Here is a 72,089-nt window from a genome sequence, read left to right on the forward strand (position 1 = left end):
CTATGCCCGTCAGTACCCACTAAACCAATTTCAATCAAAATGAGCACAAATGCTTATTGTTATAAGGTTACAAAATGCTGATTATTTTAGCTCCTACATAGGTAAGGGTATATATGGGACCTACTGCACATGTTCAATCATCTTGACCTTTTGTCAATATTTCAGCAGCCCGAATTGCATTTTCTGAGATGTTTTATCTCAGCATCTGCTCAAGTAATTTTTATAATGATTGGCTTAAATACACTGTATGTATGATGATATGATATGGCCTATGACCCACTGAAATATTGAACCATTGGTGACCGCAAACACATTTAGAGTTGAATAAGTGGTTATTTATCTTGGCATTTACAGAAGCTATTTCGATACTATTTGGCATAAATAAGCAAGGCCATTGGAACGACAAAGAATTTCAAAAGAACAATGTCCTTGGCAGAAGGTCAAAATGAAATGTGGCCTGGCCTGACCATCACGTTTATTGAAATATGATGTGTTACAATAAACATGCATCTGTTATTCGTGGTCCTTATTTATTTAATCATGCAACAGTTGATCAACTCACCACCCTTACACAAATGTATTTGTTGCGGCAAACATCCCGCAAATTTGCCACAAAATGTTGCCAGAAGTTTGCAATTGTTTGAACTAGTGGGGAATCTGTGGCAAACCTTTGGCAATAATAATATTTATTGCCACTAGTGGCAAACAGTTTACCTGAAGCCATTTCTGGTAAACACATGAGTTCCAAGACCAGTAACCGTTGACAACCAATCATGGGATTAGAAAAATCTGTTGAAAAATGGAAACCAATCTATATAGCTAGCTACCTACCAAAGTTGCCCGGTGAGTGTCTAACTTATTTATTCAACTTCCTAAAATAACAATGTTAGCTAATTGATGCTTAGTTACCAATGCCATGTTTTATGAGCCTTGTTTGAGTGAAACACATTTTGTTGACACCAGTTTCAATCTATCAACGTCACTGACTGGCTACCGCTTTGCTAGCTAGCTAACGTTAGCTATCATATTTTTTTACAATTCATGTGATAGCTAGCTAGCTAACGCATGGTTTGCCTACACACTATTTAGGTGAATACAGTATGTTGCTGTCTATTAATATCAATATGCATGTAAATATGCTCGTGCCACTGTTCAGTAGCATGTTAGCTAGCACAACAGCTAAAGTTGCAATAATATAAGCTGACTTGACAGCAAACCAAAACTTCACTTTTGCAGATGGATACCTTTCCCCTACCCATGGTGTTGGAAGAGGCTGTATTGGAAGGAGGATGCATCAACACCCTGGAAAGATGTTTGTGGTGCACTCACTCATAGCCCCTTTCTTGAGTGACAAATGAGTGTATCATCTTGATGCATGTATTATTCTCATAAATGTAGCCCATACAATCTTTCTTTGTAACAATTAGATCTTTCATTACATTAAACTAGTAGCTAGCTCATCTTGATCATATATAGTTCCTTCTCTCCTTCTAGAAGCAATCAGTTACAAGGCAAAAAGGCAGATTGAGGCCTTCAATCAATCTGAGGAAAGATAAATATGTGCTCATCTGGTAAAGGATCTTGCATATATAGCTTTGACATGTAAATTAACAATAATTAATTTTGGAAAAATAATATGAATTGCCATATTAGGCATAACTCAATTTGATGTTGCTTTTCCTACACCCAAGCCTTACACACCTGAGTCAGGAAAAATAGACAACTAGTAGACATCTGTCTCTAATGATGAAGTCTCCAGTCTAGATTTAATATCATAATTTGTTGATTAGTTTGAATCAATTGCGCTGAGGCTTGGCTGGAGAAAAATCTTGTATAATTTGGCTCTCTAGGAACAGTTGTCCACACATGTAAAGGTAGATTTAGTAGGGCTATGTCCCAGCTTATGCTAGCTACATTGTTTGTTTATATTGTCACGTTCCTGACCGGTTTTCTGTTATTTTGTATGTGTTTGACGGTCAGGGCGTGAGTTTGGGTGGGTAGTCTATGTTATGTGTTTCTATGTTGGTTATAGGGTGACCTGATATGGCTCTCAATTAGAGGCAGGTGGTTTTCATTTCCTCTAATTGAGAGCCATATTAAGGTAGGTGTTTTCACATTGATTGTTGTGGGTGGTTGTCTCCTGTGTCAGTGTCTGTGTATTTTACGCCACACGGGACTGTTTTCGGTTTTGTTTGTTCGTTCGTTTTATGTAGTCATTTTTCCTGTTCATGCGTTCTTCGTGTTTCATGTAAGTTCGTCGTCCAGGTCTGTCTACATCGTTTTATGGTTTTGTAATTATTCAAGTGTTCGTCGTGTTTTCTGTTTTGTTTATTAAATATCATGTCTTATCACAACGCTGCGTCTTGGTTCAATCCATGCTCCTCCTCTTCGGATGAAGAGGAAGAGGAAAGCCGTTACAGAACCACCCACCGAACCAGAACCAAGCAGCGTGAGTTCGAGCAGTGGCCTAGGAAACAGGAATCCTGGACATGGGAAGAAGTATTGGAGGGAAAAGGACACTGGGCTCATATTGGGGAATATCGCCGCGCTCGTGAGGAGATGGAAGCAGCGAGAGCCCAGGAGCGGTGGTATGAGGAGGCAGCAAGGAGACGTGGCTGTAAGCCGGAGAATCAAGCTCAAGACCGGAGTTATGAAGGTACGCGGCTAGCACGGAAGCCCGTGAAGAAACCCCAAAAATTTCTTGGGGGGGGGGGGCTAAGAGGTAGTGGGCCAAGGGCAGGTAGGAGACCTGCGCCCACTTCTCAGGCTAACCGTGGAGAGCGGGAGTACGGGCAGACACCGTGTTACGCAGTAGAGCGCACGGTGTCTCCTGTACGTGTGCATAGCCCGGTGCGGGTTATTCCACCTCCCCGCACTGGTAGGGCTAGATTGAGCGTTGAGCCGGATGTCATGAAGCCGGCCCTACATATCTGGCCACCAGTACGTCTCCTCGGGCCGGCTTACATGGCACCAGCCTTACGCATGGTGTCCCCGGTTCGCCTACATAGCCCGGTGCGGGTTATTCCACGTCCCCGCACTGGTCGGGCGACGGGGAGCATTCAGCCAGGTAAGGTTGGGCAGGCTCAATGCTCAAGGGAGCCAGTACGCCTGCACGGTCCGGTATTTCCGGCGCCACCTCCCCGCCCCAGCCCAGTACCACCAGTGCCTACACCACGCACCAGGCTTCCTGTGCGTCTCCAGAGCCCTGTTCCTCCTCCACGCACTCTCCCTATGGTGCGTGTCTCCAGCCCAGTGCCTCCAGTTCCGGCACCACGCACTAAGCCACCTGTGCGTCTCCAGAGCCCTGTACGCACTGTTCCTTCTCCCCGCACTCGCCCTGAGGTGCGTGCCCTTAGCCCGGTACCACCAGTGCCGGTACCACGCACCAGGCCTATAGTGCGCTTCGAGAGGTCAGTGTGCCCTGTCCCTGCTCCCCGCACTAGCCTGAAGGTGCGTGTCCTTAGCCCGGTGCCTCCAGTTCCGGCACCACGCACCAGGCCTACAGTGCGCCTCATCCGGCCAGAGCCATCCGTCTCCCCAGCGCCATCTGAGCCATCCGTCTCCCCAGCGCCATCTGAGCCATCCGTCTCCCCAGCGCCATCTGAGCCATCCGTCTCCCCAGCGCCATCTGAGCCATCCGTCTCCCCAGCGCCATCTGAGCCATCCGTCTCCCCAGCGCCATCTGAGCCATCCGTCTGCCCAGTGCCGTCTGAGCCATCCGTCTGTCCCGAGCCATTAGAGCCGCCCGTCTGTCCCGAGCCGTCAGAGCCGTTAGTCAGTCAGGAGCCGCTAGAGCCATTCGTCAGTCAGGATCTGCCAGAGCCGCCAACCAGACAGGATCTGCCAGAGCCGCCAACCAGACAGGATCTGCCAGAGCCGCCAACCAGACAGGATCTGCCAGAGCCGCCAATCAGACAGGATCTGCCAGAGCCGCCAATCAGACAGGATCTGCCAGAGCCGCCAACCAGACAGGATCTGCCAGAGCCGCCAACCAGACAGGATCTGCCAGAGCCGCCAACCAGACAGGATCTGCCAGAGCCGCCAACCAGCCATGAGCGTCCAGAGCCGCCAGCCAGCCATGAGCGTCCAGAGCCGTCAGCTAGCCATGAGCGTCCAGAGCCGTCAGCCAGCCATGAGCGTCCAGAACCGTCAGCCAGTCATGAGCTGCCCCTCAGCCCAAAGCGGTCATTTATCCAGAACTGCCCCTCAGTCCAGAGCTGTCTCTCTGTCCGGAGCTGCCCTTCAGTCCGGAGTTGCCCCTCTATCCTGAGCTACCTCTCTATCCTGACCTACCTCTCTGTCCTGAGCTATATCTCTGTCCTGAGCTACCTTATCCCGGGGCTGCCCCTTGTCCCGGTGCTGCCCCTTATCTTAAAGTTACCAGTTAAATTAAGTGGGTGTAAGATGAGGGTGGTCATTCTAAGGGGGAGACGTAAGCTGGGATTGACTATGGTGGGGTGGGGACCTCGCCCAGAGCCTGAGCCACCACCGTGGTCAGACGCCCACCCAGACCCTCCCCTAGACTTTTGGTGGTGCGTTCGGAGTACGCACCTTGAGGGGGGGGTTATGTCACGTTCCTGACCGGTTTTCTGTTATTTTGTATGTGTTTGACGGTCAGGGCGTGAGTTTGGGTGGGTAGTCTATGTTTTCTATGTTGGTTATAGGGTGACCTGATATGGCTCTCAATTAGAGGCAGGTGGTTTTCATTTCCTCTAATTGAGAGCCATATTAAGGTAGGTGTTTTCACATTGATTGTTGTGGGTGGTTGTCTCCTGTGTCAGTGTCTGTGTATGTTACGCCACACGGGACTGTTTTCGGTTTTGTTTGTTCGTTCGTTTTATGTAGTCATTTTTCCTGTTCATGCGTTCTTCGTGTTTCATGTAAGTTCGTCGTCCAGGTCTGTCTACATCGTTTTATGGTTTTGTAATTATTCAAGTGTTCGTCGTGTTTTCTGTTTTGTTTATTAAATATCATGTCTTATCACAACGCTGCGTCTTGGTTCAATCCATGCTCCTCCTCTTCGGATGAAGAGGAAGAGGAAAGCCGTTACATATATAGCATTTATACAAGGCAGAAACATTGTTTCCTTCATGAGAAATATATAGAATGCCAGTTTCCGTGAGAAGCATAGCAACATCAAGGCAACTTTGTAACAGCTGACTATTTAGTACATTTAGTATGTTTAGTTTTAATTTGTGAGAAGCAAGTTAATTTAAAGTTATATGTGATTTGGTTTATGTAGATACAACATTTAAATGTTGTTAACCCAAAGTAACCAAAAAATTGATGTAATTTGCATATTCAAACTTTGCAGCAAACAGTAGAATGTTCGCCACAAGTTTCACAGAATTGTTTGCCCGAAGTTCACAACTCGCCGTAACAGTTTGCCACAAAACGAATTTGCAAGTATGATCTTGCCGCAAATTTGCCAGAAGCCTGTTTTTTTGGTAAGGGCAAAATACCTGTGTACATCATGGGTGTGAAGAATATATGCTATGTGAAATATTTCTTATCACATAACATCAAGTTGTCTATAATGGCCCTCTATTCCATTTTTCCCCCCTCTTAAACAGGGGTACATTCTGTGTAATCTCTCGTGGACAGACTACGTAAACATAAATGGTACAGTAGATCTGTCATGATACAATGGGATGCGTGAGATAATGAGCAGCATTAGTTCCGGAGCTTTGGACAAATCACAATTTTGCAGATGATAGCATCTTTTGAATTTCGTAAGGGGAGGGGATTTTGGCCTATAGACTTGCCCATTACTTTCAAAGAGAGTGGGTGGAGCTCTTCATTCTGGTTCCGATCCTTTTTCTATCTCTTCTCTTAACACATATGGACCCAGAACTTAATTGAGCATCTGACAAAGTACGTAATACTTTAGTTATGGGTTAAGCAAGATTACATTCTGTGCAGACCCAAAAATACTCAATATTGAGAGAATTTCAAAAATGTCTCTTCCTCTCATTTGGGTTGCTGATCCCTCGTTTAGAAGATAAAACTGAGGGAACATAGAGCTGAGGGAACATAGGACTGAGAGGAACATTGGGCTGATGGAATATAGGGCTGAGGGAACATGGGCCTGAGGGAACATGGGGCTGAGGGAACATGGGGCTGAGGTAACATGGGGCTGAGGTAACATAGAGCTGAGGTAACATAGAGCTGAGGGAACATAGGACTGAGAGGAACATTGGGCTGATGGAATATAGGGCTGAGGGAACATGGGGCTGAGGGAACATAGACATGGTCCCAGTATGTATGCATTAACATTTAGCACTAACCAGAAGAACTGCCAACCCATTGCTGCTCATCATGATCCCCTGCTTGCTTCATGTTCTATCCCAGGTCTGACCCACTGCTAGTTTCCCCTAGATGCAGATCTAGAATCTTCTTCCCTCAATCCTAACCCCAATCCTAACCATTAATGAGGAAAATGCAAAAATGACCCTAAGATTAGCGTCTAGGTGCAACCACCTCTTTCTTTGTCTGGATGACATCACCAACAGTTTTTTTTTTATATTCTCTTTATTTCTTTTAACCGTCCACCGGGGGCTCCTTGACCTCATCCACCGGTCCTGCGTTGCTAGGTTCCTCAGGGCTCCACCAGTGTTTGAGGTGGGTGTTGAGCCGCTCCAGGATTTCGCCGGTGTGGTTGATGACTAGGGCCAACCAGGCCAGGCCGAAGAAGATCCAGGAGGCCATGAGGATGCTGTACCACTCTGGATAGTACTTGTCGGGGTTACTGTCTATAGAACCGAGCAGAAAATGTGAACAAAATATTCAGCAACACTTGGAAGACAATATAGATTGACTTGACAGACACTTTGGGTTTATTATTAAAAACAAAAGTGTTTCAGCCTATAGACTTCACCAGGGTATAAGGGGAGAAGCAGCACAAACATGGCCTGACCACCGTGATAAGATAGCAATCATAACCTCATTTGTGTGGTATTTGATAACAACTCAACTGAAGTCATTATCAGATAGGTTCTCTCATGTGATTAAGCAAGGTAAAGTAATTTTTTTTTTTTTGCCTAAATGTATTTAGGAATTACATAATAAAATGCTAGTTAAATAATAAATACCACATGTTTGTCTTTCAATTTCTTTAGGATTCTTTGAAACGAGCGTTTGAGTAAACATGTGTCAAAAACACATCAAACACGTGAAGAACATCATGCATTTTCATGCTTTCCACACTGTTATGAATGTAACAGCATGGTGCTTGCAACACAAGTGATGGGTTTGATGGGCAGCTCTTTATGGGCAGCTCAACTCTATCTACCACTAATACATAGGCTGTTGCCTATTAGAGAAGATGGTGTTAATTAGGGATAGCCCCCTTTTTTAAATATTCACCTAAATTACATACCCAAATCTAACTGCCTGTAGCTCAGGCCCTGAAGCAAGGATATGCATCATCCTGGTACTATTTGAAAGTAAACACTTTGAAGTTTGTGGAAATGTGAATTGAATGGAGAATATAGGAGAATATAACACAATAGATCTGGTAGAAGAAAATACCCACAAAAAAACAACCAGTGTTTTTTTACCACCATATTTGAAATGCAAGAGAACGGTCACAGTTATAGCCATCACTCTGGTTGTAATTCTGATAGTGTCCACAAGATGGCAACAGTGTATGTGCAAAGTTTCAGATGGATAACTTGAAGTATGACTGAACCTCAAGACTTTTAGTGTGAAGTCCCCAGGTACATTTGGGCAAATCGTGAAGGAGACATTCACATTCATTCACATTCCATTTTTCTGCAAGAATATCGTCAGATCTGTATACTTGGACTTTGATTTAGCTTTCCAAGTATTAGTAGCCATATTATAAGTTCAACATTTGCAAAACAACCAGTTTTCATAACTTATCATTTTTGTCCAAAATGAAAAGATTGTTAATATTTCTCTATGTTTCTCTAAAGTCCTCGGCCACTAGGAGCACCGCTTCTGGATGAGCATTTTCTTGTTTGCTGTTGAGCGCGGTCTTAGTGCCAGCATCGGTCTGTGGTGGTAAATAGACGGCTACGAATAACATAGATGAGAACTCTCTTGGTAGATAGTGTGGTCTTCAGCTTATCATAAAGTACTCTACCTCAGGCAAGCAATACCACGAGACATCTTTAATATTAGACATCGCGCACCAACTGTTCTTGACAAATAGACAGACACCCACACCTCTCGTCTTACCAGACGTAGCTTCTCTGTTCTGCCTGTGCATTGAAAATCCCTCCAGCTCTATATTATCCGTGTCGTCGATCAGCCACAACTCGGTGAATCATAAGATATTACAGTTTTAAGTGTTCTGTTGGTAGGATACTCTTGATCGTAGGTCATCAATTTTATTTTCCAATGATTGCACGTTAGACAATGGAACGGATGGCAGTGGGAGTTTACTTGCTCGCCTACGAATTCTCAGAAGGCAGCCCGACCTCAGCCCCCTTTTTCTCCGTCTTTGGGCCTGTTCCCGGGAAAGCAGTGTATCCTTCTCGTCGGACTCGCAAAAGGAAAAAGCTTCTTCCAGTTCGAGGTGAGTAATCGCTCTTCTAGTGTCCAGAAGTTATTTTTGGTCATAAGAGACGGTATCAGCAACATTATGAACAAAATAAGTAAAATAATAAGTTACAAACAACACAAAAAACTAACAAAATAGCACAGTTTGTAAGCAGCATGTAAAACGTAAGCCATCCTCTTCAGCACCATGTATGTGTGGGGTACAAAGATGAGGTAGTCATCAAAAATCATGTCCATGCAATTTTTTTACTCCTAAATTTATTTAAGGCTTGCCATAAAAGTGGTTGAATAGTTATTGACAAGACATTTCAGCCTTTCATTTCTAATTAATTTGTAAACATTTTTCGAAAAACATAATTTTGACATTATGGGGTATTGTCTGTAGGCCAGTGACGACAAATCTCCATTTAATCTATTTTAAATTCAGGCTTTAACACAGCAAAATGTGTAAAAGGTCAAGGGGTGTGAATACTTTCTGAAGACACTGTATGCTTTTCCACCTTGCTAACTAGCTAGCTAGCATCTGAATGCAGATAAAGTTACCCAAAGTATCTAATGTTAGCTAACATTAACGTGAGCTGCTAGAGAATTTTTTTTTTGCTAACGTTACCTACACTACATGACCAAAAGTATGTGGACACCTGCACATCGAGTATCTCATTCCAAAATCATGGGCATTAATATGGAGTTGGTTTCCCCTTTGCTGCTATAACAGCATTCACTATTCTGGGAAGTATGTTAGAACCATACTGCAAGGACTTGCCTCCAATCAGCCACAAGAGCATTAGTGAGGTTGGGTACTGATGCTAGGCGATTAGGACTGGCTCACAGTCAGCGTTCCAATTCATCACAAAGGTGTTCGAAGGGGTTGAGGTCAGGGCTCTGTGCAGGCCAGTCAAGTTCTTCCATACCGATCTCAATAAACCGTTTCTGTATGGACCTCGCTTTGTGCACAGGGGCATTGCCATGTTGAAACAGGAAAGGGCCTTACCCAAACTGTTGCCACAAAATTGGATGTACAGAATCGTCTAGAATGTCATGTATGCTGTAGCGTTAAGATTTCCCTTCACTGGAACTAAGGGTCCTAGACCAAACCATGAAAAAGAGCCCAGACCAATTTTCCTCCTCCACCAACCTTTACAGTTGGCACTATGCATTGGGGCATGTAGCATTCTCCTGGCATCCGCCAAACCCATATTCATCCATCAGAATTCCAGATGGTAAAGTGTGATTCATGACTCCATCCGATGCTTGCCATTACACATGGTGATCTTAGGCTTGTGTGTGGCTGTTGGGCCTTAGAAATCCATTCCATGAAGCTTGACTGGGGCAGCTCTATCAGGGCAGAAATTTGACAAACTGACTTTTGGGAAAGGTGGCGACCTATGACGGAGCCACGTTGAAAGTTACTGAGCTCTTCAGTAAGGCCATTTTACTGCTGTTGTTTGTCTATGGAGATTGCATGGTGGTGTGCTCGATTTTATACACCTGTCAGCAACGGGTTTGGCTGAAATAGCAGAATCCACCAATTTGAAGGGTTGTCCACATACTTATGTATATATAGTGTATATGCACACACACCAATCACCAGCAGTAGCTAGGTACTTTAATGTTTAGAAAATTATTTGGAGAAAAATGTGTACTTACAGTCCCCACTCTTGCTTGTCCTCAACCTTTTCAAAGTCGTTGTTGTGTGGCTTTTGTGTGGTCATGAGAGGAGCAAATGGCGCGAATGACTTGCTCACGTCTTTTTTCTCCCTGCACTTGTATGTCACAGAAGCAAAGCAAATGGCTTTTTAAATACTGAATTCAAATTGTAACAAAATTCAGTTATTCAATTGTGCAGTCATAAGTTTGATTACAGGCTGTTTTCAGTCCTATTCTGTGTATGTCAGAACATCTGACAACCTAAATTTGTCAACAAAAATAAATATTTTGTGAATATTTTATTGTGGATATTTCCATGAAGCCACCATCATTTAATTTAATTTAGGCTACGTAATATATGATTATTTTCGTGGATCTTCTGTTTCAATGAGTACATCAAGCTAGCGGTCAGGCTGATCTTCGGCTAAATCTGGACCAAAACAGACGAACTAAACATAGTTTGGGATTAATATTTTTGGGCGAAATAGAAAGCTGAGTGGGAGTTACTTGTATGGTACCACTGCATTGGATGACTCCATCCCATAAAGACAACAGCAAAAAATGTCTGTGATCTTACCCTGTTGTTACATGGTACCACCTTCCCACTTACAGGGTAGGAGGTAAGCGGGGTATAAAATTAAGTGGTGTCTGTTTCCAAATAGATACTGTGAACTGATTCAGGAATCTAGGCGTATGTCGTAAGTCACAACTTCACAGGAGAGCTGTTTGAACATAAAAAATGTTTTTTTATCTAAATGTATTTTTTGGCAGAAATGCCTTCTCAAACATGTGAACTTTCATGTGCCTTAATATCAAACTTGTATGCCATCTGTAAGTACGAATAAAATTGTTAAATTACGAGCCTAGTTGGTTTAGCCACTGAAAAAGGGAGCAACCATGATTGGCTGAGATAATGAGTGGGCTGGACATGCCGAGAGATGAGTTTGGATTGGTCTACCATATAGCAGGCGTCTGTCTATTGGAGCTGGTCCGTATGTTTAGGTCATCGTGTCGAATGCGGCTTTAAAAATGTTTTTTATTGCATAGTAAAACTGCAAAAACCTAATGTCAAGTTAGAGTGTACTGCTAGCTAGCTAACGTTAGCTGGCTGGCTTGCTAGCTAACTTTATATGTATGCTCTCCAGTTTCTGGAGGACCCGAGTTTTGAAATCAGTGGAATTCAAGTATGATTCAGTAGCTAAGGAGATGGATAAAACACCAGTCTGGATTACATCGTCAAACTAAGGCAACCATGCATGGCATCAGACAGGACAGGAGACACGTCCAACCATGATGTATACTGGTAAGATTTACAGATATTACACGTTTCTAATTTTGACAGAATGTGGTGTCATTTCAAGTGTACTGTTAGCTGGCTGGGTCGCTAGCTAACGTTATGTGTATGATCTTATTCTTCGTACCTCAGACACATTTGCTTGACTAGTTATAGCCATATAACCTGGTTGGTTAGCTACCTGCAGATTCATGCAGGGTAGTAACGTCATGAGTTGTGATTATGGTCCATTGTTTAGCTAGCTAGCTACATGTCTTAACAAAAGACTTCACTCTAATTTATACAAAGTATTTTCATTTCAAGTTAATGTGTACTGTTAGCTAGCTAGCTAATGTTAGCTGGCTGGCTCGCTAACTAACGTTACGTCATGCCTTGGGATTCATTGTTTACCTAGCTAGCTATCTAGCTACGTTTCTTAACAAAAGACTCTCGTCTTAGTGTGCCAGAGAGCAGAATAACTAATGCATTTTTGAACGCTCAACACCCGTTGAATATGTCCAGTGTCAGTAAACGTCGGCAACAAAGCGAAATTCAATTGTTGCCAGCAGCACAGTTACAGTCACCAACACTCTGGATAACATGAAAAAAGCCTAACCAGCTCTGCTATGGCGAGTAAAGTGGTCAGAGTGTGGTGTTCTCTCATTAGGTGTCTGAAAGTAGCTAGCCAATGTTAGCCAGTTAGCTTGGGTGCTTGACTGTAGTTGTGAGGTCAGAGCTTTCGGAACAACCCTACTTATTGGCCAGAGAGTCCAGTGTGCGCTCTGAACGCGAAACCACAGGTCGAGTAATGTTCAGTGAGCTGTTCAGTGAGCTGTTCTCTCTCTCTTAGATGTCTGGGAGAAGCTGGAAAGTTAGTACAGAACAGTTGGATCAACCCTTAAAGAGATGGGTGGGGCTAAGGCTTAAGAGGGTGTGAACAATGCTGAATGGGTGTAGACAAAGAAGGGCTCTCCAATAGTAGTACCAAAACATCGAAAGACGGTTTTCTCAAAAGTGAATTTACAAGTTGATCAAGTTCAAAGCAGAATTGCTTTCCCATTGTTTCCTCAAATACAGTGTATGATATACCATGTTGTAATTCTGAGTCTTCTTTTATCCAATGTAAAACAAGAAATTCAAATGTTGCTACATAAGACCGAATCCTGGTGGTGAGTCACCTATGTAGTTACTTATGAAGTATTACCACATTTTATGACTCCATTCCATGAAGACAACAGCAAATCTGTCAATCTTACCCTTTTGTTACATGGTACCACCTTCACAATTACAGGGTAGATATGAGGTAAGAGGGAAGTAAAATTAAGCTGTTTCTAATTCCATGTAAATACAAGATACTTTCAAGTTTACTCCAGTACAATATGACTAAGGGATCCAGTTTGTAGAAATGTGGAAATTCTTCACAATAAAGACACACAATTCAGAGTGAAGTTTATTGAATTCAAATCAACCAAACAAGCTTAGCTAAGTAAAAACACATTTGTATTTACAATCAAATCAAAGAGCTAGCAAAACAACAAACGTGAATTGCATTAATTTCTACATGAAAATGTATTTTACTTTAGCTACACTACCGGTCAAAAGTTTTAGAACACCTACTCCTTCAAGGGTTTTTCTTCATTTCAATATTTTCAACATTGTAGAAAAAAAGTGAAGACATCAACACTATGAAATAACACATACGGAATCATGTAGTAACCAAAAAAGTGTTAAACATATCAAAATATATTTGAGATTATTCAAATAGCCACCCTTTGCCTCCTCTGAACAGTTGATGTTGAGATGTGTCTGTTACTTGAACTCTGTGAAGCATTTATTCGGCTGCAATTTCTGAGGCTGGTAACTCTGATGAACTTATCCTGCAGCAGAGGTAACTCTGGGTCTTCCATTCCTGTGGCGGTCATCATGAGTGCCAGTTTCATCGCAGCGCTTGGTTTTTGCAACTGCACTTGAAGAAACATTCAAAGTTCTTGAAATGTTCCTTATTGACTGACCTTCATGTCTTAAAGAAATTATGGACTGTCGTTTCTCTTTGCTTCTTTGAGCTGTTCTTGCCGAAATATGGAAATGGTATTTTACCAAATAGGGCTATCTTCTGTATACCCCCCCCCCCCCCCCCCCTTGTCACAACACAACTGATAGGCACAAATGCATTAAAACCTCTCTAGGGTAACCTCTCTAGGGTACCTGTCCAACATCCGGTGAAATTGCAGAGCGCCAAATAAAAAATACAGAAAATACAAGTGTTATACATTGGTTTAAATATTAAATTCTTGTTAATCCAGCTGCTGTCTCAGATTTCAAAAGGCTTTACGGCGAAAGCATACCATGCAATTATCTGAGGACAGAGCCCCGTGGAAAAAAGCATACAAACATGTACCAGCCAAGTAGAGGAGTCACTGAAGTCAGAAATAGCGCTAAAATTAATCACTTACCTTTGATGATCTTCATAAGGTTGCACTCACAAGACTCCCAGTTACACAGTAAATGTTCGTTTTGTTCAATAATCCAATGGCTCCAAGGCAGTCACAACAGGCAGACGAATACATACTAAAAGTACCAGTAAAGTTCGTCGAAACATGTCAAACAATGTTTATAATTAATCCTCAGGTTGTTTATTGTCTTTATAATCAATAATATTTCAACCGGACATAACCGTTTTCAATAGAAAGGAAAAATAACAAACAGGAGCGAGCCCAAATCAGGTCTGCATACTTCCTCTGACCAAAATGGCTTTTTACTTGTCGTTTCTCAAAATAAAAGCCTGAAACCATGTCTAAAGACTTGACATCCAGTGGAAGCCATAGGAACTGCAATCTGATTCCTAACCCATTGGATTCTCTATAGGCATTGAGTTGAAAAACAGCCACATGAAAATAATTCCACTTCCTGGATGGATTATTGTCAGGTTTTTGCCTGCCATATCAGTTCTGTTACACTCAGACATTATTTTAACAGTTTTGGAAACTTTAGAGTGTTTTCTATCCAAATCTAACAATTATATGCATATACTAGCTTCTGGGCCTCAGTGACAGGCAGTTTACTTTGGGCACGCTTTTCCTCCGGAGGTGGAAACATTGCCCCCTACCCAAGAGAGAGTTTAAGAAGGAAATAAATTACATAAACTAACAAGGCACACCTGTTAATTGAAATGCATTCAAGGTGACTACCTTATGAAGCTTGTTGAGAGAACGCCAAGAGTGTACAAAGCTGTCATTAAGCCAAAGGGTGGCTATTTGAATGATCTTATTTCTTTAAATTCTTATGGCTGGGGGCAGTATTGAGTAGCTTGGATGAATAAGGTGCCCAGAGTAAACTGCCTGCTACTCAGGCCCAGAAGCTAAGATATGCATATTATTAGTAGATTTGGATAGAAAACTCTCTGAAGTTTCTAAAACTGTTTGAATGATATCTGTGAGGTATAACAGAACTCATATGGCAGGCAAAAATCTGAGAAAATATCCATCCAGGAAGTGGGAAATCTGAGGTTTGTAGGTTTTCAACTCATTGCCTATCTAATATACAGTGTCTATGGGGTCATATTGCACTTCCTAAGGCTTCCACTAGATGTCAACAGTCTTTAGAACCTTGTTTGATGCTTCTACTGTGAAGGAGGGGGGGGGGGATGAGAGCTGATTTGAGTCAGGGGTCTGGCAGAGTGCCACGAGCTCACTCAGGCGCACCCCCGTGAGAGTTAGCTGCGTTCCATTGCAATTCTACAGACAAAGGAATTCTCCGGTTGGAACATTATTGAAGATTTATGTTAAAAACATCCTAAAGATTGATTCTATACATCGTTTGACATGTTTCTACGGACTGTAATATAACTTTTTGGACTTTTATTCCGTACTTTCCGCTGTACTTGCACGCGCGCCGTGAGTTTAGATTGTGTACTGAACGCGGGAACAACAAGGAGGAATTTGGACATAAATGATGGACATTATCGAACAAAACAAACATTTATTGTGGAACTGGGATTCCTGGGAGTGCATTTTGATGATCATCAAAGGTAAGTGAATATGTATAATGCTATTCTGACTTCTGTTGACTCCAACATGGCGGATATCTGTTTGGCGTGATCTGTCGTCTGAGCGCCTTACTCAGATTATTGCATGGTTTGCTTGTTCCGTAAAGTTTTTTTTAAATCTGACACAGTGGTTGCATTAAGGAGAAGTGGATCTAAATTCCATGCATAACAGTTGCATCTTTTAGCAATGTTTATTATGAGTATTCCTGTAAATTGATGTGGCTCTCTGCAAAATCAAAGGATGTTTTGGAACCTCTGAACGTAACGCGCCAATGTAAACTCAGATTTTTGGATATAAATATGAACTTTACCGAACAAAACATACATGTATTGTGTAACATGAAGTCCTATGAGTGTCATCTGATGAAGATCATCAAAGGTTAGTGATTCATTTGATCTATATTTCTGCTTTTTGTGACTCCTCTCTTTGGCTGGAAATGTTTTTCTGTGACTTGGCTCTGACCTAACATAATCGTTTGGTTTGCTTTCGTCGTAAAGCCTTTTTGAAATAGGACACTGTGGCTGAATTTACAACAAGTGTATCTTTTTAAAATGGTGTAAAATACATGTATGTTTGAGGAATTTTAATTATGGGATTTCTGTTTTGAATTTGGCGCCCTGCAGTTTCACTGGCTGTTGACGAGGTGGGACGCTACCGTCCCACATACCCTAGTGAGGTTCAACTCAACTTCGAAAGCGTGTCACTGATCCACCCTGTGTACGTGATTAGCATTGACACCGAATGGATGATGATTGGGATAGATTTAACTTCTTATGGCTTAGGGGCAGTATTTCGATGTCTGGATGAGAAGCCTGCCCATCTGCATATAATTGGTAGATTTGTATAGGAAACGCTGTGAAGTTTCCAAAACTGTTAAAATAATGTCTGTGGACCTCCCGGGTGGCGCAGTGGTCTAGGGCACTGCATCGCAGTGCTAGCTGCGCCACCAGAGTCTCTGGGTTCGCGCCCAGGCTCTGTCGCAGCCGGCCGCACCGGGAGGTCCGTGGGGCGACGCACAATTGGCATAGCGTCGTCCGGGTTAGGAAGGGTTTGGCCGGTAGGGATATCCTTGTCTCATCGCGCTCCAGCGACTCCTGTGGCGGGCCGGGCGCAGTGCGCGCTAACCAAGGGGACCAGGTACACGGTGTTTCCTCCGACACATTGGTGCGGCTGGCTTCCGGGTTGGAGGCGCGCTGTGTTAAGAAGCAGTGCGGCTTGGTTGGGTTGTGCTTCGGAGGACGCATGGCTTTCGACCTTCGTCTCTCCCGAGCCCGTACGGGAGTTGTAGCGATGAGACAAGATAGTAATTACTAGCGATTGGATACCACGAAAATTGGGGAGAAAATGGGATAAAATTTAAAAAATAAAATTAAAAATAAAATTAAAAATAATGTCTGTGAGTATAACATAACTGATATGGCAGGCAAAAACCTGAGGAAAATCCATCCAGGAAGTGGGATTTTTCTGATGTGGCATTCAATTGAATGCCTATAGAGTATCTAATGGGTTAGGACCCATATTTCAGTTCCTATGGCTTCCACTAGATGTCAACAGTCTTTAGACATTGTTTCAGGCTTGTTTTCTGAAAAATTAAGAGGAATGAGACCTTTTTGTCAGGGGACTGGGGAAGAATGCATAGCTGGTTTGCATGCGTGACCGAGTGCGCGCCCTTCGTTGTTTTTCCTTTCTATTGAATACGCTATTGTCCGGTTGAAATATTATCGATTATTCATACAAATGATTTGCACTTTTCCTACTAAAGTATGTTCATCACTAGGAGACAGAACAGTTTGCGTCTCCTTCCTGAGCAGTATGACGGCTGTGTGGTCCCATGGTGTTTATACTTGCGTACTATTGAACGTGGTACCTTCAGGCGTTTGGAAATTGCTCCCAAGGATGAACCAGACTTGTGGAGGTCTACAATTTTTTTACTGAGGTCTTGGCTGATTCCTTTTGATTTTCCCATGATGTCAAGCAAAGAGGTACTGCGTTTGAAGGTAGACCTTGAAATACATCTACAGGTACGACTCCAATTGACTCAAATTATGTCAATTAGCCTATCAGAAGCTTCTAAAGCCATGACATAATTTTAGGGAATTTTCCAAGCTGTTTATTAAAGGCACAGTCAACTTAGTGTATGTAAACTTCTGACCCACTGGAATTGTGATACAGTGAAATAATCTGTCTGGAAACAATTGTTGGAAAATTTACTTGTGTCATGCACAAAATAGATGTCCTAACAGACTTGCCAAAACTATAGTTTGTTAACAAGAAATTTGTGGAATGGTTGAAAAACAAGTTTTAATGACTCCAACCTAAGTGTATATAAACTTCCGACTTCAACTGTATGTTCATCATTCAGTTGATCATAACTAAGGTGAGTTTTCCTCTGAGCTTTTTCTAGGCCAAACGGCTGTTTCCTTGTCTCCTCACTCCTCTGGCGCCTGCCTCCGCTGTGTTGTTCTCAACACTAGTTTTAAATCAACATTGTCGACTGTTTTCTATATATCTGTATTTTTTTTTCAGGTTAGGGCTCATTTGATTTCTATGATGTCGGACCAGGCCTGGGCTCGGGCTTCAGCTCACAGGGGTCGGACGGGGTTCGAATTTTCCGTTCTGATGAGAACTCTAAATTGCATTCGGGTCTCCTGTGCAATCCGGCAGTGTCAATTATGTGTGTGCTTTGAATTTATGGTGACTTTGAGTAAATACGCTATCTAAAGGCTTCCATGTGACAACCTGTTAGGATTTTTTTTTATTGCACATTATCCAATCTGCTGCTGCGCATATTGTGTATTTTGTGAAATTCCATTAGCCCAACATTGGAGGAAAATGTTGTAATTTCTCAGGTCTTGTCATCAATGTTTTTTGGGAAATGTGAAGAGTGGTCCTGGGACAGTCCCAGGATCCTGGTTACCGGTATTAATCCCTAATGGTGACAATCTGAAGTGTGATTAAAAAAAAACGACCTAATGACCCCTCTCTCATTAAACCTTACACAAGTAAGTATTCATACATTAACCAAAAGTTAAATTAAACTATTGTTGAATTTATTCTGCAAGTATCAAGTGTAATAGAAATAAGATAAATGGTTTAGAGCAATAACGTTTCAATGACTTTGTTGTAATTTCCCTTCTCAGTTCAATACAATAAAAACCCCATGTTCAATTGGCTTTTCAAATGCAAGGAAATACCCTTATTTCCATTCTATCAAAACTCCAAAATCAGACCTTTTAAAGCGGAATTCAGCAGTAGAGACAAAGCGTTTTCCCCACCCGTTTCAGTAAAAAGCTGAGGGATGAGTCTGGAGAAATGTAATCGCTCTCAAATTCATAGACGGAACTATGGATGCAAGGACTGAACATCCATGATAAATAAATGATCATGTAGCCTGTGTTCCTTGGTGTTTCTTAGGTACTACTTTGAAAGAGACTGGTATGACTATGTATTTAGATAGTAGTAAGCTGTTTCTTACTTTTACTTACTTTTGGGACAAACATTTATTACTTTATGATTACATTTTGTGACTTTGTATGTTCCTTGGTGTTTCTTATATATTATATTAAAATAGTGACGTGAGTAGATATTTAAATAGTTGTTCGCTGATACTTAGTTGGATTTACTGTCTTACTTACCTATATAATAAAAAATACTTTGTATTTACTAATTAAGTATGTAGTACTTACTTGCTTGGTACATTTAAGAAGACATTTTTACTACAAATGTAGATTTTGTTGCTATGTATTTACCTAGTAAATACATAGTAATTAACGGCTGTAAAATGAAGGGTTACCCCGGAACTGTTTCTGGAGCTTCCATGCTCCTACATATTGAGTCGTGTACCTGCGACGTAGTCTCCGAAGCCAATGGTGCTGAGTGAAATGAAGCAATAGTAGATTGCCTGTGAGTAGCTCCAGCCCTCTTGCTGTTTGAACACCACCATGGGCATCACAAAGAAGAGTGCCGTTCCAGAGAGGTAGGACAACAGGTGGATCATGAACCTGGTTAACTTCTAATGGAGACAGAAAGAAGGGAAGACAGAGTCAATATCTCAAATGGCCTATTCCCTATATACTGTAAGGCACTCCTTTTGGTCAATGTAGTGCAATGTAGGGGAATTGGGTGCTATTTCAGATTCACACAAATTTTAGGACAAGGTAACAAATGACAAGTTGGGCGGTCACTGGTACATGCTAACTGATTTATGAATACTGCATACAGACAGAGTTAAAAGAATATGAAGTCATTATATTCTGGGGACCCCCCAAAAAGTAATCGATTCAATTCGCTTTATTGGCATGACCTAACAATGTACATATTGCCAAAGCTTATTTTGGATATTTACAATATGAAACAAATGAGAATCAAAATTGTCAACGGGACAACAGTAACAACAATAACCAAGCGTCAAAATAACCATACATTGAACAATAACAATAAGCATACAGTAGAGTACATGTGCAGGTTGATTGGTCTGTCAGACACTGTCCCTCAACTTAACAGGCAGCAATGAAGTGCGCTGCCAACCCACAGCTCTCTGCGTCCTCCCCCAACAGGATGGGTAGCCTACTCTCATCAGAGAGGTCTTTGAAACCTTTAATAAGGGTTTCAAATTTGGGGAAATGACACTCTCTAATTGTTTTATATTTTTCACATTTTGTCAGGAAATGCAGCTCCGTCTCAGGTTCTGCTGTTGTGCAGTGGTTGCACAGCCTTTCCTCTACAGGGAGCCAGGTTTTCCTGTGTCTACCCTTCTCAATGGCAAGGCTGTACTCACTGAGCCTGTACTTTGTAGGTTTTTCAAAGGTTTTGATCAGTAACCATGGTCAAAAAGTTACCATGGTGTACTGTCGATTTAGGGCCAAATAGCACTGCATTTTGCTTTGTGTTTGTGTTTCCCAATAAGCAATGTCGTTTTGTTTTGACTGTGTTGTAATTTGGTTTATTCTGATTGATTGGATGTTCTGGTCCTGAGGCTTCAGTGTGTTAGTAGAACAGGTTTGTGAACTCAGCCCCAGGACCAGCTGGATGAGGGGACTCTTTTCTTTGCTCAGCTCTTGGCATTGCAGGGCTTGGTAATGATATGAGACGGGGTTACTATTTTAGATGTTTCCAAGACTTAATTGCTATTTTTTTAGTTTTTATTATTAATGGATATTGGCCTAATTTTGCCCTGCATGCATTGTTTGTAGTTTTCCTCTGGACATGTAGGAGAATCTTACAGAACTCTGCATGCAGGGTTTCAATGGGGTGTTTGTCCCATTTGATGAAATCTTGTTTTGCAAATGGACCCCACACCTCGCTGCCATAAAGTGCAATTGGTTCAATGACATATTCAATTAGTTTTAGACACATTTTAATAGGTATTAGGTATATTTAAATTTGAATTCGCTTTTTAATGGCGTAGAATGCCCTGCGTGCTTTCTCTCTCAGTTCATTCACTGCCTCATTAAGGTGTCCAGTTGAGCTTATTTTTAAACCTAAGTAATTGTATTGTGTGCAGTACCAATTGAGAACTTTAGTCTAATTCCCTGAGATCTGGATCTTCACTGGAAAATCATTATTTTAGTGTTTTTGGGGTTTACTGCCAGGGCCCAGGTCTGGCAGTACTGCTCTAGCAGGTCCAGGCTCTGTTGTAGGCCATGTGCTGTGGGTGACAGCAGGCATTGGTCATCTGTGAAGAGTAGGCATTTCACTTCTGAATTGTAGAGACTAACACCAGGGGCTGAGGATATTTCTAGAATAGTGGCCAATTCGTTGTTGTAAATATTGAAGAGTGCAGGGCTCAGATTGCAACCCTGACGAAGGCCCCGCCCCTGGTTAAAGAAATCTGTTATTTTCTTTCCAATTTTAATGCTGCACGTATTGCTAGTATACATTGATTTCAATATGTCAAATGTTTTAGCCCTTACACCACTTTCAATAACCTTTTGGAAGTCGATAAAGCAAGCGTATATGTTGGGATTATATTGGTGGACATGTTTATCTATCAGGGTGTGTAGGGTGTAAATATGATCAGTTGTGCAGTGTTTTGGTATAAATCCAATTTGGCTTTTCTTCAAGACATTGTGCTTATTAATTTGGGTGATGGAAACTCGTTAAACAACTTCTTCCGCGGTGTCCCAAATTCCTATTGAGTTAATTGTTACATGATTCATTTAATCTGGTAACAATTAAAGATAGTTAGTGCATTGAATAAATAACAGTCATCACATTAATGAAAGTCATGTCACGACGAGAGAATGTTTGACATGTTTTAGAACAATGAGTCTGAGAAAAGGGAAAGAGCAGACTTACTTAGTGGTGTTGAATGACCTCAGTTCAGAATTTCTGGTGTGGTCTAATCACCCTCGCTAGAAAGATCAGTGACAATTTATCAATCATTTTAATTTTGATTCCGACAGGCGAGAAGGAGAGAGACAGAGCCCTGTCCCTGAACTGTGATGTAAGCACAAAGTTAGGTACTAACACATAACAATGTGTGAGTGGTGTGAGGAAACCTTGAATTCCTTCAATTTCGTTATGGGATAAAATGATTTCCTTATCGGGTGTAATTCAAATTATATTCGTTATTCTGATTAGTTTATTTTTATTTAACTGGCAGTGTTGTTTTTTTTTTTTTACAGACCCAGGATTCTACAGAGCTGCAAAAGATCCCTTCCGTTTTTGTTGACGGTGCTGTCACTGTTGTTTCTATGGGGGAGATTAAGACAGTTAGAAACAGTATGGCCTCTAATAAAGCTGTCCCCTCGTGTGCTCGTTAGATCAGGTAGTGTTCCTGTGCGCTTTCTGGAACATTAGAACTTTCATGTGCCTTAATAACAAACTTGTATGCCATCTGTAAATACAAATAAAATTGTTAAATTACGAGCCTAGTTGGTTTAGCCACAGAATAAACCAGCAGCCTTCCCACTAGCCATGATTGGCTGATATAATGAGTGGGCTGGACATCCGAAAGATGAGTTTGAATTGGTCTGCCACGTAGCATGCTTCTGTCTATTTGAGCTGGTCAGTATGTGTAGATAAAGTTGTCTTAACAAGGTTTAAAAAATATATATATACAGTGGGGAGAACAAGTATTTGATACACTGCCGATTTTGCAGGTTTTCCCTTCTTACAAATCATGTAGAGGTCTGTAATTTTTATCATAGGTACACTTCAACTGTGAGAGACGGAATCTAAAACAAAAATCCAGAAAATCACATTTGGTCAGAATGAGCTGTTCTCTCATTTGTGTCTTGAAGTAGCTAGCAAGCTAGCCAACGTTACCCAGTTAGCTTGGGTGCTTGACTTCTGTTGTTAGGTCAGAATGCTCAGATCAACCCTTAAAGAGATGGGTGGGGCTAAAGCTTAAGAGGGTGTGAACAATTCTGAATGGGTCTAGACAAAGAAGAGCCTCTCCAGTAGGTACCCAAACATTCAAGGGCCAGTTTATCAACTTTCAAAGCATAATTACTTTCCCATTGGATTATCCTTTGTGTCATATTTTGGTAGTTAACCATTTTCTGTGTTCTCATATATCCAATATGTAACCCCAAAATGGTAGAGGGAACACACTCCTTTTCAGTCTGTGGCTATCAGATGCAAATTTGTATAATTTCTGTGAACGTTACTTAAACTGAGTTTACTTTGCAATTTAAATCCAGAACTCTGGTGGGTAATGCTTTATAATACAGCCTGGTTAAAGCTGACCTTACCTGATATTTACATGGTATTAACTAAGGCCTCAATTCAATCATATCGAGCGTTAAACAGCATTGGTAGACATCTTCATAGCGAATGTTTTGGCATTGTTGGAAGTGTAACTGCGGTATGAGCTGACAAATAGGTGAGCGGCGGCTCTTGTGTGTCACAAACCACTCCCTTCCTTTTTATCCATATCGTGTTAGAAGCTCAAACAGCGATAGAAAGTTTAGGCTAATGCATGTTTACTGCCTATCAGTCTAATTGAGATGTTGCGACGATAGAACATCACACATTTGTGTGTTTGAACTTGTAACGTGGCTGCATGAACTTCTGACGTAACTGGATGGAATTTGTCGGATTATAAAATCAGGTGGTTTTGTTGCATCCAAAGGCAAGTTCGCGATAAGCTAACACAAGGAGCCGCTTGTGGATTTCACAGTTCTTACGCAGTTCCACTTCCGACACCGCCGAAACAACAGCTTTGCGGGTGCCGGCTAGTGTACATCTGATAGAATCTAGCCCTAAGTAACTATGTCGTCACAATTGATACTTCCTGGTACTTACCTCAAAGAATACAACACAGCTGGTAACCTGGTAAATACGAGGCTGTAAAATAAAGAGTTACCATCTCAGAGTCTATAGGTAGAGCACTTACCCTGTGATTGGTCTTTCCCTGGATGAAATCGCAGGCGTTCCTCTCTATGGCCAGCATGTACTTGCCTACTCTGTTCAGCACCACCATGTTCAGAGGGATCCCAAACAGAGCGAAGAACACACAGAAGATCTGACCTGCCGTTGTACTGGGGCTCATGTTGCCATAGCCTAGAACAGGGAGAACAAATGGGCTCAACCATTGGGAATTATTTGGTCTGTGTGTTTCTATGATGAACACACAATGAGAACAACAATTGTAATATTCAATTATAATACAGGCAGAAGCACATAGCACAGGAATATCCTGGCTATGATGAATGTGAGGCATAAATAAAGACAAGGCATGAAGAACTTGCAGACGCTACATGATGAGGTACATTTGTAATTTGGGGTCAACTATTTTTCTAATATTAGGTACATTTCTAACTGGTGTGAACTACTCCTTTAAAATTAGGTAGATTTGTAATTTGTGTGAACTTTGGGTAAACTTTCCCTTTAAAATGTATGTGATGTTGTCTCCGGCTAGAGCAGCCTACTACTTTTAATTATCTAATAAATTAAATCAATAATTTATCTTTTGGGGTACTATCCCTATAAGATGAGGTGCATTAGTAATTTGGGTGAACTATCCATTTAAGATGTCAGATACATTTTTAATTTGGGTGAACTGTCCCTTTAAAACTCACCTATAGTGGTGACCACAGTGGCAGCAAACACAGCAGAGCTAGTGAACTTCCAGAAGCTGTCCATGGTCTGGTTCCCTTTCAGACTAAGCCCAACCTTGGAAGAATCTCGAATTACCTAGAACAATACATATGGACATACGAGAGAATTTCATAACCACTATGGGTGGGATTTAATTCCTAGTGCAGCTCACTGGACAGCTGACAACGTGACTTTTAAAGGCATCATCCCTGACGTTTGTGGAGATTGCATTCTCGGTAAACCCTGTAGAGCTCAATCGGAAATCACTTTTTAAATGTCAAGTATGCTATAATGTGGTTCTAACGAGGATCTGATTGAATCCCAGCCTATATAAACAGTATATAAACCAGTCAAAAGTTTGGACACACCTACTCATTCAAGGGTTTTTCTTTATTTGTACTAGTTTTTACATTGTAGAATAATAGTGAAGACATCAAAACTATGAAATAACACATATGGAATCACGCAGTAACCAAAAAAGTATATTTGATGTTTTAGATTATTCAAAGTAGCCTGCCATTGCCTTGATGACAGCTTTGCAAAATCTTGGCATTCACTCAACCAGCTTCACCTGGAAGGCTTTCCAACAGTCTTGAAAGAGTTCTCACATATGCTGAGCACTTGTTGGCTGCTTTTCCTTCACTCTGCGGTCCAACTCATCCCAAACCATCTCAATTGGGTTGAGGTCAGGTGGTTGTGGAGGCCAGATCATCTGCTGCAGCACTCCATAACTCTCCTTCTTGGTCAAATAGCCCTTACACAGCCTTGAGGTGTGTTGGGTCATTGTCCTGTTGAAAAACAAATCATAGTCCCACTAAGCACAAACCAGATGGGATAGCGTATTGCTACAGAATGCGTTGGTAGCCATGCTGGTTAAGTGTGCCTTGAATTCTAAATAAATCCCTGACTGTGTCACCAGCAAAGCACACCCACACCATCACACCTCCTCCTCCATGCTTCACAATGGGAACCACACATATGGAGATCATTCGTTCACCTACTCTGCGTCTCACAAAGACACAGCGTTTGGAACCAAAAATCGCAAATTTGAACTCATCAGACCAAAGGACAGATTTCCACCGGTCTAATGTCCATTGCTCGTGTTTCTTGGCCCAAGCAAGTCTCTACTTATTATTTCTGTCCTTTAGTAGTGGTTTCTTTGCAGCAATTTCTCTGCAGCAAGCAGTCTCCTCTGAACAGTTGATGTTGAAATGTCTGTTTTTTTATGTTTTTTATTTCACCTTTGTTTAACCAGGTAGGGCAGTTGAGAACAAGTTCTCATTTACAACTGTGACCTGGCCAAGATAAAGCAAAGCAGTGCGACACAAACAACAACACAGAATGACACATGGAATAAACAAACGTACAGTCAATAACACAATAGAAAACAAGTCTATATACAGTGTGTGCAAATGGCGTGAGGAGGTAAGGCAATAAATAGGCCATAGTAGCGAAGTAATTACAATTTAGCAAATTAACACTGGAGTGATAGATGTGTAGATGATGATGTGCAAGTAGAAATACAGGTGTGCAAAAGAGCAAAAAGTAAATAAAACAATATGGGGATGAGGTAGGTAGATTGGATGGGCTGTGTACAGCTGCAGCTATCGGTTAGCTGCTCAGATAGCTGATGTTTAAAGTTAGTGAGGGAGATATAAGTCTCCAACTTCAGCGATATTTGCAATTCGTTCCAGTCATTGGCAGCAGAGAACTGGAAGGAAAGGCGGCCAAAGGAGGGTTTGGCTTTAGGGATGACCAGTGAGATATACCTGCTGGAGCGTGTGCTACAGGTGGGTGTTATTATCGTGACCAGTGAGCTGAGATAAGGCGGATCTTTACCTAGCAAAGACTTATAGATGACCTGGTGCCAATGGGTCTGGCGACGAATACTGTTACTTGAACTCTGAAGCATTTATTTGGGCTGCAATTTCTGAGGCTGGTAACTCTAATGAACTTATCCTCTGCAGCAGAGGTAACTCTGGGTGATCCTTTCCTGTGGCGGTCCTCATGTGAACCAGTTTCATCATAGCGCTTCATGGTTTTTGCGACTGCACTTGAAGAAACTTTCAAAGACCTTTGTGTCTTAAAGTAATGATGGACTGTCGTTTCGCTTTGCTTATTTGAGCTGTTCTTGCCATAATATGGACTTATTTGGTCTTTTACCAACTAACTTTTAACAAAGCACACCTGTTAATTGAAATGCATTCCAGGTGACTACCTCATGAAGCTGGTTGAGAGAATGCCAAGAGTGTGCAAAGCTGTCATCAAGGAAAATGGTGGCTACTTTCAAGAATCTCAAGTATAAAATATAATTGAATTTGTTTAACCCTTTTTTTGGTTACTAGATGATTCCATATGTGTTATTTCATAGTTGTGATGTCTTCACTATTATTCCACATTGTAGAAAATAGTAAAAATAAAGAAAAAACATATTTCAAATATGTTCAAGTTCTATGCCTCCAGGGGCAAATGGAAGTAGGGGGCAAAGTGGGAGTAAAGTATTTTGTCTACTTACCAAAGTCTTAGGCACTAGGTCAACTAGTGTAAACAGTCTCCCCTTTACAGAGCAAACACATCCTGCTTAGGTAAGAAAAGCTAGAATCTAACCCTGCAATCTAGTGGTCAACTTTCAAGGCCCCTACTCGAGACAGCCACGCTAACTCTGTTGTAAGTCAAGGTTATATAACAGTTTGCTTACTTGGTGGACAGACTGTAACCACCGTTTCATCTCTTTACGGTCGCTTGTGCTCATTCTGGGCTTTTAGGTCAATGGACCACAGTTGTCAAGAAGATGATGTACATTAGACCTGAAAATCCCTTGCAGTGAGGTATGTCTCTGAGCTGTGTCAGAATGAAGATGTTGACACAGCCTATTACATAAACGTCTTCGCAGGGAGCATCACAAATTTGACAGTTACTCCACATATACCGTACACACATACAGTGGTGTATATTCATGGAGGCCAAGGAAAGCCAGGCTTCCCCAAAGATGTTACCAAGAAAAAAATATTTTTCCTTCAATTTGCAAGAAGCTGAATGTATGACATTATTGCTGCCTGTAGCATTGAATTCAATAGTAAGGGAAGCCAGGGAGCATTTAGCCTCCCTTGATAATAAAAGCAATAAAATAATAGCCAATCAGCTTTGAGCTAAACTGAGTGGGATCAACTGTGAATGGTCCTGACGCATCAAAATAAAGTGTCAAGAGAAGCCATTTTGGATTTGTCTTCACATCAAAAGCAAAACGTCATTGACAAGAAAAACGTAAATTGTTGTGTTGCTGTCCTCTGGTGGCAAGCTAGGTAGCTAAAATTGTCCCTTCACTAAATTAGCCCTGGATGGAGATAGGGATTTGGACTTGTGGTTTACCTTAATTCAACATACTGGCCAATGATTATAACGGTGATTCTGATCCAACCATAAATTCATACATTGTGCCCCTGGCCTGAGAGGATGGATGTTCAATATGTACCTAGATGTTGTAGGCTAATGTTAACTAGCCGGCACATCGTTGCCCATGAAAGGAAGTTAGGCTAGCGAGCCATCATTTTAACCAGGTAACCTAGGACAACAAAACTAAAAGTGTGTACTGTCTGACAGTCATAGACCGTTTTGGTCACATGAAAGAGAGGAGGATGGCATTAGTGTTCCTCTACAAGTAGGGTGAGTCAACATGTTTTTTTCTACCTGCACGCACACACACACTCACATTTATATTTAGCTTACGTTGATTGGACGCAATTGTTTTTTGGTATTAGATTAAACGTAGGTGATGATGTTAAAGTTGAAATAGTGCTGGAATAGTGGAAGCAGCTCCTGTTTTCTTTGAGACTTGCGGTAACTCTTCATGGTTCTAAATCAACAGTTATTTAGTAGTCTGAACATTTCGGAAACATGAACTTGTTTGACCATGCTGTAGGTTATGTAACAGTTTGTTACATACAATATGCTTTGTGGATATTACTGGACAGATGATGCCCTCCTGTTTTGTGATGAAACAAGCGTTTTTATTCTACCACTGTGTGACTGTTGTCTTCTTGTTGTCTAGACCTTAGGCCTATACAGTGCCTTCGGGAAGTATTCAGACCTTGACTTTTTACACATTTTGTTACGTTACAGCCTTATTCTAAAATAGATTAAATATAAAAATGTTAGAGCAAAAACCAAGCCATGAGTTCGAAAGAATTGTCCGTAGAGCGCCGAGACAGGATTGTGTTAAGGGACAGATCTGGGGAAGAGTACCAAAAAATGTCTGCAGCATTGAAGGTCCCCAAAAACACAGTGGCCTCCATCATTCTTAAGTGGAAGAAGTTTGGAACCACCAAGACTCTTCCTAGAGCTGGACTCCTGGTCAGACTGAGCAATCGGGGGAGAAGGGCCTTGGTCAAGGAGGTGACTAAGAACCCGATGGTCACTCTGACAGAGCTCTAGAGTTCCTCTGTGGAGATGGGAGAACCTTCCAGAAAGACAACCATCTCTGCAGCACTCCACCAATCAGGCCTTTATGGTAGGGTGGCCAGACAGAAGCCACTCCTCACTAAAATAATCTCAGACCATGAAAAACAAGTTTCTCTGGTCTGATTAAACCAAGATTGAACTCTTTGGCCTGAATGCCAAGCGTCACATCTGGAGGAAACCTGGCACCATCCCTACGGTGAAGCATGATGGTGTAAGAATCATGCTGTGGGGATGTTTTTCATCAGCAGGGACTGAGAGACTATCAGGTTTGATGCAAAGATGAATAGAGCAAAGTACAAAGAGATCCTTGATGAAAACCTGCTCCAGAGCTCTCAGAACCTCAGACTAGGGCGAAGGTTCACCTTCCAACAGGACAACGACCCTAAGCACACAGCCAAGACAACACAGGAAAGGCTTCGGGACAAGTCTCTGAATGTCCTTGAGTGGCCTAGCCAGAGCCCAGACTTAAACCTGATCGAACATCTGGAGAGACCTGAAAATATCTGTGCAGCAACGCTCTCCATCCAACCTGAAAGAGCTTGAGACTATCTGCAGAGACGAACGGGAGAAACTCCCCAAATACAGGTATGCCAGCTTGTAGCGTCCTACCCAAAAATAATGTAGGCTATAATCGCTACCAAAGGTGCTTCAGCAAAGTACTGAGTAAAGGGTCTGAATACTTATGTAAATGTGAAAAATATATATAATTTAGTTTAAGTCTGTAACCTAACAAAATGTGGAAAAAGTCAAGGGGTCTGAATACTTTCCGAAGGCACTGTATATCACGGTGGCATATGAACTAACAGGTTATCGAGCAAACAATGCAATTATCACAACACATAGGTTGTAATATGGCTTCCCTATTGATTTTACCTACGCACCGCTACTGCACACATATCTGCCACTGCTTGAAACTGCTGCCAGAGGACTGCAGACTGACATACCTGTCCACAGATGCCCAACATCAATCCCCTTAAAACTACCCGCCACTTTACATAAATGCACAAAAGTTGAATAAAAAATGATAATTCAAGAACATTTTGTAACCTTCTATAAAGTTTGAGAGAGTTCTTCCATCACAAAATGGATTACTTGGGAACACCCAGGCGAACTTTGGAACAACTTAAATAAATCTTAACACGGACCATGTAGGTCAAGGGATGACACTCAGGCAAAGCAGTGCATTGTTAAAAGTACCTCAATTTGCATGGGAAAGGATTGCCTCCTTGCCTTTTAAACATCAGTCAACAATCCAGCAGTGAGTCAGCACCTCTTGACAGACTAGTATTATCCTCAATTTAACTTGTAAATGGGCCAGTAGCTAGGTTTCCATCCAATTGGCAACAGATTCTCATGTGAATATTGAATATTCTAAAATCTGCATAAAAACACTATGCACATTTTTCCACCAGAGATTCAGATTCAATTTTGACTTGTTGTTGATAAAAGGCTGTGCGTGATGACGTAGTGCACATAAAAATACCTTTTAAATTCGCATTTTCAACTCTATTGATGGTTTTCTCACAGACAAAAAGTTGTGATGTACAGCGAGTGTGCCCACTCAGGCATTGGCAAGTATGCTCCAGCCAACAGCTTGCAGACACAGTGCGGATAGGATAGCCAATATGATGCGATTACGATGGACAAAAGAGCAAGATTATTTTTATTTGTCAAACGGCAGCCAAGCATCGGTCATCATGTCACCAGAATAAGACCTTCGATATTTATTGGAAAGGAGCATCAATCAATCTCATCACATTTCACTTTCACCACCCTGTAAAGTTCATCATAAGTTACTTAATTTGTAGTCTAATAAACACCAAGTTCAATATGATGGTTATTTATATCAATATTGCAATTTACACCGACATTTCTCACATCATTAATTTTACACAAAAAGATCCCATCTTGTCTATCGTAATTTGTTTTGTCGACATTTGGCAGTATGTAGAAATGTAAATAAGGTGTCTTAGTGTGGCTGAGTGGGTAACACTGCCACAACTCTACTCTGCTTTCATTAGTCATTTATTAACTGCCTCTCATAATGTGCCTAGTCTGTCTCCCCTTTATGTCTGTCTCCCCTTTATGTCTCCCCTTTATGTCTATAAATAAATAAATAATAATATTAACAAAAGGAATAATTTAAAAATAAATGCAATATGGAAAAAGGCTACATCAAAAAATCTTAATTGGAGGTTGAATATTCTCCCAAACACATCTGCCATTAACTCTAAATTCGTGTTTACACCTTATGCTAACATATGGTTTTTGTGATCTGATCAAGGTGATCCAATTACTATGTGATCAAGTTTTGTCACATTTGCACATGGTACTAAAATGTCTCTCTTATCCGTCCACTCTGTCAAATAAAATTGTATTTGTCACATACTTCGTAGACAACAGTTGTATACTCTGGTCCACATTGTGACCAGATTTTCTGGTCCCTTCCTGTATTCAAATTTATTGACAGATATTCTTTCAAATTAATATGTATTTATTTATGTTAAGACATATTGATGCCATACATCAATTTTGCCCCCTGTCAATGATTTTAGAGGTCAAGATAATTATGCTTTAAATGGTCTCAATCTCAATCAGATCACAATGCATTTTTTAACTGTCTAAAAACTTGTGCACAATCAGAATGTGGAGAAGATCAGGACAAAGGACACATGTTAGCACCAACTCGCTCTCACACTGACTCACCTGAGCCATAGCATCCAGGGCCTCTTGGTTCAGACAGGGGTATGTGTCTAGTAGTGATCTCTTCACCTCAAGTAAACGCGCTATATCCTGCCGGACCAGACCTCCTTCCAGCTTCCAGAAGATCAGTCCTCCGATCAACACATAGGCCACGTACAGTACCGCCAACATCAGGATAGAGGGGATGCGAGACAGGCTAAACCCACTGAGACAAGCCATGTTGACACCAAGGGCTTGGGACTGCCTCAGACTTCTGACAGGGTTCTTCTACCTCAGCGAACAAACTTAAAAGACAAGTGGTGAGAATCAAGCCGGGCTGGCTCTCCCTTCCCCTTCCATGCGTTGCAGGCAAATTAATCCCCACCCGCACGCACTCCTGTTTCAACCTCCAAAGGTTTAGCATGCAAATCTGACCAGGTAGACAGACGCAGAGTGAGGGAAATAAAGAGAGAAGAGATGTAGGGATATACAGGGGCATGTGTTGCAGGTTAGGGGAAAGGAGGCTCAATAGTAAAAAGGTCAAGACACGGATCCCAGAAAAATGACCCTATTGGCTCACAGTTATTTTTGTGCAACCAATACTGAGAGTGTCGTTCCAGTTGAAGTGTTCTGTTGTGTGATGCTCACATTTAAAAAAATTAAATTAAAAAAACACCTACTCATTCAAGGGTATTTCTTTATTTTTTTACTATTTTCTACATTGTAGAATAATAATGAAGACATCAAAACAATGAAATAAAACATATGTAATCATGTAGTAACCTAAGAAAGTGTTAAACAACTAAAATATATTTTATATTTGAGATTCTTCAAAGTAGCCAACCTTTGACTTGACGACATACAACTTTGCACACTCTTGGCATTCTCTCAACCAGCTTCAACTGGAATGCTTTTCCAACAGTCTTGAGGGAGTTCTCACATATGCTGAGCACTTGTTGGCTGCTTTTCCTTCACTCTACGGTCCAACCCATCCCAAACCATCTCAATTGGGTTGAGGTCAGGTGATTGTGGAGGCCAGGTCATCTAATGCAGCCCTCCATAACTCTCCTTCTTGGTCAAATATCCTTTACACAGCCTGGAGGTGTGTTGAGTCATTGTCCTGTTGAAAAACAAATGGTAGACCCACTAAGCACAAACCAGATGGGTTGGCGTACAGCTGCAGAACGCTGTGGTAGCCATGCTGGTTAAGTGTGCCTTGAATTCTAAATAAGTCACTGACAGTGTCACCAGCAAAGCACCTCCACACATTCACACTTCCTTCATGCATCACGGTGGGAACCACACATGTGGAGATCATCCGTTCACCTACTCTGCATCTCACAAAGACATGGAGGTTGGAACCAAAAATTTCATATTTGGACTCATCAGACCAAAGGACAGATTTCCACCGGTCTAATGTCCATTCCTTGTGTTTCTTGACCCAAGCAAGTCTCTACTTATTATTATTAGTGTCCTTTAGTTGTGGTTTCTTTGCAGCAAATCAACCATGAAGGCCTGATTCACGTAGTTTCCTCTGAACAGTTGATGATGAGATGTGCCTGTTACTTGAACTCTGAAGCATTTATTTGGGCTGCAATTTGTGAGGCTGGTAACTCTAATTAACTTACCCTCTGCAGCAGAGGTAACTCTGGGTGATCCTTTCCTGTGGCGGTTCTCATGAGAGCCAGTTTCATCATAGCGCTTGATGGTTTTTGCGACTACACTTGAATAAACTTTCAAAGTTTTCAAATGTTCTGGATTGACTGACCTTCTTGTCTTAAAGTAATGATGGACTGTCATTTCTCTTTGCTTATTTGAGCTGTTCTTGCCATAATAAGGACTTGGTTTTTTACTAAATAGGGCCATCTTCTGTATACCACCCCTACCTTGTCACAACACACCCGATTGACTCAAACTCATTAAGAAGGAAAGAAATTCAACAAATTAACTTTGAACAAGGCACACGTGTTAATTGAAATGCATTCCAGGTGACTACCTCATGAAGCTGGTTGAGAGAATGCCAAGTGTGTGCAAAGCTGATGCCAAGTGTGAGAATGCCAAGTGTATGCAAAACTATAAAATATATTTTGATTTGTTTAACACTTTTTTGGTTACTGCGTGATTCCATATGTGTTATTTCATAGTTTTGATGTCTTCACTATTATTCTACAATGTAGAAAATAGTAAACAAAGAAAAACCCTGGAATAAGTAGGTGTGTTCAAACTTTTTAATGGTACTGGCAGTTAACCCACTGTTCCTAGGCCGTCATTGAAAATAAGAATTTGTTCTTAACTGACTAGTTAAATAAAGGTAAAATATATATATATATATGTTTTCTGTTCTTGGGAATATGACTCACACAATTGATTAGACCAGTCACGTATTTATTATGCATTTTATTTAATTTTTTTATTAATCAGTTACCCAATCAAGGCAGGGCCCCACTTTTACCTACGTGTGCCCCCTAACTCCTCCCATCTGATGATTAGCAGAGCATCACCAGCACAATCTTAGAACAAAGGGTTCCAAAAGGGTTATTTTTGGGGGAATAGGGTTCTACCAAGAACTGTTTTGATCAGAATAACCTTTTTTGGAAATCAAGGGTTCTTTGTAAGGCAAAGGGTTCTACCTAGAACCTTTATCATCCTAAGAATAGTTTTTTGAAGAAAGGTTTCTTTGAGGATTCTTTGGAAGACAAGAAGTATTCATTGGAAGTCTGTCACGCGGGACTAGGTGGGTGAAGGAATCAGACGCAGAGAGAGATCCACTTGGAAAAAATATTCCTTTTACTAATGCACAAAAAATGATAAGCCCAAACATCCACGGCGCAGAGAACAACTTGATAACCCAAAACACACACGCGTAACATAAAGACAATCCCGCACAAAACAAGGGCGGGTCTACCTACTAAATATAGGGAAGCTCATTTACGAAAACAACAGAAACACAGGTGAAACTAATAAGACAAAACAAACAGACAAACGAAAAAGGGATCGGTGGCGGCTAGTAGGACGGTGACGACGACCGCCGAGCACCGCCCGAACAGGCAGGGGAGCCAACTTCGGCGGAAGTCGTGACAAAGTCAAGAAGGTGTTCTACAATATATAATATTTCCCAGCATACTCTGTTGCAGGGCGATTCTCAGAATTGTTTGTTTTATTGTAATATATGTGTTTTTGCATGAACATTGCTTGGTTGATACGTCTTCTAAACTAATCCAATCTGTTAGTAATTGGATTTATTGCAACCGTTACTGAGATGGTTGTTCCAGTTTAGATGATTGAGGTAGTCTCAGTATTCAATCTTTCCTACCCTGGCATTTATTCTGAATGCAGGTTGCAGGCGATTAACAATTCCACTTGTTGGATATCCTAACTCTGGCTGAGTTCCAATAGAAATTAGTTCTAGGAAGAACCCTCCAAGGATAAAAGGGTTCTTGGTAGAACTGTTCACAGATGGTTCTAGGAAGAACCTTTAGATGATAAAATGGTTCTTGGTTGAACCATATACAAGAGGTTCTTTGAAAAACCCTACATAGATGGTTCTAGATCGAACACTCTGCAAAGGGTTCTACACAGCACCAAAAAGGGTTCACCTACGGGGACAAACCAAAGAACCCTGTATGGTTCTACTTAGCACCTTTTTTTCTAAGTGTGACATGGTAAGATTGGACCCAGGTGCAGAGAAGAGACCAGACGAGGAATCAGTGGTTAAAACTTCTTGTCAATAGGGGGGCGCTGTTTTCACTTTGGAAAAAATTGTGCCCAAATTAAACTGCCTCGTACTCTATTCTGACAATATGCATATTATTATTACTATTGATAGAAAACACTCAAGTTTCTAAAACTGTTTGAATTATATCTGTGAGTAAAACAGAACTCATTTTGCAGCAAACTTCCAGACAGGAAGTGAAAAATCTGAAAACGAGGCTCTGTTTCAGGGCCTGCCTATTCAATTGCCTAATATTTGTCTACCAAGGCGCGTGAAGCCCTATAACATCATATTACACAATGCATATAGAGTTTGTTCGAAAATGTGCATATTTAGCGGCACAAATCGTGGTTATACAATGTGATTAGTGGCCAAAACTTCAAGCAATCTGTCCGGCGCCATCTTGGAGAGGCACCTAATCTAATCGAAAACTATTCATAAACTTGACTAAAAAATACAGATTGGACAGCAAATGAAAGATAAATTAGTTCTTAATGCAATCACTGTGTTAGATTTTTAAAATTAACGTTACTGCGCAATACAGCGTGCGCTAAAGCGAGGCCGCACCATAATTCATGGCGGAATTATTATTTGACATTTGTCAACATAAGTACGAATTAACAGCATAAAGACTGCTTACTATTAGCTGAGCTTCCATCAGAATCTTGGGCAAGGTGTCCTTTCTCCAGAACAATCGTCTTTTGGTTGAAAGATATCCTATTGTCCTGTCGAAATAGCCGCTAACGTTAGCCACCCACTGGAGAGGTGTCCAACTCGTGAACGCGCATCACAAAGAAATCCAGGAAAATCGCAATAAACTGATATAACCTGTTTGGGCTGAAGGGGCAGTATTGAGTAGCCAGATAAAAGGTGCCCATTTCAATTCTCAATTCTTGCTCGTACAATATGCATATTATTATTACTATTGGATAGAAAACACTCTCTAGTTTCTAAAACCGTTTGAATTATATCTGTGAGTGAAACAGAACTCATTCTGCAGCAAACTTCCTGACAGGAAGTGGAAAGTCTGAAATTGAGTCTCTGTTCCAGGGGCTGCCTATTCAAGTCCATGTTATTTATTAGTTTAGATGCACTTCATACGTCTTCCACTAGATGGCGACAAGGAGTGAGAGAAGAAATGGACTGTGTAACTTGATCTGGACTCGAATTACAGCTCCTGGAATGACGTGTCCTCCATTTCCTGTTTTCAGGCAGGCGCAAAGAGGGACATGGATTTGCCTTTTGAAAAGCTGTCGTTATAGGCAACTAATATCTCCGGCTTTGATTTTATTTGATACATGTGACCATATCATCGTAAAGTATGTTTTTTCAATATAGTTTCATCAGATTATTGAAAATTTTTCGGGAGTTTTGCCGTGTTCCGTTCTCTTCCGTTTGTTGACATGGAGAGAGTCGTGCCACTTGGCTAGTGCGCTTGCTAAATCGAGAGGGAAAATGGACGTTCTAAATCCAAACAACGATTGTTCTTGACAAAGGACACCTTGTCCAACATTCTGATGAAAGATCAGCAAAAGTAAGAAACATTTTATGATGCTATTTCATATATCTGTCGTACATGTGAACTAGTCGCCGACGCCCAACGTTTGGATACTCTAGCTATACCGAAGCTGCATATCGTAATGAAGTTATTTTTAGAATTCTAACACTGCGATTTCATTAAGAACTAATGGATCTATCATTTCCTATACAACATGTATTTTTTAGTTATGTTTATGAATAGCTATTTGGTCAGAATATGTGTGTCAGAAAAAGTGTCCGAAAAATATCCAGGCGTGGGGGGGAAAGTAGCTAAGTTAGCAGAATGTATAACCATTGATTTCAGCTCTAAATATGCACATTTTCGAACAAAACATAAGTGTATGTATAACCTGATGTTATAGGACTGTCATCTGATGGAGAAAATCAAGGTTAGTCAAAAATTATATATCTTTTACTGGTTTGTTACGATCGCTAACCTTTTGCTACTGGGAAATGGCATGTGTTTCTGGCTATTGTGGTAAGCTAATATAACGCTATATTGTGTTTTCGCTGTAAAACACTTGATAAATCGGAAATATTGTCTGGAATCACAAGATGCCTGTCTTTCATTTGCTGTACACTATGTATTTTTCAGAAATGTTTTATGATGAGTATTTAGTTATTTGGCGTTGGTGTCTGTAATTATTCTGTCTGCTTTCGGTGCAATTTCTGATTGTAGCTGCAATGTAAACTATGATTTATACCTGAAATATGCACATTTTTCGAACAAAACATAGATTTATTGAATAACATGTTATAAGACTGTCATCTGATGAAGTTGTTTGTTGGTTAGTTTGGTTGGTTCTTGGTTAGTTAGGTTGGCTTTGTGCATGCTACCTGTGCTGTGAAAAATGTCTGTCCTTTTTTGTATTTGGTGGTGAGCTAACATAAATATACGTGGTGTTTTCGCTGTAAAACATTTTAAAAATCGGACATGTTGGCTGGATTCACAAGATGTGTACCTTTCATATGCTGTATTGGACTTGTTAATGTGTGAAAGTTAAATATTTAAAAAATATATATTTTGAATTTCGTGCCCTGCACTTGAAGTGGCTGTTGTCATATTGTGGGCGGCCTCGGGCTTGCAGCCAGAAGAAGATAAACTGCTATAAGTCGGTTTAAATTAACTACCTTATGATGTCTTTAACAACTATAATGAATAAAAACATGACCGGAGATACAGAACTGCTAAAACGAAAGCTTTGCAGGAGGCCATTGTGATGTCCCTGATGCGCCAGGCGCCCCGTTGAAAAGAACGGTACTTCCGTTCCACGGTCATATATAGGGCCCCAGATTGCGCAATCCACTCCATTCAAATTCTCCCCGCTTACTGACATCTAGAGGAAGGCGTATGCAGTGCATGTAGCCCGATGGCTTACATGGGGACTTATAAACTGACCTCAGAACAGGGACCTCGATTTCTGAAATCTCACTCCCTGACAGGAAATGTGCTGCAGAATGAGTTCTGTTTCACTCAGAGAAATAATTCAAACGGTTTTAGAAACTAGAGAGTGTTTTCTATCCAATAGTAATAATAATATGCATATTGTACGAGCAAGAATTGAGTACGAGGCAGTTTAATTTGGGAACGAATTTTTACAAAGTCGAAATGGCGCCCCCCTAGTGTCAAGAGGTTAACAGTTTTGGAAACTTTAGAGTGTTTTTTATCCAAATCTACCAATTATATGCATATCCTAGCTTCTGGGCCTGAGTAACAGGCAGTTTACTTTGGGCACGCTTTTCATCCAGAGGTGAAAATACTGCCCCCTACCCAAGAGAGGTTATGTAGGTCCTAACAGTTTGTGGGCACCGTTTGTCACCGTTATAGTGCAATTAATATATTGTTTAGTGTTGTGTAGTGGCTTTGACTCACCAAGATTTACATGCTAAAATCCACCACTGAGTAGGCCTATTACTTGTGTGTTATAAACAATTTATACATTATAAAAAGCATTGATTAAACCACAATTACTGATAATCATACTTGCCATTGAATGTACTTGCTACTGGCCTGTCTAAGAAACAGATTAATGCTTTGGATCTAAAGCAACCAGGGCTGTAGCTACAAATGAGGACACCGCGGTCCGAACCGCTGTAATTTTATCAAATGTAAAGCATTTTTGGGGGGGGAAGTCAGTCGGAGGGTCAACTTACTGTTGAGAGTTAGAATAGTAGAATACACAAGGTGCAATTTCAAAACTTGGTTGCAGCGGTTTTAATAATTTTATGTCACTTACTGACAGTCACTCAATTAGCCCCAGTAAAAAAAAATGTATTGTTAATAAGGCTAGGTGTCCTGCTAGCGGGACAACTTCCGGTGAAACTGGAGGGCGCGCAATTCAAATAATCATAAAAATTGTGGATATTAAACATTTAGGTACATACAAGTGTCTTATATCGGTTAAAAGATTACATTCTTGTTAATCTAACTGCACTGTCCAATTTACAGTAGGCATTACAGCGAAAGCATGCCATGCGAGTGTTTGAGGACGGCGCACCACATCAACAAAAAAAGATCCGCCGGCACAGGTTTCATAAATTCACAAATAGCGATTAAATATTCACTTACTTTTTGAAAATCTTCCTCTGATTTGTCATCCAAAGCGTCCCAGCTACAACATGTAGTGTAGTGTCCTTCTTTATATCCCAAAAAGTCTGTTTAGTTGGCGCCATCAATTTGAGTAATCCACTCGTTCAACATGCAGAAAAAGGAATCCAAAAAGCTACCTTTAAACTTTGTTAAAACAAGTCAAAATACATTTCTATTCAATCCTCAGATGCCCTAAAATGTAATTAAACTATAACATTTCATACGGAAAGAAGTATGTTCAAGAGGAAAACGATATTAGCATGTGCGTGTCCTCTTCCTCGCGTGCGCATACATGCATTTCCAAGTCTGTGTCCCTGTATCAAAACTCATTATTCTTCCTCGTTTTGGAAGAAACAAGCCTGAAACCTTGAACAAAGACTACTGACACCCAGTGGAAGCCATAGGAATTGCATTTTTCTAAATCATTTCCATTGGAAGAGCATGGGCCCTCAAAAAAAGAAAGAAATCCATTTGGTTTTTCTTTGGATTTTCTCCTACTATATCTATTGTGTTATAGTCTCCTACATTATTTTAACATTTCTACAAATGTCAGAGTGTTTTATGTCCAATGGTACAAATTTTATGCATATGCTGGCTTCAGGGCCTGAGCAACAGGCACTTTACTTTGGGAACGTCAGTCAGGCGGAAATTGAGAAAAATAGACCTTCGCCTGAAGAAATTTTAAAGTATTCTAGCAAGCGATCTAAACTTGGCTGAATTAACGACCGGGCACGTGCCTATGGGCCCTGACCTCCGGGAGCCCCATTGATTTTGTTAGTCACTCTCACTCAGGTATCATATTAACCTGGCATAAGGCATGCCTACTTACAAGGCCTTAACCAGCAATGCAGTTATAATACAATAGAGTTAAGAAAATATTTACTAAATAAACTAAAGTAAAAAAATACAATATCGAGGCTATATATCCCATGATGTTTTAACCTTGAAAATAAACAGAAATAGAAATATAACAGAAAGTACGTGGAAATCGAAAGAAAAGAAAAGAAGTGGAAATAGTCAAGGAGAACACAATTATACATTTTTTCATCTGATTGAGACCTGCACAAATCTCTCCATGTGCAGTCCATCCAAACAGGTGCAGTTTGCCAGGAAGTGCAGCTTCTCTAGCTGGAAGTGGTTGTGGTCCTCTGCTTCTTTCTCCAGCATCTGGAAAATGGTGGCTCCCACCATCTGGTACATGAAGTGGGCCAGAGCCAGGAGTGCCATCCAACTCAACTGGAACCTCACCATGAACACCCAAGCTTGGCTGGACAGATATCAAATCAAATTTTATCTGTCACATGCGCCGAATACAACACGTGTAGACCTTACAGTGAAATGCTTACTTACAAGCCCTTAAACAACAATGCCGTTTTAAGAAAATACAAAAACAGTAAGAGATAAGAATAACAAATAATTAAAGAGCAGCAGTAAATAAGAATAGTAGGGCTATATACAGTGGGTACCGGTACAGAGTCAACGTGCGGGGGCATCGGTGTTGAGGTAATGGAGGTAATATGTACATGTAGGTGGAGTTATTAAAATGTCTATTAATAGATAATAACAGAGAGTAGCGGCAGCGTAGAAGGGGGGGGGGGGGGGCAATGCAAATAGTCTGGGTAGCCATTTGATTAGCTGTTCAGGAGTCTTATGGCTTGGGGGTAGAATCTGTTTAGAAGCCTCTTGGACCTAGACTTAGTGCTCCGGTACCGCTTGCCGTGCGGTAGCAGAGAGAACAGGCTATGACTAGGGTAGCTGGAGTCTTTGACAATTTTTAGGGCTTTCCTTTGACACCGCCTGGTATAGAGGTCCTTGATGGCAGGAAGCTTGGCCCCGGTGATGTATTGGGCTGTACGCACTACCCTCTGTAGTGCGTTGCGGTCAGAGGCCGAGCAGTTGCCATACCAGGCAGGATGCTCTCGATGGTGCAGCTGTAAAACCTTTTGAGGATCTGAGGACCCATGCCAAATGTTTTCAGTCTCCTGAGGGGGAATAGGCTTTGTCGTGCCCTCTTCGCAAATGTCTTGGTGTGCTTGGACCATGTTAGTTTGTTGGTGATGTGGACACCAAGGAACTTGAAGCTCTCAACCTGCTCCACTACAGCCCTGTTGATGAGAATGGGGAGGTTCTCTTTCTTTTTTTTCCTGTAGTCCACAATCATCTCCTTTGTCTTGATCACGTTGAGGGAGAGGTTGTTGTCCTTGCACTACACAGACAGGTCTCTGACCTCCTCCTTATAGGCTTTCTCATCATTGTCGGTGATCAAACACTGTTGTGTTATCAGCAAACTTAATGATGGTATTGGAGTCGTGCCTGGCCGTACAGTCATGAGTGAACAGGGAGTACAGGAGAGGACTGAGCTCGCACCCCTGAGGGGTCCCCGTTTTGAGGATAAGCATGGCGGATGTGTTGTTACCTACCCTTACCACCTGGGGGCGGCTCGTCAGGAAGTCCAGGATCCAGCTGCAGAAGGAGGTGTTAAGTCCCAGGGTCAGTAGCATAGTGATGCGCTTTGAGGGCACAATGGTGTTGAACGCTGAGCTGTAGTGAATGAACAGCATTCTCACATACAGTTGAAGTCGGAAGTTTACATACACTTAGGTTGGAGTCATTAAAACTAGTTTTTCAATCACTCCACAAATTTCTTATTAACAAACTATAGTTTTGGCAAGTCGGTTAGGACATCTGCTTTGTGCATGACACAAATAATTTTTCCAACAATTGTTTACAGACAGATTATTTCACTGTATCACAATTCCAGTGATTCAGAAGTTAACATACACTAAGTTGACTGTGCCTTTAGACAGCTTGTAAAGTTTTCAGAAAATGATGTCATGGTTTTTGAAGCTTCTGATAGGCTAATTGACATCATTTGAGTCAATTGGAGGTGTACCTGTGGATGTATTTCAAGGCCTACCTTCAAACTCACTGCCTCTTTGCTTGACATCATGGGAAAATCAAAAAAATCAGCCAAGACCTCAGAAAATTATTGTAGACCTCCACAAGTCTGGTTCATCCTTGGGAGCAATTTCCAAACGCCTTAAGGTACCACGTTCATTTGTACAAACAATAGTACGCAAGTATAAACACCATGGGACCACGCAGCCGTCATACCGCTCAGGAAGGAGACGCGTTCTGTCTCCTAGAGATGAACGTACTTTGGTGCGAAAAGTGCAAATCAATCCCAGAACAACAGTAAAGGACCGTGTGGAGATAATGGAGGAAGCAGGTACAAAATTATCTATATCCACAGTAAAACGAGTCCTATATCGACATAACTTGAAAGGCCGCTCAGCAAGGAAGAAGCCACTGCTCCAAAACCTCCATAAAAAAGCCAGACCATGGTTTGCAACTGCACATGGGGACAAAGATTGTACTTTTTGGAGAAATGTCCACTGGTCTGATGAAACAAAAATAGAACTGTTTGGCCATAATGACCATTGTTATGTTTGGAGGAAAAAGGGGCAGGCTTGCAACCCGAAGAACACCATCCCAACCGTGAAGCACGGGGGTGGCAGCATCATGTTGTGGGGGTGCCATGCAGCAGGAGGGACTGGTGCACTTCACAAAATAGATGGCATCATGAGGAAAGAAAATTTGGTGGATATATTGAAGCAACATCTCAAGACATCAGTCAGGAAGTTAAAGCTTGGTCGCAAATGGGTCTTCCAAATGGACAATGACTCCAAGCATACTTCCAAAGCTGTGGCAAAATGGCTTAAGGACAACAAAGTCAAGGTATTGGAGTGGCCATCACAAAGCCCTGACCTCAATCTTATAGAAAATATGTGGGCAGAACTGAAAAACCGTGTGCGAGCAAGGAGGCCTACTAACCTAACTCAGTTACACCAGCTCTGTCAGGAGGAATGGGCCAAAATTCACCCAACTTATTGTGGGCTGCTTGTGGTAGGCTACCCGAAACGTTTGACCCAAGTTAAACAATTTAAAGGCAATGCTACCAAATACTAATTGAGTGTATGTAAACTTCTAACCCACTGGAAATTTGATGACAGAAATAAAAGCTGAAATAAATAATTATCTCTACTATTATTCTGACATATCACATTCTTTAAAATAAAGTGGTGATCCTAACTGACCTAAGACAGGTAATGTTTACTAGGATTAAATGTCAGGAATTGTGTTAAACTGAGTTTAAATGTATTTGGCTAAGGTGTATGTAAACTTCTGACTTCAACTTTAGGTGTTCCTTTTGTCCAGGTGTGAAAGGGAAGTATTGAGTGCAATAGACATTGCATCTTCTGTGGATCTGATGGTGCAGTATGCAAATTGGAGTGGGTCTTGGGTTTCTGAGATAATGGTGTTGATGTGAGCCATGACCAGCTTTTCAAAGCATTTCATGGCTACAGATGTGAGTGCTACGGGTCGGTTGTCATTTAGGCAGGTTACCTTAGTGTTCTTAGGCACAGGTACTATGGTGGTCTGCTTGAAACATGTTGGTATTACAGACTCAGTCAAGGAGAGGTTGAATATGTGAGTGAAGACACTTGCCAGTTGGTCAGCGTATGCTCGGAGTACACGTCCTGGTAATCCGTTTGCCCTGCGGCCTTGTGAATGTAGACCTGTTTAAAGGTCTTACTCACATCGGCTGCGGAGAGCGTGATCACACTGTCATCCGGAACAGTTGATGCTCTCATGCATGTTTCAGTGTTATTTGCCTTGAAGCGAGCATAGAAGTTATTTAGCTCATCTGGTAGGCTCATGTCACTGGATAGGGAATTTGAGTTGGGGAGAATGGGTATCGGTCCAAAGGAGGGTGTTTGGAACCAAAAGAGGTCTGGTGTGGACTCCTGGTCCTCAAAATGTAGTATTCCTCCTCAGAAAAAAAAGTTGCGATAGAAACCGGTGAGAGATGGCAAGGTCTTCTGAGTCAGAGATCGTTTGTTGAAGTCAAACAGAATTGGTTAAAAACGTTTTGTCGTAACCCGACCTCATACGCAGTTCCTCAAAGCAGTCTTCCATCTTTGTGGTCGATGATTCGATGTTAAACAATTGCTTGGCTAAGTTGACTGATGTTCCAGAGGATAGGTGAGTAAAAAGAGGTCAAGAAGGCTGCACCAATACAGTAAATCTATGTAATTGTTCTCTGTTTGAGGTTTGGAGCAGTATTAGGACACAGTGGGATATACTGGATGCTCGATATTGTCGTATCTTCATGGATGGAATCCTTCAACTGATTTGCTGATAAGGAAAAAACAATCACAGTAATCCCTTTCTGATTGGTCAAAGCAAGCAGCACAGATGCTGGTTGTTGATCAACGGTGGTTCCTCAGACAACGATCATCAATCGCCCCAACTCCACACGCACACCACTTACCACCATTTCCCTTCCTCTTTGCATTAATACGGAAGCCAGTGCATCGTCTTGTCAAACCAAAGCAGAACATAAGTTAATGCTTCACCTGATGGCTGGTGGTCGTTCTTGACTCAACATACAATTTGTAAGGCAACCAGCTGCCAATAGGATTGGGAGATTGCTCAACATTTGGGCATATAACTGAACCAACATAAATTCCCAAGTTGAATTGTATGTTCACTCAACTTTGAATTTTAGGTTGAGGGAACATACAATTAAACTTGAGAATTTATTATACCTTATTTGCATATTGTATTTGTTAGCAACAGAAACATGGTTGTTGTATTCAATGGCTATCAGTCCTGTTGTCTTCATCAAGTGAATGTCCAAGTGAATATAACTTTAAAATTAAACTCTTTATGACAACACATTACATACTAGTGATGGGCATTCCTGCTCAGCTCACCAAAAAGAGCCGGCTCTTTTGGCTCCCAATATGTTGTGTTTTTTAAAGTCAAACAATTTGCGATAATTTGACTATGATTGGTGTTAAAACAATTCTAATTAAATTATTACATGAAATAATACTCTACCTTAACCACAATGTATTTAAAAATGCATTGGTTTGTTATGAAAAAGAATGCTATTAAACATTTGCATTTAAAGTATAACTTTATAATGTACATAAACAAAGTGCATATAAATCCAACCATTCAAAATGAATACAATCTCAACAGCATAATATAATATTGCACCAAATTAAAAATTAAAAAACTTGCAAAACTGCAGCATCCCACAAATTGAAATAAATGTAAAAAAGGATGCTATTACACATGTTCATTTCAAATATAACTTTTTTAATGTATATCAACAAGTGCATATAAATCTAACCATTCAAAACTAATTCAATCTGAACAGCATAATATAGAATATTGCACCATATCAAAGATTTTTTTTTTGTGCAAAACTGCAGCATCCCACAAATTGAAATAAATCTAAAAAAAGGATGCTATTACACATGTGCATTTAACCCATTTAATCCCGAATTTTCCCCAGACATGAAAATATCAAAATCAAGTGTCATTAGTAACCCTTTGAAATAATCGATCATTCTTTTTTGAAATTTTCATGGAAAAGTAGGTGAACAAGTGTGTTTTATGGTCGGTCACAATTGTGACCGGTGGGATAATGTTACATATACTGAATTAACATATTTCTCCTATGCAGTTATCAAAGTTCTTATATATCCCAGCCCAGTTATTAACACATTTAAAACTCTGTCACTAGCAGTCCCCAGCATTGCCACTAGAATGCCCCGTCACATTCTAGTGTGACTATTTTACATATCAAAAACCCTTATACAACACCGATATGAAAACTGAGAGAAAAGACAAAAAAACAACAACCATCAACGTATTTCAACATTGTTACATTATTGTAATATACATTGTAACATTGTTACTTTAGTGGAACATGTATTGAAACATTAATATTGTAACATTTGAACTTGTACTTTAGTGCAATGTTCATTGTAACATTTTAGTGCAACATTCACTAACAACTGTATAGCAGTTGTGTGATTCATTCCCACTGAACATAAAGGTAACATTTAGGATAGAGGTAGCCTGTAGAATATGCATTCAAGTAGAGGCCTACACTGAACAAAATAAAATTATATATATATATAATGTGCCACTGCACATTGAGTGATTATATATATATCATAGAGGTAGGCTTCAGAACCAAGTGCAAGATTAGTTTGTGCATCACTATTTTGAACTGTGATCAGTCAGACCTACTGTCATACAATATGTCTTGAATCAATTGATCCTCTTTTCCATAAACATTTCAGTCATTTTGATTGCCTTTTTTGTCGACTTTTCTTTTCTTCCTAGAGTCCAATGTACTGCTTCTCCTCACCCTTTATCGACTTTTCTATTTTTCTTTTGTCTTTTTCAGCCCTTTTTCATTCACTCTTATCTCCTTTTCTACTGTCCATGGTATATCTTGAAGCACTCAATGTGCAGTGGTGCTTTGCATTTCTCACATGCATAGGTAGTGCGTTTGTCACAATGACGACATCTCTGGAACCGGTGCATCGTCTTGATTGGCCAGTGAGAAGTTTTGTCATATCTTGCCTGATCTTCAACAGTAGCAGCCAGTAAAGATCTCCTTCCGTGGCTCAGTGGTTTCGTGCCAAACTTTTGCATATTTGGGTTGTATACTATGTGTTTTGGAATCACATCGGTGGCAGGACTCTTCGATCATTTGAACACTCAATCTTTATTTTTGACCACCTGCAGCTTTTCCCTTGGCTCTTCTGGCTGACCCCTATGGCTTGTAGAGGCCCTTGGCTCTTCTGACTGGACCCTCTGGCGGGTAGAGGCCCTTGGCTTTTCATTATCAACAATGGAGGGGGGTGGGGGAGGTTGTGTATGGGGGGGGTAGGTCATCATCACTGATAACGTTATTCCTGTCATGATCTGTTTGCATAGGTTCAGCATATGCATTCATAGCCAGGCTGGCAAATGGCCTGTTCATAGTCCATATCTGACCCATCGCTATCACAGTCACTGAGAACAGCATCTTTCTCATTTTGAGGGATAACTGCAATGTTGCATGCCTTGTCTGGGCAGTCACCTAGATCAAACATGTCCAGATCTTGACTCAAAGTGAAACTAAAAGAAAGAACAGAGTAGAAAGTTACGTAAAACCAGAACTATGTATGTGTATAACTATGTGTATACCTAGATGCACTGCGTTATCCCGCCGGTCACTATTGTTGCCGTCAACATGTTTACTCATTCTATGACCACACTGAACAAAGTTGAGTAATTGCAAATGCATTTTTCAATACTAGACACATTAAAGATGATGTGTACCAAAAATCTTTGTCCTATCTTTATGTTAACATACTTTACTAACCTTTTGTTTGAAGCTTTGATGCAGCCACCCTCTTCTCATGGTGCAACCAGGAAGTAAACAGCTTTGGTCATGTGACAATTTACACTAAACATGTGACACTGCACATATTTCATTATTTCAATATTTGCTGGAAATGCATTGATACGTCATTCAGTAAAATGTTTAGAGCCTTATAACTGGAAACGTTTTTTACGGTCACTATTGTGATTGATGGGATTAAATAGGTTAAAGTATAACTTTTTTAATGTACAGTTGTGGCCAAAAGTTTTGAGAATGACAAATATTAATTTTCACAAAGTTTGCTGTTTCATTCTCTTTAGATATTTTTGTCAGATGTTACTACGGAATATTGAAGTATAATTACAAGCATTTCATAAGTGGCACATACTTTTATTGACAATTACATGAAGTTGATGCAAAGAGTCAATATTTGCTGGGTTGACCCTTCTTTTTCAAGACCTCTGCAATCCGCCCTGGCATGCTGTCAATTAACTTCTGGGCCACATCCTGACTGATTGCAGCCCATTCTTGCATAATCAATTCTTGGAGTTTGTCAGAATTTGTGCGTTTTTGTTTGTCCACCCGCCTCTTGAGGATTGACCACAAATTCTCAATGGGATTAAAGTCTGAGGAGTTTCCTGGCCATGGACCCAAAAGTTTGATGTTTTGATCCCGAGCCACTTAGTTGCCGGAAAAGAAAAAGGCATTGTTCATCACCAAACTGTTCCTGGATGGTTGGGAGAAGTTGCTCTCGGAGGATGTGTTGGTACCAATCTTTATTCATGGCTGTGTTCTTAGGCAAAATTGTGAGTAAGCCTTCTTTATTCATGGCCACTTAGTTGCCTTGGCTGAGAAGCAACCCCACACATGAATGGTATCAGGATGCTTTACTGTTGGCATGACACAGGACTGATGGTAGCACCTTGTCTTCTCCGGACAAGCTTTTTTCCGGATGCCCCAAACAATCGGAAAGGGGATTGATCAGAGAAAATAACTTTACCCCAGTCCTAAGCAGTCCAATCCCTGTACCTTTTGCAGAATATCAGTCTGTCCCTGATGTTTTTCCTGGAGAGAAGTGGCTTCTTTGCTGCCCTTCTTGACACTAGGCCGTCTTCCAAAAGTCTTTGCCTCACTGTGTGTGCAGATGCACTCACACCTGCCTTCTGCCATTCCTGAGCAAGCTCTGTGCTGGTGGTGCCCCGATCCCGCAGCTGAATCAACTTTAGGAGACGGTCCTGGCGCGTGCTGGACTTTCTTGGGCGCCCTGAAGCCTTCCTCACAACAATTGAACCGCTCTCCTTGAAGTTCTTGATGATCTGATAAATGGTTGATTTAGGTACAATCTTACTGGCAGCAATATCCTTGCCTGTGAAGCCCTTTTTGTGCAAAGCAATGATGACGGCACGTGTTTCCTTGAATGTAACCATGGCTGACAGAGGAAGAACAATGATTCCAAGCACCACCCTCATTTTGAAGCTTCCAGTCTGTTATTCGAACTCAATCAGCATGACAGAGTGATCTCCAGCCTTGTCCTCGTCAACACTCACACCTGTGTTAACGAGAGAATCACTGACATGTCAGGTGGTCCTTTTGTGGCAGGGCTGAAATGCAGTGGAAATGTTTTTTGGGAGATTCAGTTCATCTGCATGGCAAAGAGAGACTTTGCAATTAATTGCAATTCATCTGATCACTCTTCATAACATTCTGGAGTATATACAAATTGCCATCATACAAACTGAGGCAGCAGACTTTGTGAAAATTTATATTTGTGTCATTCTCAAAACTTTTGGCCACGACTGTATATAAACAAAGTGCATATAAATTGAACAATTCAAAACGAATACAATCTGAACAACATAATAGAATATTGCATCATAAAGAAAAATAAATAACAATGTACAAAACTGCAGCATCCCACTTAAAACATTAAAATTGGTCCCTCTTTTCTCTCTCCTTTATTGCCATGTTATAACCAGCAGCACACAGCAATGCTGACCATCTTTTGCCTTTATGAGAGATTTGCATTCAGAAATGCAATGTGATGTGGTTTCTTCTCTTAGTAATTATTTGTCCCGTTTTCGAGAAGGCCCTCTCAGATGGAACGGATGTGGCCACTCTGCAGAGTCTCCCTGTCATGACTTTAGTAAGCCGTGGGTAGACAGAGTCCTTGTTCTTCCACTAGCTCAGAGGATCTGCAGATCTTTGGAGGGGCTCCTCCAAATAGGATCAGACCTCCATTATGGCATCTGCTGAGGGATTCCTTCAATTCCTTCGTGAATGCTCTGGCATCACTGAAGGCTAACTTCTTAAACCTAGGGTCGAGTGCAACGGTTTCTGATAGCACGTGATTATATTCCATTCTGTGGAACTTTCTGTCCATTGATGAACATAGGGTGTCCATCAACTCTGTCACATGTCCTGTGGTTACATTTGCTTATCTCTGGCGGCTGGCTGTGATTCGCTGCAGACCCTTACACAGCAGTATCATTTTTGAGGCTGTCACATAGCTGAAAAGAGAGAACAGTAATTTATTAGTTCAGGTTCATGTTTTGTCTACTGATACTACATTCTCATCTACTGCTCATATACATATATAATACTGGATTAAATAATGATGTAGTAATAACTGCTTACTGTACCTCTCTCCACTGATCCCAACAGTGACCTGCTCAAAAGGGTTCCAGGACTCTGCACACCTCCTCCACCACCTCCCATTCCTCTTGGGTCAGAGCATCAACAGGTGCATTGACAATGGCCAGGGTAGAGATGATGGCATCCTTTGACTCAAGAAAACGCTTCAACATATAACATGTTGAATTCCACCTTGTAGTGCAGTCTTGTTTAGGCCTCAGCTCAGGCATCCCCATCTGGCATTGTGTAGACTTTTTAGTTTTTCAGCACCTACTGTGCACATGTGGAAGTATTCCACAGATGCTTTTACTTTGTCCACAGTGGGCTTCTTCACCTTCAGAGCATCTCTTACAACCAGGTTGATTGTGTGGGCAAGACATGGATGATGGGTCCATTTAAAAAAATGTCATGGCTTTGGTTATGTTCACTGCATTGTTGCTAACACAACAGACCACTTTTCCATCTACTTGCCATTCTCTGGCCACTCTGCCAAGTTCTGAGGTGTGTCTGTTGTGGAACTCAAAGCAGTCCAGAAGACAGATAGACATCTAAAAATTTTCAATGAAATGACATGCAACCGACATGTAAGAAGTGGTTACCCTTGATGTCCAACAGTCAGTGGTAAGGCAAACTGCAGTAGCTTTTTGGACTATTTCCCGCACTGAAGCATGTGTGCTCTCGTACAGTTGTAGAATAAGTGCTTTTGAAAGGGTTTTCCTGCTTGGAATTGTGTACATTTGATTTAGACTATTGCTATAATTTCTAAAACCTCTGTCCTCCACGATCGAAAATGGCTGGAAATCGGTGGCAAACATTTTAGCCAACGCAATATCAATTTGGCCTTGTTTTGCTACAGACATGGACTTTGGCATAAACTGGTCCATAGAAGACTGCGTTGCTGTGGGTCGCGGAGTAGGCCTACTTGACTGAGTGGATACATCTCCACGTGTGGAGGTGCTGGCTCCACCACTATCACTAGCAGGCCCGCTAGTTTCTCAAAGCTCTGCTACAGCTAGCTTCACAGTTGGGTGCACATTTCGCATATGCCGGTGTAGGTTGTGCGTAGAACCGGCTTTATATGAGATTTTGTTATAACATGTGGTGTAGTAGGGCAAAGCTAGAGCAGGCTAAAATGGCAGTGGCTATTTAGTGAAGCATATCGTATGTTGGGTAAAAACTCAAAAAGTTAGAAGGCAAACAAGCCAGCAATATTAACTAAAATGCAGGCCTTAATTTGCATAAAAGTGCACGAAAGATGCAAACAATGACACATCAATTAACTACAGTAAATGTAGCATCAACAAAACTGATCAATTAATCAGAATGGCTGTTTTACTTGAACTATAAGCATTAGAGGCCAAAATGCTACACAAAACAAATGTTCTTCTTGAGTGAATTTCTTTTCGGTTTCCTTTTTCAATCTGATAAAAAAGTACACTGCTCAAAAAATAAAGGGAACACTAAAATAACACATCCTAGATCTGAATGAATGAAATTTTCTTATTAAATACTTTTTTCTTTACATAGTTGAATGTGCTGACAACAAAATCACACAAAAATGATCAATGTAAATCAAATTTATCAACCCATGGAGGTCTGGATTTGGAGTCACACTCAAAATTAAAGTTGAAAACCACACTACAGGCTGATCCAACTTTGATGTAATGTCCTTAAAACAAGTCAAAATGAGGCTCAGTAGTGTGTGTGGCCTCCACGTGCCTGTATGACCTCCCTACAACGGCTGGGCATGCTCCTGATGAGGTGGCGGATGGTCTCCTGAGGGATCTCCTCCCAGACCTGGACTAAAGCATCCGCCAACTCCTGGACAGTCTGTGGTGCAACGTGGCGTTGGTGGATGGAGCGAGACATGATGTCCCGTGTAGCTCAGTTGGTAGAGCATGGCGCTTGCAACGCCAGGGTTGTGGGTTCGATTCCCACGGGGGGCCAGTACAAAAAAAAGTATGAATGTATGTACTTGTAAGTCGCTCTGGATAAGAGCGTCTGCTAAATTACTTAAATGTAAATGTAATGTCCCAGATGTGCTCAATTGGATTCAGGTCTGCGGAACGGGCGGGCCAGTCCATAGCATCAATGCCTTCCTCTTGCAGGAACTGCTGACACACTCCAGCCACATGAGGTCTAGCATTGTCTTGCATTAGGAGGAACCCAGGGCCAACCGCACCAGCATATGGTCTCACAAGGGGTCTGAGGATCTCATCTCGGTACCTAATGGCAGTCAGGCTACCTCTGGCGAGCACATGGAGGGCTGTGCGGCCCCCCAAAGAAATGCCACCCCACACCATGACTGACCCACCGCCAAACCGGTCATGCTGGAGGATGTTGCAGGCAGCAGAACGTTCTCCACGGTGTCTCAAGACTCTGTCACGTCTGTCACGTGCTCAGTGTGAACCTGCTTTCATCTGTGAAGAGCACAGGGCGCCAGTGGCGAATTTGACAATCTTGGTGTTCTCTGGCAAATGCCAAACGTCCTGCACGGTGTTGGGCTGTAAGCACAACCCCCACCTGTGGACGTCGGGCCCTCATACCACCCTCATGGAGTCTGTTTCTGACCGTTTGAGCAGACACATGCACATTTGTGGCCTGCTGGAGGTCATTTTGCAGGGCTCTGGCAGTGCTCCTCCTTGCACAAAGGCGGAGGTAGCGGTCCTGCTGCTGGGTTGTTGGCCTCCTACGGCCTCCTCCACGTCTCCTGATGTACTGGCCTGTCTCCTGGTAGCGCCTCCATGCTCTGGACACTACGCTGACAGACACAGCAAACCTTCTTGCCACAGCTCGCATTGATGTGCCATCCTGGATGAGCTGCACTACCTGAGCCACTTGTGTGGGTTGTAGACTCAGTCTCATGCTGTATTCCCAGATTTAAAAAATGCTTTATGGCGAAAGCATACCTTACAATTATTTGAGAACATAGCCCAGCAGACAAATCATTACAAACAGTAACCAGCCAAGTAGAAGAGTTACACAAGTCAGAAATAGAGATATAATTAATCCCTTACCTTTGATGATCTTCATATGGTCAGAAGACATTCCTTTACTCAATAAATGTTCCTTTTCTTCGATAAAGTCTCTCTTTATATCCAAAAACCTCAGTTTTGTTCGCACGTTTTCTTCAGTAATCCACAGGCTCAAACGCAGTCACAACAGGCAGACAAAAAATCAAAATTGTATCCGTAAAGTTCATAGAAACATGTCAAACGATGTTTATATTCAATCCTCAGGTTGTTTATAGCCTAAATAATCGATAATATTTCAACCGGACAATAACGTCGTCAATATAAAAGGTAAACATGAAAGGCACTCTCTCGGCCGTGCGCATGAAAAAGCTCTGTTACACGGCAGGGTCCACTCATTCAGACTGCTCTTACTCCCTAATTTTTCAGAATACAAGCCTGAAACAATTTCTAAAGACTGTTGACATCTAGTGGAAGACATAGGAACTTAGGAATTTGAGTCCTAAGTCAATGGATACTGTAATGGCATTGAATAGAAAACTACAAAACCAAAACAAATCCTACTTCCTGAATGGATGTTTCTCAGGTTTTCGCCTACCAAATCAGTTCTGTTATACTCACAGACACTATTTTAACAGTTTTGGAAACTTTAGAGTGATTTCTACCCAGTTTTCTAAGTTTTCTTCACTGACCATAATGTTCACTTGTCTGACCGCTTGCATGATGACAAGTTTCTCACATGACTGGCCTATCTGGGTGATGTTTTTTCTCGCCTGAATGATCTGAATCTAGGACTACAGGGACTCTCCGCAACTACATTCAATGTGCGGGACAAAATTGAGGCTATGATTAAGAAGTTAGAGCTTTTATTTGTCTGCATTAACAAGGACAACACACAGGTCTTTCCATCATTGTATGATATAATTTTTTTGTGTGCAAATGAACTCAAGCTTACGGACAATGTGATATAGCGAAGCACCTGAGTGAGTTGGGTGTGCAATTACGCAGGTACTTTCCAGAAACGGATGACACAAACAACTGGATTCGTTATCCCTTTCATGCCCTGCCTCCAGTCCACTTACCGATATCTGAACAAGAGAGCCATATCGAAATTGCAACAAGTGGTTCTGTGAAAATTGAATTTAATCAGAAGCCACTGCCAGATTTCTGGATTGGGCTGCGCTCAGAGTATCCTGCCTTGGCAAATCACGCTGTTAAGACACTGATGCCCTTTGCAACCATGTACCTATGTGAGAGAGGATTCTCGGCCCTCATTAGCATGAAAACTAAAAACAGGCACAGACTGTATGTGGAAAAAGACTGAGACTCTCTCCAATACAACCCAACATTGCAGAGTTATGTGCATCCTTTCAAGCACACCCTTCTCATTAAACTGTGGTGAGTTATTTACAATTTTCGATGAACAAATAAAGTTTTATATGTAAGATGGTTAAATAAAGAGCAAAAGTACTGATTATCATTATATTATTATTTGTGCCCTGGTCCTATAAGAGCTCTTTGTCACTTCCCACGAGCCTGGTTGTGACAAAAACTCACACTCATTCTTATGTTTAAGAAATGTATCGTATAGTGTGTGTGGCAGGCGTACGATGATGGCAAAAAACAGCATTTGATAGTGTGCTGACCCTGGTGCAGCTGGACGTTGAATGTTTTAAGGGGTACGGGACTATGAAAAGTTTGGGAACCACTGGGCACCAGCAACTATGTGGTGGTAATCACTACAGCTCTGTTGCTCTTTCTGTGGAATATATATGGTTGCATCACTGCCTGGTACAGCAATTGCTCGGCCTCTGACCGCAAGGCACTACAGAGGGTAGTGTGTACGGCCCAGTACATCACTGGGGCTAAGCTGCCTGCCATCCAGGACCTCTACACCAGGCAGTGTCAGAGGAAGGCCCTAAAATAGTCAAAGACCCCAGCCACCCCAGTCATAGACTGTTCTCTCTAATACCGCATGGCAAGCGGTACCGGAGTGCCAAGACTAGGACAAAAAGGCTTTTCAACAGTTTTTACCCCCAAGCCATAAGACTCCTGAACAGGTAATCAAATGGCTACCTGGACTATTTGCATTGTGTGCACCCCCAAAACCCCTCTTTTTACTCTGCTGCTACTCTCTGTTTATCATACATGCATAGTTACTTTAACCATATCTACATGCACATACTACCTCAATCAGCCTGATTCATGTACATACTACCTCAATTGGGCCAACCAACCAGTGCTCTCGCACATTGGCTAACCGGGCTATCTGCATTGTGTCCCGCCACCCACCAATCCCTCTTTTACGCTACTGCTACTCTCTGTTCCTCATATATGCATAGTCACTTTAACCATATCTACATGCACATACTACCTCAATCAGCCTGACTAACCGGTGTCCGTATGTAGCCTTGCTACTTTTATAGCCTCGCTACTGTATATAGCCTGTCTTTTTACTCTTGTTTTATTTCTTTACTTACCTATTGTTCACCTAATACCTTTTTGCACTACTGGTTAGAGCCTGTAAGTAAGCATTTCACTGTAAATTCGGTGCACATGACAAAAAACTTTGATTTGATCTTAGTATCTGAGCTGCACTGCATTTCAGTTTTCTGTATTGTAAACTGATAAAGTGCACCAGAGTAAAAGGCCCTTGGTTGACTCTAAAATGCCCATTTGAAGAGAAACAACTTATTAATGAGTTTGATTACAATACAGATTCTTTCAGGGGAACCCATTTAAATGTCAGGGGACTCCAAATGGGTCCCCAACACCAAGTTTGCGAACAATTGTACTACTAACCTCTCTCTCTCTGCTTGCTTCCTCTCTCTGTGTTTCTCCTTTGCCTCCTGCATTGTCGCCTGCCCCACCACTGTATGTCTCCCTACTCTAAAGCAAAGTCATTTTGTTGTGAGTTCTTATAGTATATCTTTTGTTAAGATTATAGCTAGCTTAATTTCAGTCAACTGCTCCTTTTGAGGTCAGGCTTCGTTTAAAGTTAGTAAGTTCTATCTTCATCCTTCTAGCCAGCAAGTTATAGGTGGCTATCTGGCGGTAGCCAGAGCCCTAGATAGCCATCTGACTGAAATATCGGCGACTATTTATCTACCAGTTGTAGAGTCATTCTCTGAAAGTCTGTTTTTTGGGGAGGTTTAGCAGGAGTCGAAGGACTGTCTTATGTCCGGCATCTCGCAAGGCCACTGTCAGCAGCGTTTCTCTGCCACTTGACAGCGTTCGTCTCGGCTGAGGTAGTTCGTTTCACGTCTCGGCATGTGACGTGTCCGGAGTTTGCCGTTGGACAGAGTGCGAATGAATGCGCTGCTAACAAGGCAAATCCGGGGTGAGCAGGCAAACATAACGAGCATACCTGAATCATGATTCCACTCGTTCGCAGAGAGGCAGGCTTGATTAGAATTCAGATCAAGAATCAGCATGAATTGTTGACATAATTGTAATCCAAACTCAACCTTCATTTACTTGTTGTGACGCAATCAGGTCCCACACTTCCTTTTAGACGAGACGGACTTTATGAGCAAAATTACCCTATTTCCACTTTGTAGTCAATTTTAACACTAGAATAAATGTTTCTGACTCATATTGATGCGACATTGGCCGTTTTCAAAGGGATTAGTTGGTTTAAAGGGCCAGTCGTTCTTTAAGCACTTTTCATCATGTCAGCGTTTTCCATAGTCTTGGACATTTAGTACAATAAGCTTACCCATTAATTCAGGGAAAATTATTATTACTATGAGATTGAAAGGGGCAATCAGCAGTTGCTACATCCATTTTTGGACTCATAAATTAATGATAAGTACCTATTGATTGTTCGATCTTATAAATGCCTCATGAGCTTAAACTGTCATATCCTATCAGAACCCAAAATGTAAGCTTGTTTTTACTCCAATGTTTGTTAACTAGGAAAATGTAAACACACATGCCTCAACATGGTTAAAACTATAATTTTGATGGTCAATCCTTGCATCTATAGCTCGGTCTATGAATTTGAGAGTGATTACATTTATCCAGCCCCATCCCTCAGCTTTTTACCGAACCAGGGATGGGGAGGCTGCTTTTTTATTGTTTCTACTGCTGATTGTCGCTTATAGAAGTAAAGACACTCTGTAGATAAATAAGCATAGCGGTACAGGTCAGAATTCAGGGGCACTCAAAATGGAGGTGGTAATTCAATCGGTATGACTAAGCAATGGAAGATGTGACAGGGAGGGATGGGAGAGTTGGTGACATGGGCAAAGTTCATTCTTTCTCCAAGACAGAATGTAAATCTCTGTCCTCCGAGTCATCAGTCAAACAAATCTGCACGGAGCCATGCAAAAAGGCTGCTTTGCCACCAACGAGATGTCTGAGGTAGGGTTGCAAAGCTACCGGTAATTTACAAAAGTTACTGGAATCTTCAGTAATTTTGGTAACTAACGGAAAAATCAAAGGCAATCTATCGTAACTTTGTTCATTTATACTTGAATAACTTTTAAAACATGTATTCATATACAGTGCCTTCAGATAGTGTTCATACCCCTTGACTTATTCCACATTTTGTTGTGTTACAGCCTGAATTCAGATGACCTGGCCTCCACAATCACCCAACCTCAACCCAATTGAGATGGTTTGGGATAAATTGGACCGCAGAGTGAAGGAAAAGCAGCCTAAAAGTGCTAGGCATATGGGAACTCCTTCAAGATGGTTGGAAAATCATTCCAGGTGACTACCTCATGAAGCTAGTTGAGAGAATGCCAAGAGTGTGCAAAGCTGTTATCATTGCAAAGGGTAGCTACTTTGAAGAATCTAAAATATACCCTTTTTTGGTTACTACATGATTCTATATGTGTTATTTCATAGTTTTGATGTCTTCAATATTATTCTACCATGTAGAAAATAGTAAAAATAAAGAAAACGTCATGAATGAGTAGGTGTCCAAATGTTTTAGGATTTAGAAAGAAACACCTGTCTATATAATGTCCCACTGTCACGCCCTGACCTTAGAGAGCCTTTTTACTCTCTATTTTGGTTAGGTCAGGGTGTGACTAGGGTGGGTACTCTAGTTTTTGTATTTCTATGTTGGCCTGGTATGGTTCCCAATCAGAGGCAGCTGTCTATCGTTGTCTCTGATTGGGGATCATATTTATGCAGCCTTTTTCCACCTGTTGTGTGTGGGATCTCTATTTTGTAATGTTGCTTTTTAGCACTACAAAGCTGTACGTTTCTGTTAGAGGAATTTTATTCCAATATGTTCATTAACCAATTCAATTAAAACACTCTGTACGTTTCTAAGAATTTGTAAGATACTTATTTGCATAAAATAGACAGAGATCAGTCTCAAAATTAATCAGTAGCGTTTATTTTCGGAGAGCTCTTCCCGAAATATCATGTTCATTAGTTTATATACCTCATATTTCATCATAAATGTCTCTCCTCCTCTTAGATACAATGGCAGTATAGTTCACAAGCCTTCCCTCATTGTCTGCCACCTGTTAAACAATCTACTACAAGCCCAAGGTCTCTCCCCTCCCTGGGTAGAGGCAGAATGTCCTGTAAGGAACACAGTATTCCAGCCGGTCTGACGATAGCTCCATTCGTTTCTAACAAGGAACAGAAAGTCCTTGTTCTAATTCTTGACTAAAACTACACACATTATATTCAGTATTATGCTTATAATAAGATTCATACATCCATACCGTAACATAGTAGTATTCTGTTTAGTTATAGTTCTAAGTTAAATGTATACATAATTTAGTCATTATTCATAAAAATCCCATAACAGTTTCGTTTCGTTTGTTACTCTTTTTTTTTTTTTGTGCCGGTTATCATAAATAAAAATGATTAACCTACCCCACGCTGCATCTTGGTCCGACCATCCTTCCAACAACGATCGCTACACCCACAGCTGACAGTGCATGTCAGAGCAGAAACTATACCATGAAGTCCAAGGAACTGTCCGTAGATCAAGAGAATTGTGATGAGGAATATATCTGGGGAAGGGTATAAAATTATTGAAAGTGTTAAAAGTTTTGAAGAGCACAGTGTTCTCCATCATTTGGAAATTGAAAGAATATGGAATTATCCAGACTGAATAGAGCTCACTGTCCAACCAAACTGAGCAATGGGCAAGAAGGAAGGGAGGCGACCAAGAATCCAATGACCCTTCTGACAGAACTACAGAGTTCCTTGGCTGAGATGGCAGAACCTGCCAGAAGGACAACAGTCTCTACAGCACTTCACCAATCTGGGCTTTATGGGAGAGTGGCCAGGCGAAAGCAAATCCTGATAAAAAGGCACATGACAGGACACCTAGAGTTTGCGAAAAGTATTTTGAAAGACTAAGAGCATAAAGCTCTTAGAGCATAAATCAAATCAAACTTTATTTGTCACGTGCCGAATACAATAAGTGTAAACGTTACTGTGAAATGCTTACTTACAAGCCCTTATCCAACAGTGCAGTTTAAGAAAGAGTTAAGAAAATATTTAGCAAATAAACGAAAGTAAAAAATTATAAAAAGTAACACAATAAAATAACGAGGCTATATACAGGGGGTACCGGTATCGAGTCAATGTGCGGGGGTACAGGTGAGTCGAGGTAATTTGTACATGTAGGTAGGGGTGAAGTGACTATGCATAGATGATAAACAGCGAGTAGCAGCAGTGTACAAAACAAATGGGGGGGGGAGTGTCAATGTAAATAGTTTATTGTTCAGCAGTCTTATGGCTTGAGGGTAGTAGCTGTTAAGGAGCCTTATGGTCCTAGAATTGGCGCTCTGGTACCACTTGCTGTGCGGTAGCAGAGAAAACAGTCTATGACCTGGGTGACTGGAGTCTCTGACAACTTTTTGGTCTTTCCTTTGACACAGCCTAGTATATAGGTTCTGGATGGCAGGAAGCTTGGACCCAGTGATGTACTGGGCCGTACGCACTACCCTCTGTAATGCCCTACGGTCAGATGCCAAGCAGTTGCCATGCCAGGCAGTGATGCAACCGGTCAGGATGCTCTCGATGGTGCAGCTGTATAACTTTTTGAGGATCTGGGGACCCATGCCAAATCTTTTCACTCTCCTGAGGGGGAAAAGGTGTTGTCGTACCCTCTTCATAACTGTCTTGGTGTGTTTGGACCATGATAGTTCGTTGGTGATGTGGACACCAAGGAATTTGAAACTCTCGACCCGCTCCACTACAGCCCCGTCGATGTTAATGAGAGCCTGTTCGGCCCGCCTTTTCCTGTACTGGGCAGCTCACGTCTGGGTTTCTCTTTGTAGTCCATAATAGTTTTCAAGCCCTGCAACATCCGACGAGCGCCAGAGCCGGTGTAGTTGGATTCAATCTTAATAATCCTGTATTGACGCTTTGCTTGTTTGATGGTTCATCTGAGGGCATAGAGGGATTTCTTATAAGCGTCAGGATTAGTGTCCCGCTCCTTGAAAGTGGCAGCTCTAGCCTTTAGCTCGATGCGGATGTTGCCTGTAATCCATGGCTTCTAGTTGGGATATGTTCGTACGGTCATCGTGGGGATGACGTTGTCAATGCACTTATTGATGAAGCCAATGACTGAGGTGGTATACTCCTCAATGCCATTGGATGAATCCCAGAAAATATTCCAGTCTGTGCTAGCAAAACAATCCTGCAGCGTAGCATCCGTGTCATCTGACCACTTCCGTATTGAGCGAGTCAATGCTGGTAGAAATGAGGTAAAAAGGGATTTAAGTTTGCCTGCATTAAAGTCCCCGGCCACTAGGAGCTCCATTTCTGGATGAGCATTTTCTTCTTCGCTTATAGCCTTATACAGTTGGTTGAGTGCGGTCTTAGTTCCAGCATCGGTTTGTGGTGGTAAATAGACGGCTACGAATATTAAATATGAGAACTCTCTTGGTAGATATTAACAAAGACACACACCCCCACCCCTCGTCTTACCAGACATAGCTTCTGTTTTGCCAGTGCATGGAAAATCCCGCCAGCTCTACATTATTAGTGTTGTCAGCCACGATTTGGTGAATCATAAGATATTACAGTTTTTAATGTCCCGTTGGTAGGATAATCTTTATCGTAGGTCATGGATTTTATTTTCCAATGATTGCACTTTGGCCAATAGAACGGATGGCAGTGGAGATTTACTCGCTCGCCTACAAATTCTCAGAAGGCAGCCCGACCTCTGCCCCCTTTTTCTCTATCTTTTCTTCACGCAAATAATGGGGATTTGGGCCTGTTCCGAAGGAAGCAGTATATCATTCGCATTGGACTCATTAAATGAAAAAGCTTCATCCAGTTCGAGGTGAGTATTCACTGTTCAGCACAGAGGACCAGAGATAATTACAGACAACAGTGATAATCTGAAGTACCAAAAATATGTTTTGTCATAGATTACATAAAATCTTTGAAAGATACCAACATTCTTGTAGTTTACTGGTACAATTTGAACATTTCCAGTAATATACCCTCCCTTTGCAACCCTACTTTGAGGAAAGCTGAGAGGTGTTGAGGGTGGTTGGGCATCATCACATGCCATGTGTCTGTGGGCCGCCCCCAGGTGGTGAAGGTAGGAAACAACATCTCCACTTCGCTGATCCTCAACACTGGGGCCCCACAAGGGTGCATGCTCAGCCCCCTCCTGTACTCCCTGTTCACCCATGACTGCGTGGCCATGCACGCCTCCAACTCAATCATCAAGTTTGCAGACGACACAGCAGTAGTGGGCCTGATTACCAACAACAACAAGGCAGCATACAGGGAAGAGAGGAGGGCACTCGGAGTGTGTTGTTAGGAAACAATATCTCACTCAATGTCAACAAAACAAAGGAGATGATCGTGGACTACAGGAAACAGCAGAGGGAGCACCCCCCCCCCCCCCCCCCCCCTATCCACATAGACGGGACAGCAGTGGAGAAGGTGTAAAGTTGTATGTTCCTCTGCGTACATATCACGGACAAACTGAAATGGTCCACCCACACAGACAGTGTGGTGAAGAAGGCGCAACAGAGCCTCTTCAACTCAGGATGCTGAAGAAATGTGTCTTATCACCTAAAACCCTCACAAACTTTTACAGATGCACAATTGAGAGCATCCTGTCGGGCTGTATCACCGCCTGGTACGACAACTGCACCGCCCACAACCACAAGGCTCTCCAGAGGGTGGTGCGGTCTGCACAACGCATCACCGGGGACAAACTACCTGCCCTCCAGGACACCTACAGCACCCGATGTCACAGGAAGGCCAAAAAGATAATCCAGGACAACAACCACCTGAGCCACTGCCTGTTCACCCCGCTACCATCCAGAAGGCGAGGTCAGTACAGGTGCATCAAAGCTGGGACCGAGAGACTGAAAAACAGCTTCTATCTCAAGGCCATCAGACAGTTAAAACCTCTACCGCTCCTCTCTCCCGGATCCGGGAGCATAGCCTAGCCTAACGCGACAGGGATATCATATAATATAATTTCATGAAATCACAAGTTCAATACAGCAAATGAAAGATAAACATCTTGTGAATCCAGCCATCATTTCCGATTTTTTAAATGTTTTACAGCGAAAACACAATATGTATTTATATTAGCTCACCACAATAGCCAAACACACAACGCCATGTTTTCACCATGTTTCCACCGCATAGGTAGCTTTCACAAAACCCACAAATAGAGATAAAATGAATCACTAACCTTGAACAACTTCATCAGATGACAGTCTTATAACATCATGTTATACAATACATTTATGTTTTGTTCGAAAATGTGCATATTTGAGGTATAAATCGTAGTTTTACATTGCAGCCACCATCACAAATAGCACCAAAACAGCCAGAATAATTACAGAGAGCAACGTGAAATAGATAAATACTCATCATAAAACATTTATGAAAAATACATGGTGTACAGCAAATGAAAGATAAACATCTTGTGAATCCAGCCAATATTTCCGATTTTTTAAGTGTTTTACAGCGAAAACACAATATATATTTATATTAGCTCACCACAATAGCCAAACACACAGCACCATTTATTCACAAAACCCATAGCTTTCACAAAACCCAGAAATAGAGATAAAATTAATCACTAACCTTTGGACAACTTCATCAGATGACAGTCTTATAACATCATGTTATACAATAAATTTATGTTTTGTTCGAAAATGTGCATATTTAGAACTGCACATCGTGGTTTTACATTGTGAATACGTAGCCACAATGCACCAAAATGTCCGGAGATATTTTGGACAGTCACCTAATCTAACCAAAGACCTCATCATAAACTTTACTAAAAAATACATGTTGTACAGCAAATGAAAGATACACTGGTTCTTAATGCAACCGCTGTGTTAGATTTTTTAAAATAACTTTAGTACAACATACAGCATGCAATATTGTGAGACAGCGCCCTACAATTCTCCGCCTTGTTGGAGCCAACATAAAACACAAAAATACGAAATAACATCATAAATATTCTCTTACTTTTGATGATCTTCCATCAGAATGTTGTGCAAGGAGTCCTAGTTCCAGAATAAATCGTTGTTTTGTTTTAGAATGTCTATTTCTTCTGTCGAATTAGCAACTTTGGCTAGCCATGTGGAGCTCACGTGTCCAAGAAATCGTTGCGCCTGGAACGAAAAATTCCAAAAGTCCCAATAAACGTTGAATAAACTGGTCAAACTCGGTTGAAAAATCCTACTGTATGATGTTTTTCTCATATGTATCCAATAAAATCAGAGCCGGAGCATTTCGTTGTGTATACGTAACGCATTTCAGAAGACAATGTGGAGTTCCCCTGTGCGCCGTTGAAAACTGACAAAAGAGCGGACCTGTCACTCCAAAAGCTCTCATTCGGCCTCACATCAAGCTAGACACCCCATTCAACATTCTACTGCCTGTTGACATCTAGTGGAAGGCGTATGAAGTGCATACATATCCATAAATATAAGCCAGTTGAATAGGCAGGCCCTGACACAGAGCCCCATTTTCAGAATTTTCACTTCCTGTCTGGAAGTTTGCTGCCAAATGAGTTCTGTTTTACTCACAGATATAATTCAAACAGTTTTAGAAACTTCAGAGTGTTTTCTATCCAATAGTAATAATAATATGCATATTGTATGATCTAGAACAGAGTACGAGGCCGTTTAATTTGGGCACGATTTTTTCCCAAAGTGAAAATAGCGCCCCCTACACACTAACAGGTTAACATTAGAAGCTTCCTCCCTAAGTTTGTTTTATTCACTGCTTTAGCACACTCTGCCAACCCGGATGTCCTAGCCGTGTCTGAATCCTGGCTTAGGAAGACCACCAAAAACCCTGAAATTTCCATCCCTAACTACAACATTTTCCGACAAAATAGAACTGCCAAAGGGGGCGGTGTTGTAATATACTGCAGAGATAGCCTGCAGAGTTCTGTCTTACTATCCAGGTCTGTACCAAAACAATTTGAGCTTCTACTTCTAAAAATTCACCTTTCCAGAAACAAGTCCCTCACCGTTGCCGCTCGCTATAGACCACCCTCTGCTCCCAGCTGTGCCCTGGACACCATATGTGAATTGATTGCCCCCAATCTATCTTCTGAGCTCGTGCTGCTAGGTGACCTAAACTGGGACATGCTTAACACCCCGGCCATCCTACATTCTAAGCTTGATGCCCTCAATCTCACACAAATTATCAATGAACCTACCAGGTACAACCCCAAATCCGTAAACACGGGCACCCTCATAGATATCATCCTAACTAACTCGCCCTCCAAATACACCTCTGCTGTTTTCAACCAACATATCAACGATCACTGCCTGCATCCGTAATGGGTCTGCGGTCAAACGACCACCCCTCATCACTGTCAAACGCTCCCTAAAACACTTCTGCGAACAGGCCTTTCTAATTGACCTGGCCCGGGGTATCCTGGAATGACATTGACCTCATCCCGTCAGTAGAGGATGCCTGGTTATTCTTTAAAAGTGCGTTCCTCACCATCTTAAATAAGCATGCTCCATGCAAAAAATGGAGAACTAGGAATAGATATAGCCCTTGGTTCACTCCAGACCTGTCTGCCCTTGACCAGCACAAAAACATCCTGTGGCGTTCTGCATTATTATCGAATAGCCCCCGTGATATGCAACTTTTTAGGGAAGTTAGGAACCAATATACACAGGCAGTTAGGAAAGCTAAGGCTAGCTTTTTCAAACAGAAATTTGCATCCTGTAGTACAAACTCAAAAAAGTCCATGGAGAATAAGAGCACCTCCTCCCAGCTGCCCATTGCACTGAGGCTAGGAAACAATGTCACCACCGATAAATCCACTATAATTGAGAATTTCAATAAGCAATTTTCTACGGCTGACCATGCTTTCCACCTGGCTATCCCGGTCAACAGCCCTGCGCTCCCCACAGCAACTCGCCCAAACTTCCCCCACATCTCCTTCACCCAAATCCAGACAGCTGATGTTTTGAAAGAGCTGCACAATCTGGACCCCTACAAATCAGCCAGGCTAGACAATCTGGACTCTCTCTTTCTAAAATTATCCGCCGCAATTGTTGCAACCCCTATTACTAGCCTGTTCAACCTCTCTTTCGTATCGTCTGAGATTCCCATAGATTGGAAAGCTGCCGCGGTCATCCCCCTCTTCAAAGGGGGAGACACTCTAGACCCAAACTGCTAAAGATCTATATCTATTCTATTTCGACTCTGTCAATCACAACATTCTTATTGGCAGACTCAACAGCCTTGGTTTCTCAAATGATTGCCTCGCTTGGTTCGCCAACTACTTATCAGAGAGTTCAGTGTGTCAAATTGGAGGGCCTGTTGTCCGGACCTCTGGCAGTCTCTATGGGGGTGCCACAGGGTTCAATTCTCGGGCCGACTCGCTTCTCTGTATACATCAATGATGTCGCACTCGCTGCTGGTGATTCTTTGATCCCCCTCTAAGCAGACGACACCATTCTGTATACCTCTGACCCTTCGTTGGACACTGTGTTAACTAACCTCCAGATGAGCTTCAATGCCATACAACTTTCCTTCTGTGGCCTCCAACTGCTCTTAAATGCAAGTAAAACTAAATGCATGCTCTTCAACCGATCGCTGCCCGCACCTGCCCGCCCGCCCGTCCAGCATCACTACTCTGGACGGTTCTGACTTATGTGGACAACTACAAGTACCTAGGTGTCTGGTTAGACTGTACATTTTCCTTCTAGAATCACATTAAACATCTCCAATCCAAAACTAAATCTAGAATCCGCTTCCTATTTCGCAACATTCATCTTCTGCACATCCTTCCATTCCAGTGTTTAATTGCTATATTGTAATTACTTTGCCACCATGGACTATTTATTGCCTTACCTCTCTTATCCTACCTCATTTGCACATGCTGTATATAGATTTTTCTACTGTATTATTGATTGAATGTTTGTTTATTCCATGTGTAACTGTGTTGTTGTATGTGTCGAACTGCTTTGCTTTATCTTGACCAGGTCGCAGTTGCAAATGAGAACTTGTTCTCAACAAGCCTACCTGGTTAAATAAAGGTGAAATAAAATAAATAAATAAAAAATACCCCCAGTCACTACAAAGATAGTCGCCCTTCCTAACTCAGTTGTCGAAGAGGAAGAAAACCGCTCAGGGATTTCACCAGGAGGCCAATGGTGACTTTAAAACAGTTCAAGTTAAATCGCTGTGATAGCAGAAGACTGAGGATGGATCAACAACATTGTTGATTGTTCCATGGAGGCAAAGAGTACAATGTTGTTTAATTCAATTAGAGAAAAGCTGGAGAGTTGAAAATAAAGAGAAGGGAGGGCCAGAAAAGTATTGTTTGGGAAAGAGTTGGTGAAGTGCTAAAAGAGTGTTATGTGCCCTTTTTGTGGCACTTGACCACACGACTGAACAGTAGTCCAGGTGCGACAAAACCAGGACCTGTAGGACCTGCCTTGTTGATAGTGCTGTTAAGAAGGCAGAGCATCACTTTATTATAGACAGACTTCTCCCCATCTTAGCTACTGTTGTATCCATATGTTTTTAGCATGACAGTCGCTCCAAGCAGGGTTACTCCAAGCAGTTTAGTCAGTTTAGTTGAGGTTTAGGGTTTAGTGAATGATTTGTCCTAAATACAATGCTTTTAGTTTTGGAAATATTTAGGACTTATTCCTTGCTACCCATTCCAAAACTAACTGCAGCTCTTTGTTAAGTGTTGCAGTCATTTCAGTTGCTGTAGTAGCTGACGTGTATAGTGTTGAGTCATCCACATACATAGACACACTGGTCTTACTCAAAGCCAGTGGCATGTAGTTAGTAAAGATTGAAAAAAGCAAGGGGCCTACACAGCTACCCGGGGAATTCCTGCTTCTACCTGGATTATGTTTGAGAGGCTTCCATTAAAGAACACCCTCTGTGTTCTGTTAGACAAGTAACTCTTTATCCACATTATAGCAGGGAGTGTAAAGCCATAACACATATGTTTTTCCAGTAGCAGACTATGATCAATAATGTCAAAAGCTGCACTGAAGTCTAACATGACAGCCCTCACAATCATTTTATCATCAATTACTCTGTCAATCATCAGTCATTTGTGTAAGTGCTGTGCTTGTTGAGTGTCCTTCCCTATATGCGTGCTGAAAGTCTGTTGTTAATTTGTTTACTGTAAAAAAGCATTGTATCTGGTAAAACACAATTTTTTCCAGAAGTTTACTAAGGATTGGTGATAGACTGTTTGGTCGGCTATTTGAGCCAGTAAAGAGGGCTTTACTGTTTTTGGGTAGCGGAATGACTTTTGCTTCCCTCCAGGCCTGAGGGCACACACTTTCTAGTAAGCCTACATTGAAGATGTGGCAAATAGGAGTGGCAATATCGTCCGCTATTATCCTAAGTAATTTTCTATCCAGATTGTCAGACCCTGGTGGCTTGTCATGGTTGATAAACAACAACAATTTTTTCACCTCTTCCACACTGACTTTACGGAATTCAAAAGTACAATTCTTGTCTTTCATAGTTTGGTCCGCTATACTTGGATGTGGAGTGTCAGCGTTTGTTGCTGGCATGTCATCCCTAAGTTTGTTTATCTTGCCAATGAAAAAGTAATTAAAGTAGTTGGCAATATCAGTGGGTCTTGTGATAAATGAGCCACCTGATTCAATGAACGATGGAGCCGAGTTGGCTTTCTTCCCCAAAATTGAATTTAAGGTGCTCCAAAGCTTTTTACTATCATTCTTTATATCATTTATCTTTGTTTCATAGTATAGTTTATTTTTATTTAGGTTAGTCATATGATTTCTTAATTTGCATTCTATCAATGGCATGCATAGACAGTTAGATACCGTTTGTAGAGGTGCAATCTTTATCAACACCATAAAAGCTTATAGTATTTCAAACACATAAAATATAGATTCAAGTCGAACTGAAATCTTAACAGAAACATGTTGGGTCATTTTCACAGCTTTTTATTTCCTTACAACCGGTCAAACTGATGTCATTTGCAAAATTGGAACTGAAAATGTAAAAAAATATATATATGTTTAGTTATTGCATTTTGTACCTGGTCCCTAAAAGTGTTTTTTCCACGAAGGAAGCCGAGATGAAAGTTACCACCGATGCAAACTAGATTGAAGCATTACCTCTATCGATTTTTGACATTCTGTTAAGCAAGGGTTTATTTGGTCTCCTAGGGCAACATATAATGAATGACAGATGAGAAGCTGCATGTATCTAACTATAGACACGTTGCCTAACAAATTGCCTACCAAAATGTTGGAAATTATAAGCAGAAACATTTCTAAATCAGGCAAAATAAATCCTGCACCCCTGTCAAATTTTTGGGGGACCATCTGTAACTGTAGCTCACAGTGCATTTTCTATATTGCCGGGTTAGGGTCAAGTGCAGGCCTCAGATTTTCACATATTTACTGAACAGAAATGTAAACGCAACATGCAACAATTTTAAAGAGTTACAGTTCATATAACGAAATCAGTCGATTGAAATAAATTCACTCGGCCCTAATCTATGTATTTCACATGACTGGGAATACAGATATTAATCTGTTGGTCACAGATACCTTTAAAAAAAATGGGCGTGGATCAGAAAACCAGTCAATATCTGGTGTAACCACCATTTGCCTCATGCAGCGCAACACATCTTCTTAGCATGGAGTTGATCAGACTTAATTTTGGCCTGTGGAATGTTGTTGTACTCCTCTTCAATGGCTGTGCGATGTGGAACACGCTATCTTGCCATTAATCCGTTGTCTTGCCATTAATCCGCCTCCATCACCTCATATTTCAGCATTATAATTCACGGATCTGTACACAATTCCTGGAAGCTGAAAATGTCCCAGTTCTTCCATCACCAAGGTGATCCAGAGCATCTCAAACATGCTCAACGGGTGAAATGTCTGGTGAGTATGCAGGCCATGGAAGAACTGGGACATCAGCTTCCAGGAATTGTGTACAGATCCGTGAATTATATTGCTGAAATATGAGGTGATGGAGGCGGATTAATGGCAAGACAACGGGCCTCAGGATCTCATTACGGTATCTCTCTGCTTGCCATCGATAGAATGCAATTGTGTTAGTTGTCCATAGCCATACATGTCGTCTGTGGTTGTGAGGCCGGTTGGACGTACTGCCAAATTCTCTAAAATGATGTTGGAAGTGGCAACAGCTCTGGTAGACATTACTGCAGTCAACAAGCCAATTGCACGCTCCCTCAAAACTTGAGACATCTTTGGCATTGTGTTGTGTGACACAATGTCCCAAGCACAATGTGCACCTGTGTAATGACCAAACTGTTAAGGATCCTCTTAAGGATCCGCCCCTTTTTTTCACTTTCGCCTAAAATGACATAGCCAAATCTTACTGCCTGTAGCTGAAGCCCTGAAGCAAGGATATGCATATTCTTGGTACCCTTTGAAAGGAAACCCTTTGAAGGTTATGGAAATGTGAAAGGAATGTAGCATAATAAAACACAATAGATCTGGTAAAAGATAATACAAAGAAAAAAACAACCGTTCTTTTGTATTTTTTTGTACCATCATCTTTGAAATGCAAGAGAAAGGCCATAATGTATTATTCCAGGCTAGGTGCAATTTCGATTTTGGCCACTAGATGGCATCAGCGTATGTGCACATTTTTAGACTGATGCAATGAACATTAATGTTCAAAATGTTGTATCAAGACTGCCCAAATGTGCCCAATTTGTTTATTAATAACTTTTCATTTTCAAAATTGTGCACTCTCCTCAAACAATAGTATGGTATTCTTTCACTGTAATAGCTACTGTAAATTGGACAGTGCAGTTAGATTAACAAGAATTTAAGCTTTCTGCCAATATCAGATATGTCTATGTCCTGGGAAATTTTCTTGTTACTTACAACCTCATGCTAATTGCATTAGCCTACGTTAGCTCAATCGTCCCGTGGAAGGGGCACCGATCCCAACCGATCCCAAAGTGCTCCTTGATATGCCACACCTGTCAGGTGGATGGATTATCTTGGCAAAGGAGAAATGCTCACTAACAGGGATGTAACAGGGATGACGCACACACCACTAGTGTGTGTGTGTTTGTGTGAGTGAGAGAGAGAGAGTGGGTCAGTGTGTGTGTTTGTATGTCTGAGAGAGAGAGTGGGTCAGTGTGTGTGTGTGTGTGTGTGTGTGTGTGTGTGTGTGTGTGTGAGTGTGTGTGTGTGTGAGTGAGTGAGAGAGAGAGAGTGGGTCAGTGTGTGTGTGTGTGTGTGTGTGTGTGTGTGTGTGTGTGTGAGTGTGAATTTTAGTCTTCCTCCAGTTCCCTTTCATCCAACCATCGTCCATTCTAACATAATTGAGGCCTGGGTCTCATGTGGATATGTGAGAGCATCTGCGTTAAGTTCATTAGGCACCAATCGCATAGACCCTATGTGTGTTGAACACATTCAGATGTTCCCGGGAGGCACTCCTTCACTTCTGCTCGGGATGCAGCCACAAGACAAGCATTTTGGTCATGGCAGAGGTGGCCCTGAAACACAAAACGTACAACACAATGAAGTATAAACGGGCTTAGATCCCATGACACCCCATATCAAATGCTTTCCATACAATAGATCTTGTTATACCAATCATATTCTTTGTTTCAGATGCACAATGTCTGACTTATATGGGGTACGTTTGTTTGAAAGGTTTAGAGGGAGAGGGAGTAAAAAGTATTTTATTTAATCAAATAAATGTTTAGAACTTATTGATTAAAAGCTTAAGTTTTTACACTTTGTAGCTTCTGTAGGTTCAAGACCAACTCTACTATTGCAAACCCTGTATCTTCTTATGGCAGAGGTAGTTGCGTGATTGAGAGAGAGAGAAGAAAAAGGGAAAGAGAGAAAAGGGGGGAGAGAAAGAGAGCGACAGAGAGAAAGAGAGGGGGAGAAAGTGTCCCCTTGTTTGCACATTTGCACACCTGAGTGATTAATGTGGAAAGTTCTCTGCCTCTAGACCCACCTGGTCACCTTTTTGACGTGACCTGGGCATGACATTAGCTCCTTTTAGCCTTGTTACTGATGGATTCTATTAAAAGTTTCAAGTTAAACTGTAGTTTGTTTGTCTCCTGTTTGGTGAATGATTACTGTGAGTATTAATGGAATTTAGGCCATGAAATTGTGTGTATGCTAATTTAGAAACCATGACCTAATCAGATAAGAGGAAATGGCCTAGGATCAGAGAGCAGGGTCAGGCCCAGGACAGAAGATGGACAAGGTGGGACTCTGACATCTGGCTAAACAAAGAGAGGACCATGGACATTCCACAGGGGAGCCAGAG

At 41.5% G+C, this 72,089-nt stretch overlaps 1 protein-coding gene across 1 annotated transcript; it reads right to left on the reverse strand.

Annotated features, from left to right (window-relative positions):
• Positions 1-6,540: 6,540 nt before the first annotated feature.
• kcnk17 (potassium channel, subfamily K, member 17) lies at positions 6,541-40,745 on the reverse strand. The gene is made up of 5 exons (XM_038969531.1): positions 40,578-40,745; positions 24,519-24,633; positions 23,834-24,000; positions 19,336-19,504; positions 6,541-6,752 (listed from the first exon to the last, which is right to left on the reverse strand). Exons 1-5 carry the CDS (start codon positions 40,743-40,745, stop codon positions 6,541-6,543), a joined length of 831 nt encoding a protein of 276 aa, XP_038825459.1.
• Positions 40,746-72,089: the final 31,344 nt, after the last annotated feature.

This window comes from Salvelinus namaycush, chromosome 30 (genome assembly GCF_016432855.1).
Source record: "Salvelinus namaycush isolate Seneca chromosome 30, SaNama_1.0, whole genome shotgun sequence".
Lineage (NCBI taxonomy): Eukaryota > Metazoa > Chordata > Actinopteri > Salmoniformes > Salmonidae > Salvelinus > Salvelinus namaycush.

Bases quoted from the DNA above. Each gene is read 5' to 3' on its own strand.
- kcnk17 (XM_038969531.1), bottom strand. From the start codon at position 40,745: ATGGCACTCCTGGCTCTGGCCCACTTCATGTACCAGATGGTGGGAGCC. The intron at 24,001-24,518 runs GTGAGTTTTAAA...TCCCTGTTCTAG, and splicing joins CACTGTGGTCACCACTATAG to GCTATGGCAACATGAGCCCC. The intron at 19,505-23,833 runs GTAAGTGCTCTA...TGTCTCCATTAG, and splicing joins AGGGAAAGACCAATCACAGG to AAGTTAACCAGGTTCATGAT.